The 64152-nt window shown below is 39.4% G+C and overlaps 5 protein-coding genes, 1 long non-coding RNA gene and 2 other non-coding genes across 8 annotated transcripts; 5 read left to right on the top strand and 3 right to left on the bottom strand.

Annotated features, from left to right (window-relative positions):
* Positions 1-9201: 9201 nt before the first annotated feature.
* On the bottom strand, positions 9202-10256 carry LOC121779443 (UPF0496 protein At3g49070-like). Its single transcript, XM_042176766.1, has one exon. It carries the CDS (start codon positions 10106-10108, stop codon positions 9344-9346), a length of 765 nt encoding a protein of 254 aa, XP_042032700.1. The 5' UTR covers positions 10109-10256; the 3' UTR covers positions 9202-9343.
* Positions 10257-18031: 7775 nt separating this feature from the next.
* Positions 18032-19756, bottom strand: LOC121778706. Its single transcript, XR_006045707.1, has 2 exons — positions 18724-19756; positions 18032-18463 (listed from the first exon to the last, which is right to left on the bottom strand). It is a non-coding gene; the product is annotated as an uncharacterized LOC121778706 (long non-coding RNA).
* A 4060-nt stretch (positions 19757-23816) lies between these two features.
* Positions 23817-29915, top strand: LOC121780173 (G-box-binding factor 4-like). The gene is made up of 4 exons (XM_042177687.1): positions 23817-24793; positions 24876-24947; positions 29243-29272; positions 29512-29915. Exons 1-4 carry the CDS (start codon positions 24107-24109, stop codon positions 29581-29583), a joined length of 861 nt encoding a protein of 286 aa, XP_042033621.1. The 5' UTR covers positions 23817-24106; the 3' UTR covers positions 29584-29915.
* A 628-nt stretch (positions 29916-30543) lies between these two features.
* TRNAH-GUG lies at positions 30544-30615 on the top strand. Its single transcript has one exon. It is a non-coding gene; the product is annotated as a tRNA-His (tRNA).
* A 14177-nt stretch (positions 30616-44792) lies between these two features.
* LOC121779540 (cellulose synthase A catalytic subunit 2 [UDP-forming]-like) lies at positions 44793-51016 on the top strand. Its single transcript, XM_042176880.1, has 14 exons — positions 44793-45209; positions 45597-45792; positions 45878-46089; positions 46174-46270; positions 46348-46522; positions 47381-47647; positions 47752-48097; positions 48220-48357; positions 48436-48561; positions 48651-48863; positions 48985-49258; positions 49389-49585; positions 49663-50013; positions 50100-51016. Exons 1-14 carry the CDS (start codon positions 45129-45131, stop codon positions 50679-50681), a joined length of 3255 nt encoding a protein of 1084 aa, XP_042032814.1. The 5' UTR covers positions 44793-45128; the 3' UTR covers positions 50682-51016.
* Positions 51017-51909: 893 nt separating this feature from the next.
* On the top strand, positions 51910-54374 carry LOC121780004 (5-formyltetrahydrofolate cyclo-ligase-like protein COG0212). Its single transcript, XM_042177517.1, has 6 exons — positions 51910-52391; positions 52455-52545; positions 52888-53114; positions 53289-53364; positions 53697-53822; positions 53950-54374. The coding sequence occupies exons 1-6, from the start codon at positions 52005-52007 to the stop codon at positions 54096-54098; spliced, it is 1056 nt and encodes a 351-aa protein (XP_042033451.1). The 5' UTR covers positions 51910-52004; the 3' UTR covers positions 54099-54374.
* On the top strand, positions 54347-54464 carry LOC121780472. The gene has a single exon (XR_006046016.1). It is a non-coding gene; the product is annotated as a U5 spliceosomal RNA (small nuclear RNA).
* Positions 54465-56115: 1651 nt separating this feature from the next.
* Positions 56116-60433, bottom strand: LOC121778697 (protein LIKE COV 2-like). The gene is made up of 7 exons (XM_042176092.1): positions 60161-60433; positions 57986-58038; positions 57783-57892; positions 57426-57593; positions 57023-57120; positions 56666-56792; positions 56116-56459 (listed from the first exon to the last, which is right to left on the bottom strand). The coding sequence occupies exons 1-7, from the start codon at positions 60317-60319 to the stop codon at positions 56356-56358; spliced, it is 819 nt and encodes a 272-aa protein (XP_042032026.1). The 5' UTR covers positions 60320-60433; the 3' UTR covers positions 56116-56355.
* Between the last annotated feature and the right edge of the window lie 3719 nt (positions 60434-64152).

Raw genomic sequence — 64152 nt, 5'->3', positions numbered from 1 at the left:
CTCCACGACATCCACTACCTAGTAAATGGCTGCATGCCACGATCTTGGTTTAATGTATAAATAGAACCTAGATCAGATAGATAGGGTTAGACTCTCTCGCTTTCTAGAGATAAAATACAAAATAGCAAGTCTGTATTGTAAGCTGTAAGAAAACAGATCAAGCAATACAACTCTGCCCTCATTTCTTCCCGTGGACGTAGATTTACCTCAGTAAATCGAACCACGTAAAATCTCTGTGTCGTGATCTGCATCTTCCTGCATTCATCACCATCAAAAATTCGCCGATTCATCACTGGCGCCGTCTGTGGGAAGCAGAGAACCAAATTTGTGATAAAGCGAATTTTTGACCCTTTTTCCACCCCAAAAAAATGCATACCAGATCACATACCACCCGTAATACCGTTCGTGATCACCGTGAGGAAGCTAGTCCAGCTCGCAGGTCTGAAAAACGGCCTCGGGAGACATCTACCTCCGGTTCTCACGAAGGAGGAACAAGCCACTCCAGGAGTCATCGCACCGAGTCTTCCCAGCAGCCCGATTTAAATGAAGCTGTCAAGCTGTTCTTGGCCGAGAAGCAGGAGGAGTTCTTAACCTTCCTGCAGAAGAGCCAACAGCCGGAGAAGACAACGGCGGATTCTCCCTCCTCATCCAGACATGAAAGTCACTACCGCAGTAGTGACGTGTCTTCCAGGAGAAAGAATCCTCAACCTCGACATGTTCCTTTTCCTCCTCGGTACCGGAACCACAGGAGAACTCCATCTCCTCCGTACCGAAGAGATGTCGGGTTCGCCATGTACGGAGCATTAAAGACTCCGTTCTCGGACGATATCACCCGAACTCCTTTGCCGCGGAACTACCGAACTCCGTCGATAACCTATGACGGACTCGTGGATCCTCATGATTTCTTGGGACGCTATCAATATAATATGGCGAACCAGGGTCTCAATGAGGTCCATATGTGCAAGCTGTTCCCCGAGCTGCTCATCGGGAACGCCAGAAGGTGGTTCGACAGCCTTCCTCAAGGCAGCATTAGATCCTACCGAGATCTAATGGATGCTTTCCACAGGAGGTTCTTTCAGAAAGCGGAAGCCCGAATTACTTCGGCTCAGCTGCTTTCCATTCGTCAAGGTCGCGACGAAAGAATCAGCGACTTTATGACAAGATTCCACAAGGAATGCCTACAAGTAGACGATCTCAACGATCTGCTTGTCATCTCGGCATTCCAAAATGGAATCCTGCCCGGAGCTCTCTACAGGAAGCTCGTTGAGTGCGGTCCGCAGACAGCTCAGGAAATGTGGGACATTGTGGACCAGTACTCCCGGGCCGATGAGGCAGACCGTCGCAAACGGTCGTTAGACAGCTCATCGTCCCGAGGAGACAGAAGGAAGCCCGATCATAGCGATCAGGGACATCCTCGCCGGACTCCATTTGAAAGAATTCAAAGGGCTCCGGTACAAGACAGATTGGGACCCCGTCTCAATCCCGAGAAGCCGCCCGCTCAGTTCGTACCGCTAAACAAGTCAAGAGCGGAAATTTTCGAACTACATTCCGATATGTTCGAAAGACCAAAGCGGATGACGAAATCAGCCGCGCGGCGACCTCAGGATCAATATTGCTCCTTCCATCAAACCCACGGTCACGATACCGAGGAGTGCCGAGATTTGGCTGCAGGTATTGATGTTCTTGTGAAAACAGGAACGTTAAAAAAGTACCAAAGCAAGCAGCCGAAAAAGAACAAAAGGCAGAGAGGTGCGAACTGCAATCCTCAGGATCCGAAAAAGCATGAGGATCCCGAAGACGACGACGAGCCGCAATATGATGGAGTAATCCAGACTATTGATGCTCTCCCTGCCGGGAAGACTAAGTCGTCCCTAAAAGCAGAACGCAGAGGTTCCAATCAAGAGGAGCCAACACATAAAAGGCTGAAGAAAGACGAAGTGATTACATTTTCAGATGCCGATCCCGTCCCAGCCATCTCTCCTCACCAAGACGCTATTGTCATTCAAGCCGGAGTGGCAAACAAACTGATCCACAGAGTATTTGTGGATACAGGAGCGTCAGTCAGCATTCTTTTTAAAGAATGTTTCGATAAAATGGAAGTGGATCCAGCTCGGCTCAGTCCGGCTCCACTTCCTCTGAAAAGTTTCGCCCAGGAGGACACCCGCCCTGAAGGTATTATCAGCCTTCCAATCACGGTGGGAAAAGCGCCTACGAGCTCCAATACGATGATCGAGTTCTTTGTGGTGAAAGCTCGGTCCCCGTACAACATCATCCTGGGGAGAGACTGGCTCAACACAGTTCGGGCCGTTTGCTCTACTTATCACCTCACCATCAAGATCCCCACTAAAGGTGGGATAGCGGTCATCCGAGGTGATCAAAAGAGAGCAAAAGAATGTCTGCAGATTGCGCTTAAAAGTGCCGAGCAATCAGTTCGGCACCATCAAGCATAGCAATCACAGCAACCGGAGTCAGAGGCAAGCGAGATGACCGAAGTCACTTCAGAGCCGAACTCAATGACCGTTCAGTTATACGAAGATGATCCATCCAGAGCGGTCAAGATCGGCTTCGCAGGAACGCCTCTACTCCGGGAAAAGACCATTCAGCTCCTCAAGGAGTACAAAGATATCTTTGCATGGTCTCCGTTGGACATGACCGGAGTGCCCCCCGAGGTAATCACTCATCGGTTAAATATTGATCCTTCAATCCGGCCAGTAAAACAGAAGCAAAGACTCTTTGCGGCAGAAAGAAGCCAAGTCATCCATGACGAAGTCCGCCAATTACTAAAAGCGGATGTACTATTCGAGGTGAAATATCCTTCTTGGGTAGCCAATCCTGTGATGATCAAGAAAAAAGAAGGAGGATGGCGGATGTGCATAGATTTTACCGATCTAAACAAGCACTGTCCTAAAGATTGCTATCCCCTTCCGAATATAGATAAAAAAGTAGAAGCTTTGATCGGCTTCGAAATTTTCTGTTTTCTTGATTTATACAAAGGATATCACCAAGTGTTGATGGATGAGAGTGACGCTCCGAAAACAGCTTTCATTACCGATTTCGGCATTTTCGCTTATAAAAAGATGCCATTCGGTTTAAAGAATGCCGGAGCCACTTATCAAAGGATGGTAGACAAGCTTTTTCGGCACCTAATCGGAAAACAGGTTGAAGTGTATGTCGACGACATAGTTGTCAAAAGCAAAAGCACTTCGGAGTACGAAGACAACCTCAAATCCACTCTCAACGTGCTCCGAAAAGCCAACCTCAAACTCAACCCCCAAAAATGTACCTTTTTGGTAGATTCGGGAAAGTTTCTGGGTTGTTTGGTTTCAAAGGACGGACTCAAGGCAAACCCCTCAAAAGTTCAAGTCGTTCAGAACATGGCAATGCCGAAATCCATACATGACGTGCAAAGGCTAACCGGATGTCTAGCCGCACTGAATCGATTCCTTTCCCAAGCAGCCGAAAAGCAACTGCCGTTCTTCAAGGTGTTGAAAAAGGCACCAAAGTTCGAGTGGGGAGCCGAGCAGAAAAAGGCCTTTGACGAGCTCAAAAGTTATCTAGCCGAGCTTCCTATTCTCTCTGCTCCAACCGAAGCCGAAGTAATTTTCTTATACTTAGCGGCATCCGATCAAACCATTAGCGCGGTGCTTGTACGAGAAGAAGGCCTAAAGCAGTTTCCCATCTACTTTACAAGCCGAGCATTAAGAGGTCCAGAAACAAGGTATCAACCTCTGGAGAAAATTGCTCTGGCGTTAGTAAATGCAGCAAGGAGACTGCGGCCGTACTTCTATGCTCACAAGGTATGCGTCTTAACCGATCTGCCTCTTCGGCAAGTTTTGACCAAGCCAGAAGCATCAGGCAGAATCGCCAAATGGGCCATAGAGCTGGGAGAACACTCAATCGAGTACCTACCTCGAAAAGCCATCAAGGGACAAGCCTTGGCAGATTTTCTTGCAGACGCCAAGTTCGATCAAGCAATCCCTGTCATTGCCGAACAGAAAAATTCTGCCAATGCCGAACTAGCACAGCCCTTGGAATCCGAAGAAGAGCCGCCGGACTGCTGGAGCGGATTCGTAGATGGAGCTTCAAACAAGATGGGAAGTGGAGCTGGTATTTTACTCGTCGCTCCCGACGGACACGAGGTAACCTACTCACTTCGGTTCCTATTCCCCACTACTAATAATGAAGCCGAGTACGAAGCCCTCCTTGCCGGACTCCAGTTAGCGCAAAGTCTGCTCGTCAAATCTCTCAAAGTCCATTGTGATTCACAAGTCATAGTAAATCACATGTTGGGTACAAGTGAAGCCCGTGACGAGAGAATGAAGAAGTATTTGGACAAAGCGCAAAGCATCAGCCGAAGTTTCTCCTATTTTCGGATAATCCGCGTTCCCAGAGCGGAAAATAGCCGAGCAGATACCTTAAGTAAGTTGGCCTCAGATCCGAGCTCAAAGGCGGAAGAATTAATGCATCGAAGCATTGATGAAGCCGAGGTACATTCAGTATCCAGCTCGCCGAACTGGATGACGCCGATCTTGCAGTATCTGGATCAAGGACAATTGCCCGAGGATAAGAGAGAAGCTCGGAAGATCACGTGCCGAGCACTCCGGTACGAACTTCATGAAGGAGTCCTCTTTAGAAAGTCTTACCTCCAGCCGTTATTGCGGTGCGTAGGACCAGAAGAGACGGACTACATCCTCAGAGAAGTTCATGAAGGATCGTGCGGCAGCCACATCGGAGCCAGAGCTTTAGCTAAAAAAGTTCTAAGATGGGGATATTATTGGCCAACCATGGTACAAGAGGCAGTGCAGCTCGTCAAGAAGTGTACGAAGTGCCAAATTCATGCAAATGTCCCAAAGATGCCGCAGACCGATCTATACACTATGCAAAGCCCTTGGCCTTTCATGCAATGGGGCATAGACATAGTGGGACCACTTCCTCAAGCTCCTCGGCAAATGAAATTCCTTATCGTTGCCGTGGACTACTTTACGAAGTGGGTAGAAGCTGAACCATTAGCTACGATAACGAGCTCGAAGGCATTGGATTTCGTCTGGAAGAACATAGTGTGCCGATTTGGCATACCCCACATCCTCATCTCGGATAACGGGACTCAGTTCACCGACAAGACGTTCAAGAATTGGTGCCAAGAGCTGAATATTCAACAGCGGTTCACTTCGGTCTCTCATCCACAAGCAAACGGACAAACGGAGGTAACAAATCGTATCCTGGTGAAAGGGTTAAAAGCTCGGTTAGAACAAGCCAAAGGACAATGGGTAGAAAATCTCCCTCAAGTCCTATGGTCCTACCGAACTACACCCACAACCTCCAACGGTGAAACTCCGTACAGTCTGGTGTACGGCACTGAAGCCGTAATTCCGGTGGAGATCGGCGTACCCAGTCCCCGAACTCTAAATTTCTCCTCAGAAATGAATGACGACGGACTGAGAGCCGAGCTAGATCTTGCCGAAGAAAGAAGAGAATTGGCATGCATAAAAGCAGCCAAGTACAAGGAGCAAGTAGCCCGGTATTACAACCAAAGGGTGAAGAAGCTGCAATTTCAAGTGGGAGATCTCGTCTTGAGAAACAACGAAGTAAGCCGAGCAGAAAAGCTGGGCAAGCTCGAACCCACATGGGAAGGTCCGTATCGGGTGTCAGAAGTCCTCGGCAAAGGGTCTTACAAATTGGCTCACATGTCAGGAGAACAGGTACCCCGAACATGGCACATTTCCAACCTCAAAAAGTTCCATTTGTAAGAGACAGTCCGGTCAGTCAGTCTTGAGTCCTGTTCAGTCAATGTGCTTTATTTGGTTTACTTGGTCTTTGCTTGTCTCTATGTGCTTTTTATTTGTCTATATGCGTTTTGTCTGTCTATGTGCGTGTCGTCTCTTACAAATGTTACTGAGGTATCTTGTTCTTCGAAGGCTGATCCCCTTCTTAGAACATATACAAGCCAACGATTGTGAGTCAAAGCTTCTACAGAAGATACAAGACCACAATTCAGCTTAAACAAGCAGTTCGTCTGAAACGAGCTGCAACAAGCCAACGATTGTGAGTCAAAGCTTCTACAGAAGATACAAGACCACAATTCAGCTTAAACAAGCAGTTCGTCTGAAACGAGCTGCAACAAGCCAACGATTGTGAGTCAAAGCTTCTAAAGAGGATACAAGACCACAATTCAGCTTAAACAAGCAGTTCGTCTGAAACGAGCTGCAATAAGCCAACGATTGTGAAGTCCAAGCTTCTAAAGAGGATACAAGACCACAATTCGGCTTAAAAATCAAGCACTTCGTCTGAAACGAACTGCAACAAAAGTCCGATTCACGCGATAAAACTTGCCTGAATTAGGACAAGGGAAAGTCCGATCCACGCGATAAAACTCGCCGAATTAGGACAAGGGAAAGTCCGATCCCCAAATTAGGACAACGGAAAGTTCGATCCGAGCGATAAAACTCGCCAAATTAGGACGCAAACCAAGTCCGGTCAAAGAAGAGTTCACTTCATCAGACCGAGGACAAACATCAACTTACCCCGTACCTTTATCCAGAATGCCGAAGTGATTCACTTCACTTTTCGGGGGGGGTAGTGATGGAGTACGTACTAAACAAGCCCAACAGCAGCAAAGCCCATCAGCCTAAAGCCCAAGAAAGAGTATCAGTTCGGCATGACTAAAGAGTATCAGTCCGGCATGACTAAAGAGTTCAGTTCGGCACAATCAAAGAGTTCGGCCCCAGCCTACAGCTCGGTAAAAGCCAACCAATCAAGCTCTGCTCTCAGGTCGGCATCAAGCTCTACTCTCAGATCGGCAAAAGCTGCTCGGCAATAATTCAGCAGTTCGGTCTCAGTATTCGACCGAACTAGGAGATAGTGGACTCATGCAGGATTTCCACCTCCACTACACCCACGATCTATTTAGTGGTGTCAAGCAGTCATTAACTCATGCAGGATAGTGGACCCATGCAAGATCGCCACGATCTCCACGACATCCACTACCTAGTAAATGGCTGCATGCCACGATCTTGGTTTAATGTATAAATAGAACCTAGATCAGATAGATAGGGTTAGACTCTCTCGCTTTCTAGAGATAAAATACAAAATAGCAAGTCTGTATTGTAAGCTGTAAGAAAACAGATCAAGCAATACAACTCTGCCCTCATTTCTTCCCGTGGACGTAGATTTACCTCAGTAAATCGAACCACGTAAAATCTCTGTGTTGTGATCTGCATCTTCCTGCATTCATCACCATCAAAAATTCGCCGATTCATCACTACTGCATCTATCTCGTTTGTTTGAGTAACATTTTATACCTCTAAAATTATTTTAATTGCAAGAATAGATGAAATATATTTTTAACATTTAATATAAGATAAAAAAAATAATAAGTATGTGACGTTAACGAAAAACCAAACCATAACATAATATGAAAAGGGGAAAATAAAAAAAGAAAAATTGTGTGTTTCAAGAATCTTATTCTGACGGGGAGATGCGTGAAATTGATAGAGTAGCTTTTGTGAATTGAAGAAGATCAGATGCATGAAATTGATAGAGTAGCTTTGTGTATTGAAGAGATGCGTAAAATTGATGGTGAGAATTGAAGAATGAAATAAGAGCATCTCCAATGGCGGACGTCCGGTCGGACGTCCGCGATGGGCGACCGGGACGTCCGCCATTGTGGCGTCGAAGGTCGGATACGGACGTCCCGTGAGGACGTCGGGTGTCCTCAGACGGGCGGGCAGACGTCCGCCATTGTGGAGTGGGTCGGACGTCCGATAATTAATTTTTTTTTTAAAACTCTAGTGGGAAGGGCGATGGGAAGGACGGATTGTGCAGGGGATGTCCTAGTGACGTGGCAGTGGGATGGGAAGTCCTAGTGACGTGGCAGGAGGTGTTTTTGGGATGTCCTAGTGGATGTCCGAGTGGGACATCCGCCCACTGGAGATACTCTTAGACTATGAATCACAATTATTTTGGTCGTAAACTTTATTTCTAGTAATAAGGAATGAAATTAGACTATGAATCACAATTATTTTCTTTTGCATTCCTTATGCAAACCAAACATTGTTGGATTTTCCTTATGATATAAATTGATCTATGTTTACGATTTTGTATGCATATATAAAGGCATACTGTAGGATTAAAATGGCATATCTTTGAAAATTAATACTTTCCGTATTTTCCATACTTCCTCAGTTGATCTCTCTTCCTCAAATCTCATTTTTGGTGAAAAAACTTCTCCAATCATATTGCAAATCCAAACTCATTTTCACATTTTTCTACAGATGAACACCGAATATGGGTTTATATTGCAGCTACTGCAAAACTTTTTGTGAGACGCATATCAAAAAAATGGTGTAAAATTTGAGTTTAGTGTAAATAATTCGAATAAAATTAGGAGTATTTTTTATGTGACATATACTCAAAAATGAATTTGAGTTTGATGTAATTGTTGGAGCTGGCCTTATAAGTTAATTACTATAAGACGTTGATGAAGCCTCCAACTGATCTATCCAGCATCAATCTTCTTTCCAAACTTCATTTCAAGGCCACAATCACTAATAAATACATCCTTCGCCCGTCATTAGCAGTGCTAGATTACTATTTTAATTTGGCCATCTTTTTAAAAAAGATGGCCAAAACTCGCCTTTTATATATGTATAGATAATACTCTCTCGTCCCATTAAATATGAAACATTTGTTTTTAGGTGCGAAATTTAATATAGTGTTGTTTTGTGAGTTAATGAAGAGAGAATAATATGGAAAAAGTAGGGATGATATTTCCCTTTTTAGGAATTGTTTCCGACGAGCCATTTGCAGAGCACATCATGTGCTCGATATGTGGTTATTTCCGAGCACTTTTTCGCGTTTCCGAGCTCATATGGTGCTCGGAAAAGGCTGACTTTTTTGTAGTGTGATGGTATTTCCCTTTTTAGGAATCGTTTCATTTTTAATGGGACAACTCAAAAAGGAAAACATTTCATTTATAATGAGACAGGAGTATAGAAATGAGTTTTACATTTCATTATTTTCTTTTACTCACTTTTTGTATATGGAATATTTCTTAAAATTCGTGTTGATTCGTGTTGAGTTCAAACGAAACTCGTGTTGAGTTAAGGGATTACCATTTTCATTTAACATACCACTAAAAAAAGAAGCATGTCATTCACATTAAATCAAAACATTAGCATGAAGTTCAAAACATCATAATCATCATAAAGCAAAACTCATCTTTTCAATTCATAAACGAAAACAAGATAATTAAAATGCTCGATATTCTCTAGTACAAATGAAGGAAAACATAAACATATCTACACAACCCCTTCATATACATAAATACACATACTATGATACTAATCTAGGTCATAGAACTCCTGCAAATCTCCCTAACCACCATAGCTCGAGCTCTGTTAATGGTAAGCAAGCAAAGATACACATGCTCCTCCAACTCCTCCGCCTGCCTACTCACCCCAAACTCACTCTCCTTCAACACCTCCACACTCCTCCCCCTCTCCATCATCGCCCTGTCGTGCTCGATCTCGCCCCCCATCCTCTCCACCGCCCTCCCTATCGTGTCGAAATCCCTCTTCAATATATACACCCCCTTCGCTGCCACATCCAGCTGTTCCACCACCCCCCTCATCACCCTATCACACCCCCACACAAACTCCAAAACCCTCAATTTTCCCGCCATTTTCTTCCTGCTCGACCTCAGCCGCTGCAGCACCCGCGCCTGCCTCTCCTGGATCTCCCCAAACCCCCTCCTGTCGAGGCCCGAGGGCAAGGGGCTTTCCAGGAGATAGGATATCGTGTTTGGATCGATGATTTGATCATTGCTGATGGATCTGTAGATGGTTTGGAGGTGGATTAAGGTTTTGAGTATATTCGTGCAGAGGTGTGAAGCCTCTGCACTGATGCTGAAGTAGTCTAATAAGATCGAATTCAACTCTCTTGAATTTCCCGAGGACTTCAGGAGCGAAGCTATCGTTTCCTGGCTCGGATTCAGGAGGAGGTCGGATGGGGACGAGGGCACGAGGAGTAGCTGGGCGTGCACAAAGAAATCCGCGAAGGATTTTGTCCTGACCGCGCAGAGATACTCGTCGTTGACGTTGATCTTGATCATGTTATTGTTAGATGGAGATTGATTATATGAGTTTATTGGATGATAGATATAATGATAGATATAATGAAGTAGTTGTGGGTGTTACTTGAAAGAGATGGTAGTTGTTTTTTGAGGATGAGTTTAGTTTGTTTGTAAAGTTTTAGTGTGTCGAAAGCATGCAAATTTGAGGTATACTACATATGTATTTTTGTGGTGTGTGTGTGTATATACATGTGAAGCAAGTCACGTCATTAATTTACTTGAGGGGAAGTCTCTAGTGTACGTGGATGATTTGAGAGAGACTTGTAGAAGATGTAATTAGTTAATTAATTAATAACTTAAGATGTGGCTTGTATGTGTGGTTATTAAATAAGAGAGGGTGCATAGCATGTATAGATATATTAATTTAAGTGTATGTGGTTAATATTGATCTCTTTTAGGTCCCGTAACCTTTTCTTTAAGAGCATGACCTTAATTTGGTTAATATTATAAAATAAATCTTGAGTATAAGTCAATTATTAAGTCGAAAATTGAAAAAGAACACACATACTCCCTACGTCCCGCTTAATATGACACGTTTTCCTTTTTAGTTTGTCCCAACTAAGATGACACATTTCTTTTTTTGAAACTTTCTCTCTACAATTAATACACCTAACAATTTTTTCTCACTCCAATTAAAATATTCATATTTATTTCTCTCTATTTTAATACTTACACCCACATTTTCTCTCTCCAATTAAACAATTTAACCAATAACTCCTAAAATCTCGTGCCGGCCAAGAAATGTGTCATCTTAGCCGGGACGAAGGGAGTAGTATATTCCTAACTAATTATCTTAATTAAAACCATATATAAAATTAATAAAATAACGAATGTATAAAAAAATGTGGGTGAGACACCAAAATGACTAGCCTAACATTAAAATATTTTTAAACACGTGGCAATAACACTCCTAAAATAATTTTCTAAAAAATAGTTAAATCTTTAATGCAGATTCAAATACACTGACACGAACTTAATTACCGTAAAATATATATAAAAAAAACACGTCAAATAAACTGAAGGAGTGTCATTATTAACATAATTAACATTAGTAATGAAGTAATATTTGAGTAATATATTGTGAGGTCTAGATTGTGCACATTGTTTGGCAGATAAATATTTGTTGAAAGCTATAAGGTTTCTAGATTCTCATAATGACGGATTACATGGCCAATATACGTTTAATCCTACGTGGCTTTTTATTTTCACGACAACTGCCTAATTCAATTGTAGCTACGTGTATTATTTATATTTTTCTTTCAAGGCAATCAATATTATGATCAATACTCAAATATTTGATGTTATGCGTGGAGTGTTGATTTCTTTGTTTGGCCAAATGAATATCTCATCTAGAATACCATTTCCAGTATTTTTTTAGGGGCCATTTTCAGACCCCACTTCAATTTTCGTAAATTCATAATTAAAGGAAATGAAATGAAATAAAATAAATTAAAATAAATAGTTTTTTTGTCCCTGATGCATAATTAAAATTTTAATTATGTACTTTTCTATTTCTTAATTATTTTAGTTGAAATAAAATTTGTATTAAGTATAAGTACTAGTATAACTTGTCGCATTGTAAAATTTAATTAAAAACAAATACTAATAAATATATTAAATAAGAATTATTTAAAAAAAGCAGTTTAGCCTCATGGATAATGTACTCCCTCCATTTAAGAAATGTTAAAAAAAAGTGGGTGGAAAAAAAATAGTGGAATATGGGGCTCACTTGTATATGGAGTATTACTTTTAAATAAAATGTGAGTGAAATAAGTTAGTGGAGTGTGGACCCTATTACTGTTTATGATAAAAAATGAATCGGAACTCCTATTCATGGACGGACTAAAATGACAAAACGGGACTCCTATTCGTGAACAGAGGGAGTAGTAATGAATCCATAAGAAATATGGTAATATGTGTTAGTATTAAGCTATAATGAGTAAGGGATGCGGAAAGTATAATTTGTGATTCACTTTAAGGGATGCTAAGTGACTATTATGGCGAAGGTACTTCGAAATGCATCGTTAACCGGCTCATGGATAACATCCTTCGCTATTCAACTCACGTACATGACCGGCTACTTTGCGTTTAATCTCTTTCGTATCTTTTATCATCCAATCAAACTCTTAAAGTAGAAACACCTATTGGATCAACCGCAGCTTGGCTTCTGTTAAGGATTCCCATCCTTAAACGTTGAATTTTCCAAGCAATCAAGAAACCAAGGCCGTGATCGACGAGCGCCCAAGAGGTTTGAGTCGGCGGCAAATTCCGGCAGAGGAGAAGCTGAGCGCGAGAGAGATTCTTGTCGGCAGCGTTGGGTTAATTTCTTGATGTGCAATTAATTGAGCCAAATAGTAATTTTCATAGATGAATAACGGATGACATCTTGGCTCTATTTATACTAAAACTCTAGGGTTGGTTCGACCTGTCCTAATATGTTCGGGAAAGAACCAACTAAGAAAATCCGAACGGGGCTTATAATTCGCCCGACTCAATTACAAATAAAATAATAATAATAATAATAATAATAATAATAATAATAATAATAATAATAATCCAAAAAGAAAGAAACAAAAGTAATTAAAGAAAATCTACTACTACGTAATCGCCATCATGCGGTCTAGTCCGCGAACCTCTGCGGTGGCTTGATCCGGTCCCGTGGCCTCAACGTTCTAGTCGCCGCTGCTACGCTCTTCTTATGTTGCGGTTGCGAGGCTGCCTCCGGTGCAGCCGCGCGCTCCCCATCCTCGGAGACGTCCTCCTTGCCGTTGTTAGGGTTACTCGTATCAACTCCCCCCGGCTTAGCAACGTCCTTGACCTCAAGGTGGAGGGTAGGAAAACGCTTGCGAATGACGTCCAACGGCTCCCACGACGGAGAACCCATCCGACCATCGCACCAGCACATGCTCTACCGCCTTGCCATCATGCCACATCACCTGACTATCAACAAAAGCCACCGGATACACGATAGGAGATTCCCCACAAAGTCAGTCGGTAATAGAACATGCATAACCGATTCCTCCCCGGCCACAAATTCACGAAGAAGGCTGACGTGAAAAACGTCATGGATCCGGCTCCCCTCTGGTAGGCGCAGCCGGTACGCCACTGGCCCTAAACGTTGCACAACTTCAAACGGATCGTAGTAACGTCTGGCTAGTTTGGCCGACAACGGCTTGGCCACCGAATACTGTTGGTACGACTGAAGTTTTAGCCACACCAGGTCTCCCACGTCAAACTTCACATGGCGTCGCCATTTATTGGCGCAATCCCTCATCCTCTGCTGGGCGCAATCCAGATTATCACGTAATTCGCGAAGGAGCGCTCCCCGTTGGCGTATCAAATCTGCCACCTTCGGCGGTGTGGCAGCCGACGGTGGTGACGCCACCAAAAGCGGCGCTCTCGGCCATAAAGTGCTCGGAATGGCGACGTTCCAAGTGCGGCGTGGTGGAAACAGTTCTGAGACAGCTCCGCCCAAAGCAACAGATTACACCACTTAGAAGGACGATCACCTGCGAATGCTCGCAGATATTGCTCCAAACCTCTGTTTCGGACCTCCGTCTGGCCATCAGATTGTGGGTGGTAAGCCGTGGAAAAATATAATTTGGTACCGCTTAAACGGAACATTTCTTCCCAAGTGGCGTTCAAGAAAACAGAGTCCCTATCAGACACCAACGTCTTCTAAAATCCATGGTGCCGGACCACTGCGTTTATAAATAAATGCGCCACCCGCAAGGCGTCAAACTTGGTAGGCAACGGGGCAAAATGTGCATACTTAGAGAGGCGGTCGACCACCACCATGATCACGATATACCCTCGAGAGGGAGGAAGACCCGTAATGAAGTCCATGGATACGTCTTCCCAAACTTGAGAGAGGATTGGCAATGGCTGCAGCAACCCTGCAGGTTTTTTAGTAGAATATTTCGTCGATTGTCACACCGCGCAAGATTCTACAAATTTCTTCATATCGCTGCGCATATTTGGCCAATAGAATCCCGCTGATAAGAGGCGAAAAGTTCACTCGTGCCCCGGGTGTCCCGCAAGCGGCGTGCAGTGGTGTTCTATCAAGACGGCCTGTTTGCACGTGGAGTTAGTGTTGAGGAGGACCCAACGCTTGAAATAAACAAGGCCGTCGACGAAGGATAAATGTGGCGGGGCTGTGCCTGCTGCGATTTGGTCGACCAACGCATGGAGGTCGGGTAACTGCGATGTCTCATCACGCAGTGAATCCAATATTTTGGGTACCGGATGAGCGATAGCAGCGAAGAAAGCCACGTCTTCCGCCGACAACTGCTCCCTAGTCGCGGTCACTGCAGCCGCCGCCTCCCCAAACTCGGCAACGGTGGAATTATCCCTGCTATCATCCCGATGTGACAAGGCATCTGCGGCCTTGTTCGTGCTTCCCTTCTTGTACTCGATTGTAAACCTATACCCCATTAGCTTCCGCACGTAGAGATGCTGATTCGGGGTTTAAACAATCTGCTGCAAGAGGTCCTTCAGGCTCTTCTGATCGCTTCGAATGACGAAGTCGTGCCCCAGAAGGTACTGACACCATTTCTGCATAGCCTCCACTATTGCGTACAGTTCCTTGTGATAAGTTGATGCTACGCGGCGCCGAGGTCCCAATTTCTTACTGAAATAGGCAATCGGGTGTTTATCCTGGATTAGCACCGCCCTGATGCCAATATCTGACGCGTCAGTCTCTATGCAGAACTGCTTGTTGAAATCCGGCAAGCTTAGAACCGGGCCGACGGTATAGCTCGTTTGAGGGCCGAGAATGCCTCTTCCGCGGCCGGGGACCACACGAATTCATCCTTTTTAAGGAGATTCGTGAGCGGGGCCGCTATCATAGCATAATTTGCGACGAATTGACGGTAATAACCCGTCAATCCTAAGAACCCCCGCAGTTGCTTTATCGACTTAGGTGGGGGCCACGAAGTCATTGCCACAATCTTTGTCGGATCTGCCTTTATAACTCCGTCCGACACCAAGTGACCCAAATACTCTACCGTCGTGCTGCAGAAAGAACATTTGGAGAGTTTGACCAAAAACTGATGTGTCTACAGCAATTTCAACACATCTGCCAAGTGAGAACAGTGCTCCTCCAATGTTGGGTTGTAAATGAGAATGTCGTCGATGAAAACGATCACACATTTTCGGAGCAAGGGCTGAAAAATACTGTTCATGGCAACCTGAAAAGTAGACGGAGTGTTGGTGAGGCCAAACGTCATAACTAGGAACTCAAAATGACCGTCGTGGGTCCGGAAGGCCGTCTTGAAAACATCAGCGTCATGCATGCGTATCTGATGGTAGCCTGAACGCAAGTCCAACTTAATGAAAAATTTTGCCATCCCGAGTTCGTCAAAAAGTTCATCTGCTGTCGGAATAGGAAAATGATCAGGGACTATTGCCAAATTTAGCGCCCTGTAATCAATGCAGAATCTGAAAGTCCCGTCCTTCTTCCTGATAAGGAGGACCGGAGACGAGAAAGGCCTGTGGCTTCGTTGAATTATTCCTTGGTCGAGCATATTCCGCACTTGCCGCTTGATCTCATTCTTCTGAAAGTAAGGATATCGGTACGGTCGCACATTGATTGGTTTAGAGTCAGGCGGCAGGTGGATTCGGTGATCAAACTGTCGTTGCGGCGGCATGCCCGTCGGCACAGAAAAAACCTGACGGAACTCCTCCAAAACGCGACGAAGCTCCGATGGGGTATCAGGGGGGAACTCCTCTACGGCCCCTAGCGCTGCATCAACACCTTCCGAGTCTACCCCAATAATTTTGTAAAACTCATGGCTCGACGAATGGGCCGTGAGCATTGCCAGCGATTGCAAGGAAATGAGGCGTGGTGAGGGCTGAACGCCGTGCAGCATTACTCGGACCCCGTTCCGACAGAACTGCCCAACGATTCCAGCCAATCCAGGCCTAATACGATATCCGGGCCGTGGATTTCCATAATGTGCAGATCAATGAGGAAGTCGACCCCTTGAACAGAGAGCTTGGTTCGGCGTGCGATATGCGAGCAGACCAACGACGCATCGTTGCCCACATAAACACGAAAAGGATGGATAGGAGTCAATGCTAGTTGTAATTGCTTTGCCACCCGTGGGTGAAGGAAATCATGTGTGCTTCCCGTATCAATCAGTATACTCACCGTCGTTGTTCCGATCGTACCCACAACATTGAACGGACGAGCTTTAGGGCCTCCTGCCAAAGCGTGAAGATGCGACAAATCCGCGGCGATAATTGTTTCGCTCTCGTCATCCACATCCGAGTCCTCAAGACCCTTGTCGCCCTCATCGTCGCCCACATACGACAGCATCTTCTGTTTAGAGCATCCACAATGGCGGCGAGCGGACCAACTAGCCGATCTCCGATGCTCGCCGAACCATTGTAACCGGCGAGCGTCATTTTGGTGAAAAAATCGGCGAGCACACGCCGATCCGCGAGGGCTGGCCGATGCTCTCGCCGGTCCGCTCGCCGCCATTGCAGGCTCCGGACCGGCGAGCTAATTTTTTTTAAAATTTTCTAAACACTATATATACGCGCTTTGCAAGTCATTTTCATTCGCACCACTTGTTTTGACGAGTACTCTCTCTATCTTAATTACTGTACAAGATCAACAACGGGAAATGAGCAACGTTGGTGGTAGTAGTGGTGGTAGTGGTGGGGATGCTGAGGAGTACGAACGTCGAATGAATGAAGTGTTAGAGGCCTATACAAACCGTGAGATTGATCGGCTGATGCAGAGGGCCTTGCAGCTGGCGGTACCTCGACCACGACCAGTTGTCCACCGCCGAACAATGATTGATCGTGATCACGTAGCTCCACATCAGCGCCTATACGAAGACTACTTCGCACAGGAGCCGCGGTTCAACGCCAACCTTTTCAGGCGCCGTTTTAGGATGAGCAGAGCCCTGTTTATGCGTATTGTTAACGCCTTGGAGCATCGATATCTGTATTTCCGCTTCAGGCACGATGCGGCTGGCAAACCCGGCCACACACCTATTCAAAAGTACACTGCGGCAATCAGACAGTTGGCCTACAGAGGCGCGGCAGACATATGGGACGAGTACCTCCACATCGGTGAGACAACTGACCTTGAATGTATGAAGTATTTCTGTCAGGGCGTGATTGAAATTTTCCGTGATCAGTACCTTCGAAGCCCTAGCCCCGAAGACTGCCAGGATCTGATGCAGATGCACGGGGAGAAGCATGGGTTCCCAGGTATGTTAGGCAGCATAGATTGTATGCATTGGGAGTGGAAGAACTGTCCCACTGCCTGAAGATGTTCTACACGACCGGCTACAAGGGAAAGAATCCCACGATGATCCTCGAGGTCGTATCTAACTATCGGCTGTGGATTTGGCATGCGTATTTTGGGATAGCCGAGTCGAACAACGACCTCAACGTCCTCAACTCGTCGCCCCTTTTCAACGAGCAGTGCCAGGGCGTCGGTCCGGCCATTAGTTTTGTCGCCAACGAAACCGGCATGATATGGGCTACTACTTGGCGGATGGGGTATACCCTAGGTGGCCCGTCTTTGTGAAGACGATCAGATGCGCATCAGATGAGAGGAAGGCCTACTTTACGGAACGGCAGGAGTCGGCGCGCAAGGACGTGGAGCGCGCATTTGGTGTGCTCCAGTCTCGATGGGCGGCAATTAGGGGTCCAACGCGTTTGTGGCATATCGACTTGTAATACCCGTTTTTTTTTCTTCTATCTTTTTAAGTTAAGATTTTGTTTTAAGAACGAGCGAGTGATAGACCTTAAATAAAATACCGTGTTGTTTCGATTGGTTGTGAATGCTTGAATTATTGTTGATTAATTGTATGGTGTAAGTTGTCGACGAGTTCGACATGAGAGTCGTCGATGGGAAAATTTGGGCGTTCGTTTACAATGTACTTGGAATAACACCAAAGTACTAAATTAATAAAACACCACAATTTAATCAATGTACTAAAATTATATATTTTTGGGCCTATCACTTTTGTCTATTTTTTTTAGCCCATTTATCCTTATTCAATTGGGCTATTTTTAATATAACCATTTATTCCTAATTCCTATTTCATTCATGCAGCCAACATAAATCTCTTCCTCTAAACCCTCCTACACGTTTTCTTTATTCACCAAAACCTCTACTCCTAAAATCTCTCCACCACTCCTTAAAAATCTCCAACCAAATACTCTATTAACTCCATTTATACATCTCCTCCCACAATCTCAACAAACCGTCTGGAGGAGAAACCCGAAGAGTTGTTATCTTTTCAATACCTTCTCTTCTGCAAGTTCTGCTTCTTCCGTGAAGATATATCCACTATTTTTTTTCTGAATCATCTGCATCCCATCCCATGATTTAGTTTTACATAATCACACACGGGAATAAATCCCTATTGAAATTCTTGAAAAACTTGTTGAATGCAACATTCTTGTTAACTCAGATTTGTTACTGCCATTGCAAGCAATCAATTCTGCCTTTTATCTCATTAAATCTTAATTCTTGATAACCCATTTGTCTGCCCATATAATATATGAAATCAAATAATTAGAGATGAAAGCTTTGTTTAAATAGATAGGGAAAAGGGGATGAAACTTACAAGTTGTGAGGGGCGGAGCTACTCGGCGACGGTAGGCCGCGGCGGCAGTGTTTTGACAGAAGCTGCCGCACTGATCTGGCGGCGGCGAGTTCTATCAATGGCGAGGAGAGATCGAGGGGGAGAAAGATGTCAGCTTTGTGCTTCTAATTTTGGGGATTTGTTGTTCCTAAATTGAGACACCAAAATTCGAGAGATGGTTTGTGAATTTTAGAAGAATAATATAGATTGAGGGGGGGGGGCGTGAGTTTTACAGAGGCAGAGAGTGAAAATTTGAGATAGAGAGAGAGACAGAGAGTTGCTGTGTTTGAAAGGAGAAGGGAGAGAGATACGTTGATGATGGAAGGGAGTATACTGTAGTTCATTTGTTTAATGGCTTGGGCCATTTAATTCACTTACAAATTTTGGGCCCCTAACTAAATCATTTTTTTGTTTAATAGGCCTACCGGGCTTTTGTTTAGAAGTGACCCGGTTAAGGTTGGCAGTATGGTGTATGGAGTTGAGTAGGGAGTATGTACGTATGTTTTGGTTGGGAGTATTTTTTTTAAGATATGCGTTTAAAGAAAGGTGGCTGGGAGTTTTTTTTATAATAATAAGTTGTTGACCCCTTCCTTTCTTTCTTTCTTTTTTTTTGTTTTAATTGGTTGAGGCACCACTAACTATATTATTTGATGGCCCAATTAGTTTTAGTGTATAATAGTTTTAAAGTGGGGATTTGATATTAATATATATACATATACATGTTTTGTGAGGGAGTATATTATGTATTTTATGTTCCTCTATTTACTTGCATATGATCTGTTTTGGTCAGTAGATGATTGCTACGAGATTCTTTTTATTTTGAGATATGTTAAGCTAATGCCAACGGATGGAAATATAATTCCGGGGATGTTGTTTTGTTTGATTGATAAATCTGATTGATTATATGAGGTTTTGGTAGAAAGAATAAATGAATAATTTGAGCGCGCACACACTTAGGATGCATGCATTGTTAAGCTTATTTTGCAAAGTCTAATTTTGCACATCATGTTATTTCTAAAAGGGTGAACTTGTGCACGTTGTTGCGGTTTGGAACAGAAAGTGATTAAGGAGTAAGCTTTTGAGGTGGGCTTTCTTTTTAAATAAGGACTATGTCCTAAATATATTTTGATGTGAAAAGGAGGTAAAAATGTTTGTCTTGCCATGTTTTGTGTTTTGAATGAACCTATCTGAAGTGGCTATGCCATGTATGTTTAATCGAATTCGGGTCCTAGTAGGGCCGTAAACCCTGCTCGGACTAGTGTACACCCCGTAGATCGTGTGCTATCTCTTTGGAGTTGGCCGGTCTAGTGACTTGGTTCGTGGTCACGTTCCTTGTCATGTATGTTCAGATATGGTGATGGTGAATGTGGATGGAAAATGGTTGGCCAACCGAACTTGTGAAATAAATGTTTTGTGTACTTGGGTTCTTTTAATTAAAAACCCCAAGGTCACTTGATTATGTCTTGACAAACTATGTTTTGGCATGTGTTCACTGAGTGCATCAAGTACTCAGCCCTGCATATTGTTTTTCTTAATGTGCAGATTGAGCGGCGATGAGCGTGGAGGATGTTGAGCAGAGTCCATGGATTGTTTTGTCATGATTAATAATTGTTGGATTTGTCGTGTCTTCATACTCGGCATTTTCCGTGTCTTGAACGCTTCCGCTAAGAGTCCTTTTCTTTAGAATTGTTTATTAGTGGAGAGTCTAACTCTTTTGAAAATTGTTTATCGTCCATTCTTTATTTACATAGAGTTGGTATTATTGATAGGATAATATTATAACGTTTTCAAAGTTGATTCGGTTATTAACTTTTTAGTAAAATGTGTATTTTTCCCCTTTCTTCCCCGCTTCTTTAATCCCCCTAGTCGAGATCAACCGTGTTTTCTATCCTTAGAAAATGCGGGCTTGACACGACTGCATTGCTGATATAATGTAAGCTTGTATTATCATGCACAACATGATTGTCGAAGACGAAGGTGTACAACTGACTAGTTGGGCCAACGACGATAATGAAGCCGGTCTAAACCACGGCATGGCCGCCCCCAACGTATGAAGGGGGTCCCGCACGATGAAGTCGGCCTCCTCCAAGCACATGCCGACATGCGCCAAACGGATGCTCATATTCGACTCCAATAGGATTTAATTGAAAAGTTGTGGGCGCAGAAGAATGCATGGCGTTAGTTTTTTTTTAATTATGTAATTTTTTTTAAATGTACTTTTTTTAATTTAAATAAAATTATCGGATTTTCCCGTATCTGTGTCGTAAATTTAATTCTGTATTTTGTGTGATTGTCAATTATTTGTTTTATATAATTTTGAGTGATGTGGCTAGGCTATTGCTGGGCTATTTGCTTGTCCTGATGATGTGGCAGGAGGATTTTTAGTGCTGATGATGTGGTAGGAGGAGTTTGTGGCTGGGCTTTGGCTGGGTGAAAGCCATTGTGGATGCTTTTACACACATGGCCCGGCGCCCATTTTTCCGGATAGAGGCAGCACATTCCCTTCCGTGAGCGTTCTGCTTTCTCTGCATTTGATACCCGAATCGGCCTGAAGCCTGGCTTTGCTGGATCTTTGGCCGGCGTGTCCCCTTGGCCGACTTGTGGGCCCTAACTGACAGGAGAAAACCGCGTGTCCCGGCTGGGCCACTTACCGCGACTCGGCGTTGGTTGGCGCACCTCATGCGACGCTGCAAGCCGCAAAGCCAAAGCCATTGCCTCAGCCAGAGGGCTGGCTCCTGTAACTCCACTTTCTCTTGAATAGGCTCCTTCAGGCCAGTAATAAAGATCGGAATCAGCGCCTCCTCGGAAAGGCCCTGGACCCTGTTAAGGTAGCGTTCGAAGGCATCATGATATTCGACTACCGAACCCTTCTGAACCAATTTGGACAACGGACTAATGCTATTGTGAAAACTTTGCGGATCAAACCTGTAGCGCACGTCTTCTAAGAATTCCAACCACGTCACCATTGGATTGTTCGCACGATAATTAAAGATCCACTCGGCGGCCGGTGGTTTAGACAACATTACCACATAGTGAAGACGTTCAGAGTCCAGCATCTGCAAGTGATCGAAATAGTACTCAACACGCGAAATCCAGTTCACAGCATCTGATCCGTCAAAGCGGGGCGCTTTCATGGTGAGCTCCTTTGGCCTGTCTGTCCGCGCGATTGGGTGAGGGGGTGGGTCCCACGAAGTGGTCTGTCAATAACCCCTAAAGCCTATGTCCCGGCCTGGAGGGCAGCGTGCGGGCGGCCGATCCCAGCTGGTGCCATGGTGAGAATCATAGCGATTACCTTAGGGACTAGCGGTCGAGCCTAGTCGCGGCAGGCGCCCCTCCGTGTGATGTGCTGCGCGGAGCGCTCCTCATCGACGCCGGATATCCCGACCACGGTCACGCCGACCGTGGATGAAAGTCCGAGGGATTTCCTCGTTGGCCGCCCACCACATATGCTGGTCGCGATAACCATCCATGTCTGCATCATCTGAAAAATAAGGAGGGTCCAGCTCCAGAACGCACAACGCCTCTAGATTATCGACCCGCTTGTCCGTCGAATCCAACCGAGACTCCAATTTGTCGAAACGTGCCATGATCAAATCCAAGCCTTGGGGTGAAAGATCGCTCGCCCCTGCAACGGCGCGTTGTGCGGTGCTGCCCTCCAGTGTATCGCGAAGGGGCAGCCGTGGGTTGCTCTCGCTGCGTCGGCCGCCCGTCGTTAAACGCCGCGACAAGTCCCCAATCAACACCTGAGCGTTGCCACCGGTGAGTAAGCCAGCTGGTGGAACTAGTTTCAGCGCCGTCCATGGAGAGTACACAATGAAAGACACCAATTTGTTAAGGATTCCCTTCCTTAAACGTTGAATTTTCCAAGCAATCAAGAAACCAAGGCCGTGATCGACGAGCACCCAAGAGGTTTGTGTCGGCGGCGAATTCCGGCAGAGGAGAAGCTGAGCGCGAGAGAGATTCTCGTCGGCAGCGTTGGGTTAATTTCTTGATGCGCAATTAATTGAGCCAAATAGTAATTTTCATAGATGAATAACGGATGACATCTTGGCTCTATTTATACTAAAACCCTAGAGTTGGTTCGACCTATCCTAATACATTCGGGAAAGAACCAACTAAGAAAACCTGAACGGGGCTTATAATTTGCCCGACTCAATTACAAATAAAATAATAATAATAATCCAAAAAGAAAGAAACAAAAGTAATTAAAGAAAATCTACTACTACGTAATCGCCATCATGCGGTCTAGTCCGCGAGCCTCTGCAGTGGCTTGATCCGGTCCCGTGGCCTCAACGTTCTAGTCGCCGCTGCTACGCTCTTCTTATGCTGCGGTTGCGAGGCTGCCTCCGGTGCAGCCGCGCGCTCCCCATCCTCGGAGACGTCCTCCTTGCCGTTGTTAGGGTTACTCGTATCAGCTTCCTTTTTCGATAAAAGGTAACACATCAAGAGATGGACAAAAGGTGTTATAGTCGTAAGTGTTATGAGTGCAACGATGGTAGGTTTTGGTAGAAGTATAAGAGAGTACAAATTTTGGGAAGCTTGTTATCACATCAAGGAAGCTGAGTTTGTTGGTTATAGTGGTGGGTTTAACCATCTTAAAATGATTGAACACTTTGTCAAACACGGTGAGGCACTAGACAATATAATTGTCGATCCATATTCTTTGCTATTGTATGCATGGGATCGCATTTCGTGGAAGATGAAGTATTTGCGAGGAATCGTGCAAAGGCCCAACTTAAACAGTATATTCATGTCAACATTCTTTAGTCTCGATTTTCTTATTTTCAATTATCTAGATTTTGACACCTGATTATTATTAAAAGATACACGTTTTCATTTGTTTTACGTTAGACACTGCTCAACTATAAAATAAACTTAGATATATTAAAATTATGTACCTATGGATGTTAACAGAGAATGAATATCACACGGAGGGAGTACTTCAATATTATGATTAGGTGGTGATATGTATATCTAAAGTCGCATAGTAACAAACACGACTTTTGGCTAAAGATCAGCACTATTTCCAGTCAAAACGAAGCCTTCTCCTCTGGTATAAGTCCTGCAATTCCGTCCAGTTCCAACAAGAATCGTTTCGAAATTTTTTATTTCACAGCGCAACAGTGATTTCGGCCTCTTACCAGCGAACACGTCAATTTCCCTAAATTGGCATCCAATTGTCAAAATCCAAGCACTCCAAAACCCTAGGTAGGTTGTCCATACCTTCAAGCATCACATGGTATAAAAGTATGTGTGATTTTGTGTGTATGAGGTGATGCATCATACACATTTTGCGCGAGAAAGGGAAATGCTTGGTGCGATCAAGCTCGATGCGTGCTGAATTGATCGAAGGTCTGATTGTGTAATGGCGTCATCGTCGGAGTTCATGGCTTCTTCGACATCCTGCGATTCGGATCACAAGCGCAAGCTCTCGGCGTGCGCTTCCACCTCCTCGACTGTAGATTTCCTTAGGATTGATAGCGGCAGCAATGATTTAGCCTCCGGCTCTGGATTTTTGAGCAATGCTCGTGTGGGAATAAGTTCGGCTGCGGAGAGTGGTTCGAGTACGTTGTTGAATGCGGAGATAACGCGTCTAGACGCGGCTGGGGCGGTTACTCCGATTAGCGATGGAGAGAGGGAGCCGCCGAAGATGGCTAGGAAAACGGTGGATGATGTGTGGAGGGAGATTGTGGCGGGGAAAAAGTGTGAGAAGAAGCCAAAGGAAGAGATGATGACTCTGGAGGATTTTTTGGCCAAGGCCGGTGAGGATGAGGAGGACGCGAACGCGGACGCAGAAGTGGACGAGGATGCGAAGATAAGAAGTGTGGAGGTGAAGGAGGAAGGCTTAAGTGGAAGGTTTTACAGTTTCGAGAGTGGTTCGGGTGTGATAGGAGGGGCACTGAGTGGGGGGTTGGATGTTGGGGGATTGAGTCGAGGGAGAGGGAGGAGAAGTTTGAGTTTGTTGGAACCCATGGATAAGGCGGCGCAGCAAAGGCAGAGAAGGATGATCAAGAACCGGGAGTCTGCGGCTAGGTCTAGAGAGCGTAAGCAGGTGGAAATTTGTGCTTTCTGGATAGTTTGTAGTGATGAGCTTTGCCTGCTCTTTAATGATCCGTTTTTTTGTGATTTGTTAGGCGTATCAAGTGGAATTGGAGACAATGGCAGTGAGACTGGAGGAAGAAAAGGAGCAGCTGCTAAAAGAAAAGGTAATTTCAGTTTACATGCGTTGGCTATGGAATTCGTGTTTTTCTGTTTTGTGCAAATACTTTGGATTGGTTGACAATTCTCTTCAACGACTTACGTTGCCCGTACTTAAGGTCGATTGAGATGATTCAAGTATATTTTTGTTATGTAGTATCAAAGCTCAATCGAACGTAGCAATGTTTTCATCTTTTGCTTGGTTATTAATTATTAGTATCATCTTTTTAACATAGTAATACATATTTTTAAAGTAAGAATAATTAGTTGCCATGTAAGGACATAGCATTTCCTTATACGTTGTTTTTTCATTTGTAACTGTCGAATCATCTTGATGGTCCCTTCGCTGTTGGTATTTTTTTAAGTAAGAATAATTAGTTGCCATGTAAGGACATAGCATTTCCTTATACGTTGTTTTTTCATTTGTAACTGTCGAATCATCTTGATGGTCCCTTCGCTGTTGGTATTTCTTTTTTCACCTCAGACGAGTATTTTTCCATATACATTTTGGCTGCAGCAGAACTTACTAAGCTGCAAAGTCTATTCATGTGTGCCCCCGATCTCTTAGCCAAGCATTGTAGTATTATCAGGAAATGGATATCTAGCATGTTCTTAGACACTGAGGTTTGGTGAATGCAAGGAGTCATCTCTTGGATTGGGTCTTCCACTGTGGTGTTTTACACATCATTCACTACAGGTGTGTATGCGTGATTGCCAGAACTAAATAGTTAGCTGCTTAGCAGTGTCCCAATATTTTTACTTGGCGTAATTCTGTCAGAAAAAGATAGTTATGCTAGCAGTGTAGTGTAAGCAAAGACAAAGAGTGTATGATAGGTAGAGAGAGCAAAAAATGTGTACTGAATATCTTGTTCCTTTCATTTGGCTAAAATGGGGTTTTGACGAACATAGATGAGTTTCCCTGTCTTTACTTAGAATCAATGTTGTCAAAGCAGTATAGCGGTTCATGGCGGTTCGCCCGAAAAATGCCACAGGGATATAGCGTATCGGTATGGCGGGATATAGCGGTCATTAATTAAATATATAAAATAATATTTATATATTCATATATAATTCAAAAAATTAGAAAATAATAAAAATATAACATTAAAAACTCTAAAAACATGTAATAAAGCATAAAATAGAAAATAATTATATAAAAGTCTAGCAATTAAAGTCTTTAGTTCAAGTGTTCAACAAAACATAAAACCATGATAAGCTCAATAGACATCAATCATCAAGCTCAACATAGTCTTCTAGCTCATCATCATCACTATCATCGGCATCCATTTCATCTTCATCCTCCATTGCTTCATCCTCTTGATCTCCACTTACACTATCCTCAAATTCTTCCTCTTCCGATTCTTCATCTACAAGCGCAAGCCTTTTCCTTTTCCCTTTCCCTTTTCTAGGTATGATAGGTTCTTTTTTCTTAGAAACTCTAAGACAACTTGAACTAGATGTAGAAGATTCTTTCATCTTCTTTGACCTAGTATATGTCCTAGGCTCTCCAACACCCGAAGCCTTATACACCATGTTCCAATCAAGTGTATCATCGTCATCATGAACCAAATGGCTGGCGGCGGCGGCGCGGGGGTGGCGGCGTCAAGTGGCTGGGCGGTGGCTGAGTCACTAAGTGGGGATGATTGTGAATAGGAGGGGCTGTAGGGTGCAGATTGTGAATAGGAGGGGCTGTATGGCTGGGCGGTGGCTGAGTCACTGAGTGGGGCTGGAGGGTGCTGGCGGGTGCTGGCTAGGCGGCGGCGGCGGCGCGACGGTGGGTGGCAGATTGTGGAAGGACTGAAGGAGTAGAGATGAAAAGCGGCAGATTGGGGTTGTGGAATTAGGGTTTAGAATTATTGGGGTTAGAATTATTGGGCCTATGCAAAATTAAATTAAAAAATAAAAAGCCCAATAAAAGTCAAAATTAGCACCAAAAAGTCAAAATTGGGCTAAAATACCGCTATTGCGGGATATGGTAGCGCTATGGCGCCACGACCGCCACGGGTATGGCGGCCGCCACAGAAAATGCTACGTATCGGTGTGGCGATAGCGTTTTCATTAAAAACTGATATGCTATAGCGCAATATCCCCGCTATAGCCGCTATTTGACAACATTGCTTAGAATGGTTCATATCCTTATGGAATTGAACTTGGGTAAGGCAACCAGTCTGCGATGGCTGTCTATCCCATTTAGGCATGTCCCTCAGGAACAAAGCCTGCCTATCTTGCTAATGGAAATCAAGTCTATCCTGGCAAGAAAGATTGCATTCTTCTTTTACGTACTAACTCATTCCGGCAAATGTAGTTTAGGTTATGGCGTAATGTCCATTTTAATAATTGTAGTCCACTTTTATTGGTAACGGTGTATTAATTTTTCTTTTCCCTTAATGTGCCCGTACTCAATTCATTTCTGAAGTTACCGACCTTTCGATCTGGATAAGTAAATAAGGGTATACCTGGAAAATGTATGTTCTTTCACTTTCTAAGTTTATTAAATCCATTTCCTTATTTGTTGAAATTGGGAATAGAGGGAGTACTACTTATAACGATAATAATTCAAATTTGCATAGTATGTGCGCGCTTTTCTCTAATAAGTGAAGTCATGCATTTATGTAAAATGTATATCCAACTCTCGCTCTCTCTCTCTCTCTCTCACTCACTCACACACACGCGTGCGCGTACACAGCTTATTAAATAAAGCATGGCCACTGATTCGAAATATAAATGCATTTTGGGAAATTGTTAGTGACAGTTGTTTACTAAACCAGAAGTGTTATTAAATATCTGCCATGGCGCTTTTCTGGGACGATACTTTTTAAAAAGCGCCATCGCTAGGATGATTTGTGCCAGATTTTGATGGTGGCTATTTTTACCTAACTGGACTATGGTTCGGTGTCCAGTTCAGTAGTGCCAACTACCAAATAACCATCCTGCGATTCAATCAGGAAATACCAGTTTGAATTCCTAAAACTGGATGATCGGCTCTTGCAATTTTTGGAAAAAAAGGGATGCTTCTTTGGGGGGAATATTTATGCTTTATGCCTCTCTTACTGGTTACTGATTATCTTCTCAAATTGAAGTTTCCAATCCAAGCCATGAATTTTAAGTAAACTTGGAAATCCCTTTAGCCACAAATTTATCAACAATGGTAATTCTAAATTCACTCTTCATTTTATAAATTTGATAATTAATTTGTGGTAGAAGAAAAATAGGAATTTTTTTCTTAGAAACATATCTTTGCTCTTGATATTTTGTAACTGATTTGAGAGTGCCATAATAACTTTGGGAGGAAGTGGGAATTTGTATAAAGAAAAGTGGCAGAAAAGTGCATTTCTGATCTGAATGGTGTTACCTCGGCTTTTTTATATGGGAATGTTGATGGGCTAAATGGTACTAGCAGTATTATGTTTTTAAGGCATATGGGCTGACAAGCATAAGTTGAATGTTATTTTGTGGGTGCATATTACTTTTTGTATTATGCTATTATATTATACTATCACATAAGTTAATTAATTTGTACTAAAACAGAGTGGACTGCAAGTTAAATTAGTCCACCTGGCTGAACCACTACTTAGAGTATGCTATACTGTATTTTATGTTTTTGTTTTCATTGAAGCATTTGGTATCCTTGAAGTCTTTCTTGAAATCGTTATTCTAGTAACAAACCAGTTTATTTAACGGGAAAGGTGTCTTAAAGTCATGTTTTTCTTATGTTATCTAGTATTTTGTTTGTTCAGATATCAAAATTGCTGTGTGCTTTCTTGTTTCAAGGCTGTATATCAAAAAATCTAGTTTTGCAAATCTAAATAGATTTTAGATTTATAAGAATACAAGAAAATGTATTGTGAATTTTGGGGATTGAGCCACTTGAGATTTATTCAAATATTATGAGCTTCTGATTGGTTATTGGGATACTAATTTTATGGAATGAATAATTTTGTATGTCCTGTACCCATATCTCTTTTTCTGTGTAAAAGTATTTATCCATGTTCTTAGGATCAGCCTCTAGCTGTTACTCTAGGTTAACTTTGACATAGTCGCTTCATGAATTTGTACTTTTCTGTCCTTAATTGACGATAATTAACTTCTTTTGTTGTAAGGGATGGAAATTTAGTTTTGATGAGCTATATTGTGCTATATGTAATTTCCTTAATGGTACTGTCTATCTGCATGTCTTATATCTACTGTGGTCTAGGAAATTGATGTATGCCATTTATAGTTGTTTGGTCTGAAGATTGTCCATCTTATATTTTTACAACTTTCCTAGTCACAAATATAATGTTCATGTCATTTCCAATTACAGGCAGAGCGGACAAAGAAGAGGCTTAAGCAGGTATGCATTTTCATCCATATATAGTTTATCAGCAAGCACTTTACATTTTCATATTTTCTGCATAAAAAATAACTTTGATCCTCTATATTTGAATAGCTTCTCAATAACATTGAGACTCTCTCTCATGTTGTTAAGTTTCTAGAAAAAGCTCCAAGAGATTTTGATTTTTGAGTCACATAAGCTGATCACCACTTACGTATTTATCGGAGGAGTGATGTTGTGCTTGTATGTTGTTGCAGCTTATGGAGGATGTGATTCCTGTGGCGGAAAAGCGAAGGCCACGACGGTTGCAGAAAGTTCGGTCAATCTAGTGATGAGTGTTTTTGGGTGACATAGGGAATTCCAGAAACAGTATTAGCTGATGCTGTGAGGTTTCTTTAGCAGTGGGATAAGGGTTAAATGTGTGATGAAGCAGAGTAGAGAGAGAGACTGGACAAAGTGGTGGTATAAATTTAGAAATACAAAAGATATATATCTGAATCAGAGGCTGTATTATAATGTTTTGTGTTAAGTTATTGATCCTCCTTAACATTGAGTTCCAACTAAGAGGAATAGATAGATTAATTGTACCATGTAAATCATCTGAGGGAGAATAAGAAATATCACTAAAATAAGTGATGTTACCTTTTGTTTTTTCAGATAACTCTTTTCACTTAGTGCAAATCATTTGAGACGACATTTTAAACGCTTCTACTTGAGGAACTATTGATGTAATGCAAAGGGTTGTAGAGTTTGGATTTCACATTCACACATCATCATTGCACAAATCAATTGTGAAGTTGATTCTACGAGAATGCTATCTATACGTTTTCGGATGTGAAGAATATAGCTGTTCAGATAAAAATTGGTATCCCCTTCGTTCCGCCATAATTAAGGTGTTTTTTTTTGGCACGAAGAGGAATGAGTGATATGGAGTTAAGTTGGCATAAATTAAATTAGGGGATAGAATAATGTAATGTGAAAAAAATTGAAGAAAATAAAATAAATAATTGAAGATTGAGTATGACTCAACTATAAGAGCCCATTCAATTTAAAAGATTAAATCTCATGATTAAATATGTTGTATAATGTTTGGTTCATGAAATTGAATCTCACGACCAAATTCTAGATGAATAATCATATGATAATGAACCATAATCACCCCCTTCCAACTAAAACAATCTCATAACTTAATCATTGATGGATAGTCAACCTACCTAAGCGTATTAAAGACTAATAACTCAATTTCAGAAGGTGTTGTTATAATTAATTATGAAAGTCGTTGACATGAAGTGGCTGTAGTTTAGTGGTAAGAATTCCACATTGTGGCCGTGGAGACCTGGGCTCGAATCCCAGCAGCCACACTTGATTTTTTTTGTTAATTTTGTTATTACTAGATTAAATGATTCGTTAATTAAAAGTTAAACTTTTAATATCCAGATTATCTGTTCACAAGTGGGTACATGGATTGTGAAATGGTAGTAAATTTATAATTCTCTTGACTTAAACTACAAAATCCACTTGAACTAATTATTGGCTCTAACATTGATGTAACATTGCAGAGTTAGAATTTTTTGATTGTTCAAAATAAATTTCAATATAATCAAAATCGAATCATGAATCGATGAAAGTGTATAAACATAATTATTCTTTTAGAAACACTGTTTCTTATTTTTGAAATTTCTAATTTTAATTGATATCCCTAATCGTCATCGAAATTTTTAAAAATTTAATAAACCAACTTATGGGTTTTAGATAGAATTAACATTCCCGTACTAATTTTCTAAAAATAAAAAAAAATAAAAAATTCCCATACTACATATGGATATGTTGCTAGTTATATGGTACTTGTCATTAATATTATAAACATAGATAAATTTATAAAATAAATTAAAATGAAAAACATGGTAATTGTTAAAATGGAAAATCGAAATGATGGTGAAGCAACACCAGCATGCAATTCATTCTATTCTGACATAATTTCAGAATATTAAAACATTTCTTACCTTCCCATTGCTCTTCTGGCATATAACATTAAATTTTATTTACTACTCGAGATTTATTCGATTAAAGAAACCTACAATTGTAAAATAATACTAGGAGTACTACTTATTTAATACTCGCACATAACCCACCAGTTCTTCAATATTCTCTTTTATAAGATTGTTGTCCAAACAAAACATAATTAAAAGTCCACTAAATATAACACAATTTGTTATACTCAATACAAAATCCACATTTTAATACAAATGTGTCCATACTCAGATATATTTTTGTACCATTATGTCATGATACGATGTTATGCATAAGCATAACTATACATTTTTTTCAGATTAAAAACTGATTTAATAAATATAGTCAATTGTGTAGAAATATAAAGTAATTGATTAAAAATAATAATTAATGTTACTACACAATTCAGATTGCCAATCACGTGAGTATCGGCAGAGAAATTCTACTACATTAACAAGCTGCAACCCAAATTTTGTCATAAGTCAATTATATTAATTGTTTTTCTTTATTTGATTTTTAAGTATTTGGTGAAAATTGACCAGTTCCAATTACTTACCAAATCAGGATACATACAAAATTAAAAGGCTATAATTTACAAAAATTATTATAGAAGGTGACTTTGTCGGTTAGCTTGATATGCAGAAAACTTGGATTTAGCACATCACGCCATACTTCGTAATTAGTTGATGATTTAATCTTATCAAATTCAAATTGATTTCAATAGGAATTAAATCGACCGATTTGACAGTACTAAATTTGTGTTTTAACTCGTGGAAAGTGAACTTCAAAGCTTTCTTAAAGAAAATTATAGGTGCTATAAATGATAACTGGTCAATTAAAATCAAATCATTCAATTTGATGTTCTACCCATCACACACTATTAGAAAAAAATAAAATATCTTTGGATGGGTTAATGTTGGAAATAATAGGAAGTTTATCCAAATATACTATTTTTATTATGTGAAATGAAGTATAAAACATTATAATTGTCAAATTGCATTTTAATTATGTAACAATATTTTCAAAAACATCCTCAAAGTTTCCTCGTGTATTTCAAAATTTTAATTTATCCGACATAATTTTACTACTGAAGAAATAGGGATATCATAACTTCACGAAAATTAAAAATATTATTATGACTAAACATGTTGAAAATTATGTAGAATAATAATCTGAATAAATATTACTAGTACTCCAAATGAATGATAAATATTGGCCATTGGGTAAGATCATTTTATTAGAGACAAGGTTAGTTTTAAATCTAAAATTAATTTTTCAATGGTATATTAGTAATTTAAGGTGCATAATCTATGTCGTTGAAGGTGTGCGGACTAGCTATTTAATTATTAAGTTGAATATAGTAAACCCTATTTGTACATTTCTTATTAGAGTATTAGGAATTTGTAGGGTAGGATTTGAGTTATAATTAAGATATCTTATCCACCACTTAAAATTTATAAATAAATATTATAATTATAAAGTATTAATAATAGGGGAGTGATCAATTGCTAATTAATTAGCAATCACAAATTAAGACCAAATCTTAGTCATTAGATTAGGAGATCTAGTGATTGAAATAATGACATTGGATTATATTTTAAATTAAAAAAATGATTAAATAAATTTAAATGGTATTAATGTCAATTCTCTATCATCAAAATCATCTTAAAATTTTAAATTTACGTAACTCTCTCGATTTAAATTATTTTTTCATAAAAAAATATATCAAATTAAAGATAATTTTATAAGGATTCCAATGAAATACCAATTACATATATTCCGACGATGTTCGGGTGATGAAATTTGATAAATTATATTTCAATTTTCGTACATGTTGATAAGCAGATTTTATCAACAAATGCAAAAAAAATCTCAATATAGTGTCACACCCCAACCCCTCTGGCGTGTATATTTATAATAAACAAATACAAATTAAAGCAAAGAAATCACATATTAATCATTCCACCATCCAAATACTAATTACAAAATCCATCATTTATTAGACTTATTTACGAAAATTCTAAATCCGCACATATAAATAAACATCAAATATCATAAACAAATTCAGATCCATATGCATATGCCTCTCTGCTCAATTTATTATTCTGTGACAAATCAAGCTTGGTATCTGCCCGGGATTCCATTGTACATGACCCGAAGGTCCATTGTCATTGTATATATGACCCGTGGGTCCATTGCCATTGTATATATGACCCGTAGGTCCATTGTCATTGATATCAGACTCAGGGCAAGACTGTCACATATCCTCTTTAATCCAAATGACTAAGATAATTCTAATGTCATATAAAACATATATATTGCATTAATCATATTGCACCAATCAAATATCTGTATCACATTTCATAAAATAATTCCAAACAACACATAGTACTATATTAGGTTCTATTATGCCGTCCAAAATATTCATTCTAATTCAACACATGAAAATCAACCACATGCCACTTGTAAAATTAAAAATGTAAATGCCACTTGTAAAATTAAAAATGTAATTTATACAAATCTGATTATACAAGAATCTAACCAAATCTCTTATTCCATCTCCTAATTTATAATCCTCGGTCCAAATTACATAAGCTCTAACCATGTACTTTTTTTTATCCTCCATTCTCCCCACTCCGTCTTTTTTTTTCTTGTATTAGAGCATGCGCAGCGGTGGCGTCCATCGCCACCGCCGTCCGCGCCGCTGGCACGGACGCCATCCGCCGCCGCTGCGCTCGCGCCGCTGGCACGGCGCTGCTCGATGTATCGAGCACGTCCGTGCCAGCGGACGCACACGTGGCGCGCTCCCATTCGTCAACGGCTCGACCGTTGCATTTAAACATTTTTATATATATTTTAAAAAAAAAAACAGTTTTTTATTAAAAAAACCGATAAAAAAAAATTTTCACTTCCCCAAAAAAATATATCCGTTTATAACCGTTTTTTACACCTTTTTAATTTTTTTTTCATTTTTTTATCCCAAAAATACACACTTTCATCTATAAATACCCCCAATTTCACCCCAAAAATTCACATCAAACTACACAACTCTCATCATCATTCTCCAATATCCATTCTCATCTCCATTCTCTCATATCCATTTTCATCTTCATTCTCTCATACCCTACAACATCACTATGTCCGGCCAAGACGATAACCCTTCGGGCTCCCACGGTTGGAACCCCGAATGGTTCGGTTCACAACCGTTTCCTAGTCCGGAAACGGAATATTCGGCCCCTCCTCAAACCCAAGATTTGGCCGTTCCGGGTGGCTACCGTCCATACCCAATCGACGACCAAGGTGCCTCCGAAGGGCGCTACGGGTGGACACCGGAGCCTAGGCCTCGCGCCCCTTCCCAAATGCCGATTCCTCCATCTCGCGCCGGTGTCCGCACACCGTACTCACCGGCGGAGATGGAAAGATTGTTCAAGGCGTACTTGGAAATCTCCGAAGATGCGGTGGTTGGAACGAACCAATCCGGCGATCACTTTTGGTGGCGCGTCTCTAGCCGGTATAATGCAAACCGGCCGCCCAGAACGATCGAGCGCAACGAGAGTATGGTGCGCAACTGCATCGGCCGAGCCAACGAAGAAATTGGCAAGTTCAACGGCTATTTCATCCAGGAGTCCCGGAATGCCGGGAGCGGCCGAAGCGAGGTCGACATCATCACCGCCGCGCTGAGCACCTACCAATCCATGAACGGTAAGTCGTTCAAATATCTTAACGTTTGGCAGGAGACGCGGACGCACCCGAAGTATAAGGGAGGCATAACATCCTCCTCTAGCGGCTCCTCCAAACGATCAAGGTCGGTATCCCTATCCGACTCCGACTCGGAAGAAGTGGCTAGCCAACTCGCCGGAGCTAACTTGGGTAGCCCTGACGCCGGACCGAGCGGTTCCCAACGCCGCCCCCAAGGAAGGAAGAAGGCGGCGGCCAACCATCGTCGCGGCTCGACTCCCGAAGCCACTCCCGAAGCCGCTTCCGCTCCTTATGTGCCACCTCCACCCCCGAACAACTCGCTGTGGATGCTCTTAAGCCAACTCAATATGGCCGATAGGTCATCTATGACCCCCACGCAACTTGAAACACACGAGACCATGATAAAAGGTCTCCAAAAATAATTGGGGTTGATCCCGCCGGATGCGTAGTCTTATTAGGAGTTTAATTATGTAATTTTTAATTTTTAAGATTTTAATTATGTAATTTTTAATTTTAAGGAGTTTAATTATGTAATTTTTAATTTTTAGGATTTTAATTATGTATTTTTTAATTTTATTTGTAATTTGTAATATTTATTATGGTTTTTAAATGGATTTTAATATTATGGAAATGTTATTGTTTAATTGAATTTTATATTAATTGTGCTCGTCCTTGCGGAAGAGCACAGTTGTGGGTGTTGTGCTCTTGCCAGAGAGTATACATGAATAGTACCGCCCGGGCCCACAACCGTGCCGCTGGCAAGAGCACGGTTGTGGATGCTCTTATACTTTCTCCAATATGGAAGTGTCCTCTATTAGCTTAGTAGAGACTCTAAATTAGTCCCACATAATAAAAAAGACATGCATTGATTCTCTAAGTCCCACGTATCATCACATTTCACACATAAATATATTTATTAAAATATGACGGCTAAAGTTTGATTAATACGAAACATTTCCTAAGTTAGGCATCCCCATATGTACAAATAATATATAATAAGGAAAATAAAAGCACCTATATATAATATTATAGAAGATCACTACATAACTACTCCTAAAATTGAACTAACGCATGCACACGCACACTTATATATGTGCATGTACAACCATATTAATTTCACAGAATTAATTAAAATGTCCGTTTGATTGCTACTAATTTTGTATTTTCTACTCCGAATAATATTTGTAATATACCATGAAAATAAATATGCTAATAGGCAAAATAATACATGTTTTGGATTAGGAATGTCACATATAGTATGCAAAACCTCAATATAATATAGGTAAAATATCGATAAAACTGTGTTTATATTTTCGTGTACTTGTGTTGATATTCTCTTGTCATATTGTTGATATTGGTAATACATTATGTTGATATAAAAAAACACCCAGTAAAATTATCGTATGATAACATTATGACGATATTACCCTTTTGTTGATATTTTGTCTACTATTTATTGATGTATTTTTATTCAATCTCAGCCTTTGATTTTTGGATCAAAGGGTCCAAATTCAGTCTCAATTTGGGATTAAGGTTATAAACTTAGAAGACAGCCCTTAATAATAGTATTTAATTTTAAGTAAAATTTATTAACCACTTAGAATTAGTGTTAGTTTTGATTTCATTTACATCTGATTGCCTCATTTTTAATGACATGGAGTAATCAAATAAATAAATATACTGCTTTTCCAACTAAAAAAAAAAAAGCGAGCAAGTCTTTTCACTTAGCTGTACGTGGCCCATCTGTCTGCCACGTGGCATTCGTTGCATCGTTCGATCTGATAGTTCTAAATTCGCGCGCCTTTTAAATATTTCCACCTACATTCGTGGATTACAAATTTACAACAAAAGCCTTCAGTGATGGGTAAAATTATTAAATTAGGTTAAAATTTAAATAATGGTCCCATTACGACAGCAATAAAATAGTTAAACGATACATTATACATTATCCATATATACTATTATTTTATTTATAATTAAAATTATTATATTGTATTATATTATCTATACTATCATACTACCCGCACTACTTATGCTATTTTTTATTAGTCTCTCTTATTTTACTAATTATATATTAAAATTTGTATTTAACCAAATATTCATACTACTACTTTTTAGGGACGGAGGAAGTATTATGCATAAGCAACTAGATTTTTATGTAAGGTAATAATTGCGAATAATTTTAAACTTTATTATTTTTCCAATTAATATGCAAGAATTGTGAGAGCATTAAAAAAACTAGTGCATCGCTATATTTGTTATCGTTCTAATCTCTTAGTGGATAATATAAAACCCAGAATTATTAATCTTTATAAAGTACTTACATGTTAAGTTCCAGGAAACTAATTCTTGCAAAAAAAGATCAATTTTTTTGTACTAGTATAAAATTAAAAGTGGAAAATCAAAGGTTATTGAAATAGCAAAGACAATAGTACAAAAAGGAAGTCCGACTCCAAAAGTTGCTGCATAATTGATGAGAATTTGTTGGGCAGCATGAAATTTGGTCGGTCATTGTGGTAAGTTGATATAATTATTTGCTAGGTTAATTTTTTGGTAATTAGTAAGTGGTAAGTTGATATATTTATTTGCTAGGTTATTTTTTTGGTAATTAGTAAGTGTATCTATTGGTGGGGCTTGTTACTATTCCTCGCGCTGATTTGTAGACACTTTAATGAGTGAGATAGCTGACCTAAGGATTTAAAAATGCTTCATATCCAAAGGCAGAGATCGATCCTCTAATCATTTGGTTAAAAATGGACGAGTCTCACTCGACCAGACCCCTTGGATTTATTTGCTAGGTTTTTTTGGGTTCACTAAAATTCGCAATGTTGTTTTTATAGTACATAATCTATTAGAGTCAATTTGGTAGAGAAAATAATAAATTAAACATGATAGGAATATACTTCTATTAAACTGGCCTTATAGTTATTAAATCATAGTACTGTTTTATATAAATTATATTTAAAAAATTTTAATATGACTTATTTAGATCTATACAAATATGTTTAACTTATCATTGCCACGAGCATATATATAATTGTCATTTTGTAGGTAATTTGATTAAAACTTTCGTACATGTATATTGTATGTACAAGGGACAAGGGTGTATTTTTTTACACAAAATTTGTTGTAAACTGAATAAATTCAATTTATTATGCAATTATCTATAAATTATATAGGGTGTACCCTTAAAAAATTAAATACGATGGATCCAAATATATAGAAACTCATCATATATTTCGCCTGCGATTTAATTTGTTTTGGGAAGTAATTTAGTATTCCCGACACAAGTAATTAACTGAGTCGTGGAGTATTATTTATTTGAAATGTGCAAAGTTGAATGAGTCATTTTCTTTACAAAAATAAAATTTAGTCCCTTTTTACATTATTTTTTTTCTTACTTTACTAATGCAAATATGAACATACATTGAATCTACATCCTTTTGTTTCTGTCTTCAAATTATGCGTCACATGTCCAAAGATGAAAAAAGTTTCTCTTCTTGAACCAATTTTTTGTTTCTAGAAAAATAATAAATTAAATTAGATAATAGTAATATATAAACGTCGACGATTAATTCTAATGAATATTAATCGTCGTGGCCTAATAATTTACAAGATGGTGAAGCGTTAGCTCAAGTTGCAATGAGACTTTTCAGAAATAATTAATTCATATAGTACTATATTTTATGATGAAAATTAATTTGTGCTATGATTTTCAAATCCAACAAGAAAAGAATATTACTTACATTAGTTAATTTTTACGGAGCGGATAAAGTAAATATCATAGAATTAGGACTTCTGGATTTCTGATTTTTTTTAACTCAATGTCACACCCTTTTTTAATGCGTCCAAGGAATTAATTTGCCATATATGCCGATTAATATTCATTTTCACTATTGATAGGTAAGCATAGTTTGTAAAGAAAATAAGTGGATCTAACTCTTCATTTTTCACATGGCAATGTGTGTCTTTGAAGAGAGATAGAGAGATCACTTTTATATGATTCTATTGTTTTGCAACATGCAATTGCTTGCCCTTGCAGTTTCTTCAATTATTTTTCATAATTATTGCAATTATTTACTTTTTATTATTTTATAGGGAGCTCATTTAATTATTTTATATGTTTTGACAATTTTATGTCTAAGATGAATTCTTTTTTCTCTACAAAAGGATTTAATTAGACCTATTGGAACGATCCTTAAGCAGAGATAATTATAATTAATAATTTATACTACTACTTAAAATAAAAAAATCTACTAACAAAATATCGCATGCTGTTTGTATAGTTTATATTCCAATTATTGTTGTACTAAAATCTGAATTGCCTCCTCGAAATAAATATTGGTGTGGCCACGGTGTCATTTACGGAGTACTAATTATATTATGACATTTTGTTGGACCCAAAATTTAACTAAATTTTAATTTCATGTTTGGGGATATTTGGACAAATGTTGTTGAAATTAAAATTTCTTTTGCCATTTTGGACCACTTGTTGGCCTAAGTTTTCAGACCTTTATGTCGCACTAAAATGGGTATATAGAATTTCGAGTTTCTTCATTGTGGGATCTATTTCACTTTACTTTGTTATTGTTCTTGGCCTGTTTTTTATTTATTTATTATAAAATAGTAACAACTTCACTTGTATAGTTAGATCTATGGTAGAAGGTACCCCCATCCTTCATTGACATGAATATGATCATCTCATTATCTTTGATCAGTGGGTTAATTGCATTTTATATGACGATATTTCAATCTTAGGTATTGATTTAGTAAGTTGACTAAGTTCTTCTTCGCTTTTGAATTTCTTAATTGTTGTTGATTGACAGTGTGACGCAACATATAACACATTTAAATTCTCTAAAACTACCAATTCACGCAATTTAAGCCTAAGGTATTTTCCTTTATAAGTCTTTTTTTACTATTTGTGGTTATCAAATATTAAAATTCTCAAAAAATACTCATACCATGAGCTGTTGTCGTCACCTTTAATTTGTGAATCAGTTTGCCTCATGTATGATAGATGTCTCAATTTTAGGAACCACTTCGTAGATTTGGCTAAATCATATTCGTATTCAAATTCATACTAGGTGATGGCTGGCGCAACTTAAGACACATTTACACTATTAAAAAGGGTTATTTACCTATAAATACATAAACTTTCAACATTTTGTGAAATTTCCCCAAACTTTATTTTTTGAATATAAATACATCAACTTTGAACTTTTCTTATTTCTCCCCAAACGATAAAATTGAAACTGACGTGGCAATTAAAATTTAGGCAATGCACTAAATCGACTAATTTTCAAAAATAAAAATCCACTTCATCAATTTTCCACAAAAAAATCATCCACCTCGCATCTTTCACCTTTATTTTCTTCTTCCCCGGTACTGCCGAAGTAGGAGAAAAATCTGAAGTCTGATTAGTTACAATTTGAGAGGGTAGGAAGCAATCCTCTAACACTGAAGGCTGAAGTTTGAGAATTTTATAGTTGGTGGCAATAAATGTAACAGCAGTAGAAGAGATGAGATGGATATAACAAGTGGAGAGACTAATAAGTAGAGAAAGAACGTCCAAATTGTGATATGATAAGGAAAAGAGAGAAAGATGAGCGAGGAAGAAGAAATATAGTATATCTGAAGTCTCACTGGAAACCTCATTCTTGGGTGAGTTTGGGAGTAATTAAATACATAATTATTCTCCTACTTCGGCAGCAAATCAGATACAGATTTCTTGGGTGAGGAAGAAAATAAATAAGAAATATTTTTATGGGCGATGAAAAAATCTCCTTTATTTTCTTAGAGACGAATTTGGGGAGTAAATCAAATTCAGAAAAGTAAAGAGGATTTAAGGAGACTTCTTCTTAGAGCATCCACAGTGGTACGGAATTCCCGGCGGAATTCCCCGCGGAATTCCCAAAAACACCGCCTGCCACGTCATAAGGAATTCCCACTGCACTGCCACGTCATAAGGAATTCCCACTGTACAGTGGCGTAATTCCCTGCGGAATTCCCAAAATTAAAAAAAATTCACAAATTCACAAATTAGACAATTTCCGTAAGTAAACAATCCCGCCGCCGCCCCCCTCGCCGTCGTCGCCGCCACCCCCCTCGCCGTCATCGTCCGACATCCCGTCGAGCCCCAAATCGCGGCGCATACTATCGAGGAGGGGCTTAAGCTTCCGCTTGTAATGGGGGTCGGTCGCTTGGCGCCATTCAACCATCGCACGTAACAAGGTTTCATGTGCGGTGATGCGGGCGAATGATGGGTTCTCGGGATTGTTTTGGGGGGGGAGGGTGCTGCCGATTGGGCCTCGGTGGATCCGCTGGTGCTTACCATCGACATCCGCGCTGTGGATTTTTGCCCAACCGAGCGACGGCGGCGCGCCTCCGATGTGGGTGTGGGGAACTCTGACTCGGGAGGGTGAAGTTCCGCGGAACCAGCACTGCTACTGTATTCTCCGGAGGCGCTAATCTTCGTCCGCTTCGGCCAGCCGGATTCAACACCCGCAGTGAACTTGGGAGAAGACTGCACCACAAGAAACACTGGCCAATACTTGAATTCCCCGAAGCCCTTCTCAGCGTCGGGGAACTGCTGATGAGCCAGCAGCTTCACATCCTCGGCAGACATGCCGCTGGTTGCCGAGCGGAGGTTGTTTGTGTAAATGCCGGCAAATCGGCTGAGCTGCCTCTTCAACCGCTCTACTGTTTCCGGCATTGTTCCGAGTTGTGCGCCTTTCCCCCTTGCAGTTTGAACTGGAGGTAGCTTTGGCTAATGCGCCACCACATCCCGTCGATGTGCTGGTTCGCCCCGACGTATGGATCCTCCACTACACTGATCCACTCCTTCGCCAGCGCGACGCACTCGTCCATGCTCCAGACGGTCCTCTTGCTCCCGCTGGATCCCTCCCCCACCTCACCTCCGTACAACGGGATGCCCCGTCGCCGGTGGTGCGCTGGCGGGAGTATCCCGGACCGGAGAAAGCCCCAACTCCTCGAACGAGAACGGGTCGACGCCAGTGAACTGAGTCTCGAGAGGAGAACTCGGCGGGTTGTCCGTGCCAGTAAATCCATAAAGGGCCGATAGACGTTGTCGACCGGCGATTGGGGGACCCCCTGCCTACTCCCCCCGCAACGACAGGCGACCCTTGCATCTGGGGCATCATCCTCGTACTCGCCCCGGGTATCTGGGGCATCATCCCGTACCACGACGGGTACATGTTGTAGTACCCGGGCATCATTCCCGGTGGCATTTGAGACTGGGGCATCATCCCCGGCATTTGAGGCATCGCAGCGGGCATCGGCGTACTCCGGCATTTGAGGCATCGCTCAAGGCGGGTGAATCGCTGTCGTGGTGCTCCATTGTTGATTCACAAGAAATGTATTTTTAGAGAGAGAGAAACTTGTTAATACAAGTGGTGCGAATGAAATGAAGTTCAACGGGATGTATATATAGGAACCGAAAAAAAAATATTTAATGCATTAAATAGGAATTCCGCGAGCTCAACGCAATGGCGGACGTCCGCACGGAATTCCATGAAACTGCGAATTCCTTTGCGGAATTCCGTATTCGTGCCTGGGACGCGCAATGCGGACGTCCCCCACGGAATTCCCGCACGTAGGTGGGAATTCCACGTGGACGTCCGCCATTGCAGATGCTCTCGGCAGTTGTTGGGAGGAAGAAAAAAATAAAAGAGAAAGATGTAAGGTGGAAAATTGATGAAGTGGATTTTTAGTTTTTAATTTTGAAAATTAATTAAATCAAAACTACGTCATTTTAGTGCATTGCTAAAATTTTAGTTGCCACCAGTGGCGGACACACTGCCGAGGGAGGAAGGGCTTAAGCCCACCCCAAATAATTTTTTTTGATATTTTGTACTTTAAAAAATTTTAAAATTTCTGAAAAATGTCTTTAGCCCTCATCAAACTATAGTATATGAAGTCTAAAATGTAAATGATTGAATAAGAAGGAGGGGCTGAAGATAAGGAAGTTTTAAAAAAATGGCTGTCGTGTTGCTGCTTGAGGAAGAAGATGAGATAAACCATGACTAATTAAATTAATAATAATAGTAAAATTAGCAACTGTCAAGTCCCTTACCTATAGGCTACACCTAGCTATATCACGTGTTCTACTTCTATTAGTACTTACTTTTTAGTGTATTAAAATTGTTCAATTGTTGCACTGTAAGTTAAAAATGTACCGGTACATGTTACCTATACTCATACGAGTATACATTAAGTTTAAATGTTTATAATTTTGATTCATTATTCATTTTTAAATTTTGGAAACATTTTCATCACATATTACACTACTAACGATGTGAGTTCCACAACAACTAATATTGTTTCAACTAGTTTATCAATTTTTGTTTCATACTATATCAGTTTCACTTTAAAACTCGTTTTGCCACAGAAATCTCTATTTTTAAAAGACGAAAGAAGTGTATGTTAACTAAAAAAAATTATTGTACAGCCCCTGTCATAAAATATTTCTGCGTCCGGCACTGGTTGCCACATCAGTTTCAATTTTATCGGGAAAAAACACAAAAGTTCAAAGTTCATGCATTTATATTTAAAAAATAAAATTTGGGAGAAATTTCAAAAATATTGAAAATTCATGTATTTATAGGCAAATAACCCTATTAAAAATGCCAACTAGTGCAATTTAGGGTTTGGTTTAGTTTTTGGTTTAGTTAAGATGAAGACTCATTGTGCACATAATTATTACTCCCTTCGTCAATCAATAATCATTTCAGGTTGTCATTTTCGTCCATCCACCAATAAATGTCTCATTTATTTTTTTTATTATTTTTGTTATAGACTCTACATTCTACTAACTTTATCGCATTAACATTTTATTATAAATGTAACTTTTACTCCCTCTATCCCAAGGTAATTGAAACATTTCTTTTTGGGTTCTACTAATATTAAACTTTATTAAGATATTCACCGAGAATATCTTAATTGGGGTGGGTTGGGAAATAATACATGAAATGTCAAGTATGTGTGATATCTTAGGGCCAATTTTACTGGTCGTGAAAAATACTAGAATTATGTTAGAGTTCATGGTTTTATGGTCCAATATCAAATTAAGAAAAGTTTTCACTTTTAGATGTATTTAGTTCCCATACTCCCCTTATCTCAGTCAGAGTGATACATTTCTATTTTAACATAAGAATTTAAGTAGCGCTTCAATTTTGGTAATGCTTCAATTTTGGTAATGTTCTCATACTTTAATTACACCCATCAAAACAGAGGGAGTATTGTAGGAGTATATTATTAATGAATATACCAATTTATATTATTAACTTTGGTATGTCTAAATAGATTAGAGAATTTTTAATCCATTGTAAATGCACTAACAACTTCTTAGTAAAAAAAGTGGATAAAAAAACTCAGTGATACATGTGCCGCCGCCGCCCCACCTCAAAAACCCTCTCTACTTTAGTCTAAATGTCTTATAATGATTTTTTTAGTCTAAATGTCTTGATCGCTTAGTTAATTGATGTTGATTTAATATTGAAAGATTACACAAAATGAAGTTAATGTTTCCGTTGAAATCAAATTGATAATGTGCTTAATTATTTTTCGTAATAAGCCTTAACTTCACTTCCGTTTTCTACTTTTTATACTCAAACTATTAAACATATAGTAGTATATTTATGTTTTTAAAGAGACATAAAATTAAATTCAGTGTATATAATTTATGAAGAAATAGGCAATTGTATTTTTGTCCTCGTTGGCATTTGCCTCGTCTGATCCACACACCACTATCTCATACAGCTCATTTCAACTCACGGAGAGAGAAAAAAGAGAAGAAGTCTTCGTCCATCATTAACATGGGTATCTCTCAAGAAAAGAATCAAGAAAAACCACACAAAATACCCACCTGCCAATTGTTACAATTTTATATTAAACCGACACTTCTCTTCACCGAGTGCCAATGCCAATGCAATAATAGCTTCTCTCTTTAGCTAGGGCGTCTGTTAATCCGTCATTTTCAGCTCATTGTTAATGCAAATTGGGTTTATTTAAGTATCAAAACCATTAAAATAAATCCCATTTCTTCCTCTCTCGCTTTGCTGTGTCTGCGCCAATGGTGCTCGCATTTCTCCTCTCTTTCCATTGATTCAGCCTCTGTTTCCATTTATGAGCTGAATTCTTCGCCATGGACACTAAAGGGAGGCTCGTTGCTGGCTCGCATAACAGGAATGAGTTTGTTCTCATCAATGCTGATGACATTGGAAGAGTAAGATTTGAGTTTTTCATCTTTCTTGAGTTTTTTCCTTGTTAAAGATTTGATCTTTTTTGTGGGATTTCGAGGTTTTGACAATTTGAAAACCAACTTCTTTCCTACTTTCATTATAATTGAATGTTTCAGTTTAACAACTTTTTTCCCGATTTAGTTTCTCTGAGCTCCAGCTTTTCTAGATTTCCTGGCCATTCCACATTCCTGTCTTTTAGTTTTCACTCAACTGAATTTCTCAGTTTCTTGGGGCTCTCTCCGGATTTTTCTCACTTTTTTACAAAACTGTAATAGTCTTATTCGAGTCTTTGCTTCCAATCAAATTTTGTGTTTGTTGGTTTTAGTAATTTCTTAATCTAGTGCTAATCTGTAGATTTCCCTGTTTGGCAGGTGACTTCTGTGAAGGAGTTGACTGGGCAGATTTGCCAGATTTGTGGAGATGAGGTTGAATTCAGTGTAGATGGAGAGCCCTTTGTTGCTTGCAATGAATGTGCATTCCCTGTTTGTAGGCCTTGCTATGAGTATGAGAGAAGAGAGGGCAATCAAGCCTGCCCTCAATGCAAAACTAGATACAAGCGTATTAAAGGTGATTTATTTGTTCTTTTATCTCTCATCCTAACTTCTGAATCTAGTTGTTGAAATTAATTTACTCATTTTCTTCAAATTTTCAGGGAGTCCGAGAGTGGATGGGGATGAAGATGAGGATGAGTTTGATGATTTGGAGCACGAGTTTGATTACAATGAGTATGAGCAGCAGCACATTGCCGGAACAGCCTTTTCTTCCCGGGGCATTGGCCGGACTACCTCCGGCATCACCACTCACTCGGAGATGGATCCCTCCGCTGTCAACTCCGAGATCCCTCTCCTCACTTATGGCCAAGAGGTAGTTAGTTGACATATATATTGTGAGTGTAAAAAAAATTAACTGCAAGATTATAATAAATTTGCATTTTGATTCTCGATGAAGGATGACACGATCTCAGCCGATAAGCATGCCCTAATTATCCCTCCGTACGGTGGCAAGCAAATCCATCCTATGCCCTCTGCTGATTCATCCATGACATGTGAGTGTTTTGTGGTGTGATTGTTGATACTTTTTTGTTTAGTGATGGTTTTCTTGATCTCATGTTTTGATGTGTAGTTCCACCGCGGCCGATGGATCCGAAGAAGGACTTGGCCGTGTATGGCTACGGCACTGTGGCGTGGAAGGAGAGGATGGAAGAATGGAAGAGGAAGCAGAATGAGAAGCTTCAAGTTGTGAAACATCAAGGAGGAAAAGGGGGTGGGGATGAGCTGGATGATGCTGATTTACCAAAGTAGGTCCATCCTTTACCAATTCTCTGTTTTCTTCCTATTTCAAGTGCTTCACAGAGTGTCGGTTGTCTCACATTTAATGGCTTTATTTCCTAAGCTTTTAATACTTGTAATGGAATTGTGTACTGTTTGACTTATAGCTTTTGCCATCACTGCTTTGTAGCCGTTGTAAAAGCTTGTTAAATTTAATGGTATTTAAAATTGACCTAAACGTTCTAACTTCTATTATTGATATAATAAACTACCTTGTAAAGTAGGTATTTCTTAGCAAGAAATGAAATATTGGCTTTATAGTCTACTATTTATTAGCTGAGAATTTCGGCTGCGGAGGTGAACTTTACAAAGCCCTGTAAATATTGAGAACACGAACGGAGAATTGGTAATGAATATGATTGAATCGTCAATGTTATTCATCATCCATAGGTGTTGGAATCTTGATAAAGAGACATCAAGAAATATGAGTATGTGAAATCTGGGATACAATGTGGCAGATGAAATATTAGATGGTCGAGATTAATGAAACTTGAGCTGATGTGGAGGAACCAAGACAGCTAATTTAGCTTATAAATTAGAGATAAACTATAAAGATTTTTACACTGTACTTTCCGAAACCTTAAAGTTTCTCCCCTTAAAGTTTCTCCAAAAGTAGTAAGTGCTATAAATGAATAAACTCAGCTACTTTCTTCCATTTTAGATTTGTCAAAACTGCTAATTTCTCCAATGTTGCATAAGTAAGATGCTTAGGTAAATGTATCATTGGTATTTGCCATTTATGTCTCTTCTAAAATATAGAATGTCCTTCCTTTTTAGCTTTTTGTTGTAATTATGTAATCTCAAATCTATTTTGTCCATGTTGACAGAATGGATGAAGGCCGACAACCACTTTCGAGGAAGATACCGATTCCTTCGAGCAAGATAAGCCCATACAGAATCGTCATTTTGCTGCGTGTGGCAATTCTAGGATTGTTCTTTCATTATAGAATCCGTCACCCCGTCAATGATGCATATGGACTGTGGCTAACATCAATTATATGTGAGATATGGTTTGCCATCTCCTGGATTTTCGATCAGTTCCCAAAGTGGTTTCCAATCAAGCGAGAAACGTACCTTGATAGACTCTCGTTAAGGTATACATTTTCTCCTTTTGTGTGCGAGATGTTCCCTCACCATCTATCTCTCTCTCACGATCATGCTTCTGACCACTGACATGCATGTCACACTTCTCTACCAGGTACGAGAAAGAAGGCAAGCCCTCAGAGCTAGCTCCTATAGACATATTTGTGAGTACGGTGGATCCTATGAAGGAACCTCCGCTAATTACGGCCAATACCGTTCTTTCTATACTCTCTGTGGATTACCCCATTGACAAGGTTGCTTGCTATGTGTCTGATGACGGTGCTGCAATGCTTACTTTCGAAGCTCTTTCAGAGACGTCTGAGTTCGCTAGGAAGTGGGTCCCATTCTGTAAAAAATTCAAAATTGAACCTCGTGCTCCGGAATGGTATTTTGCGCAAAAGGTTGACTATTTGAGAGACAAGGTAGAACCAACATTTGTGAGGGAACGTCGTGCAATGAAGGTATCCAGCCTCTCCTTTGTTTCTATTGCGTACCATTTGCATTGCTCTACAAGATGTGTCGAGTTGTGTTATTTTCATTCAAGAAAACGATAAAGACTGGGTTTGAACTTGTTTTAATGCAGAGAGAGTACGAAGAGTTTAAAGTGCGGATAAATGCGCTGGTTGCAATGGCGCAGAAGGTCCCCGAGGAGGGCTGGACGATGCAAGATGGTACTCCATGGCCAGGAAACAATGTCAGGGATCATCCTGGCATGATACAGGTATATTCGACTTTCTGATTTCATCCCATCTATGGCACAACGAATTGCTCTAGAATTAACTTTATATTTGCTTGATAGGTATTCCTTGGTCAAAATGGTGTTCGGGATATTGAAGGTAACGAGCTTCCTCGTCTTATATATGTTTCCCGTGAGAAGAGGCCTGGATACGAGCATCACAAGAAAGCCGGTGCCATGAATTCTTTGGTAACTACCTTTTTTACTATTTTCCTTTCTTGGAGTTCTGTATACCAACAAGCTATCTAACCCTAAGTTTGCTTCTTTCTAATTTGAAGATACGGGTGTCGGCTGTCATCTCAAATGCTCCTTACCTACTCAATGTTGATTGTGATCACTACATAAATAACAGTAAGGCTCTCAGAGAATCTATGTGTTTCATGATGGATCCGCAAGCGGGCAAGAAAATATGCTACGTGCAGTTCCCTCAAAGGTTTGATGGAATTGATAGGCACGACAGATATTCGAATCGCAACGTTGTCTTCTTCGATGTATGTTTCAAAAACCTTTCCCCGTGTTAAAGCTTCGGAATTGTGGTTTTGCTTCAGAATTGTGGTTTTGCTTCGGAATTGTGGTTTTGATTCATGAATGATTGAATTTATGTTTGTTCAGATAAATATGAAAGGTCTTGATGGGATCCAAGGTCCAATTTATGTCGGAACTGGATGCGTCTTCAGAAGGCAAGCACTTTACGGACACGACGCCCCCAAGAAAGCGAAACCGCCGGGGAAAACGTGCAATTGCTGGCCAAAATGGTGCTGCTGCTGCTTTGGATCTAGAAAGAAGACTAAGAAAGGGAAATCGAAGGATGACAAGAAAAAGACGAAGAACAAGGAAGCTTTGACTCAGATCCATGCTCTTGAAAACATCGAGGAAGGAGTTGAAGGTGAGGATATACCATAAATGATCATCTAATTCAACAGTTATATACCACGCTAATATAAACATATGTAAATGTAATATTTTATATCTTATTTTTATAGTTTTTTGACATTTTCTCCCTTGTTGTGTGGCAGCAATTGGCAGTGAGAAGTCAGCCCTGATGCCCCAAGCGAAACTCGAGAAAAAATTCGGACAATCACCGGTTTTCATTGCATCAGCACTCCTAGAAAACGGTGGGGTCCCTGCAGGAGCAACATCTGCGTCGCTTTTGAAAGAAGCTATTCATGTGATCAGCTGTGGCTATGAAGATAAAACTGAATGGGGAAAAGAGGTACACACTACACTAGCTGCTTGAGATCATTTGTTTCCCACGTATAGTTTCTGACCCCGAATGTGATATATTGCCAGGTTGGGTGGATTTATGGTTCGGTTACTGAAGATATCTTGACCGGTTTCAAGATGCATTGCCACGGCTGGCGGTCGGTCTACTGTATGCCTAAAAGACCGGCATTCAAAGGGTCTGCCCCAATCAATCTTTCTGATCGTCTCCACCAGGTTCTCCGATGGGCTTTGGGATCAGTCGAAATTTTATTGAGCAGGCACTGCCCCATCTGGTATGGATACGGATGTGGTCTTAAACCACTGGAGAGATTCTCGTACATTAACTCGGTTGTCTATCCATTGACTTCACTTCCATTGCTCGCTTACTGCGCTTTACCAGCTGTCTGCCTGCTTACTGGCAAATTTATCGTCCCAGAGGTCAGTTATCGTTCCTTTGCAAACGTGATGTTCGATCGTTTTTCAGTCGAAGCTTATATAAAGTTGTTTTTTCGTCGTATCTGCAGATCAGTAACTATGCCAGTATAATCTTTATGGGGATGTTCATATCCATCGCTGTGACTAGCGTTTTAGAAATGCAGTGGGGAGGCGTTGCGATCGATGACCTGTGGAGAAACGAGCAGTTTTGGGTGATCGGAGGCGTCTCATCTCACTTCTTCGCTCTAATCCAAGGCCTCCTCAAAGTTCTGGCTGGTGTCAACACAAACTTCACCGTCACTTCGAAAGCAGCCGACGATGGAGAGTTCTCGGATCTGTACCTCTTCAAGTGGACGTCTCTGCTGATCCCGCCCATGACGCTGATGATCATCAACATCATTGGAGTGGTGGTTGGAGTCTCGGACGCCATCAACAACGGGTATGAGTCGTGGGGGCCTCTATTCGGGAGGCTCTTCTTCGCCCTATGGGTGATCGTCCATCTGTACCCGTTCCTGAAAGGTTTCATGGGGAGGCAGGACCGCCTCCCGACCATCATTGTGGTGTGGTCGATTCTTTTGGCCTCGATATTCTCGTTGCTGTGGGTCCGGATCAACCCCTTTTTGTCGAGGGATGGCATCGTGTTAGAAGTGTGTGGCTTGGACTGTAATTAGATGATACAAAAGGGTAAAGAAGTTTAGGTGGTGTCGGAGTTCCATGTGTAGGAAGAGAAGCTGCGAAATCGATATCAACGACGGTCCGAGAAGGTCGGAAAACTCTGGAAACGGCAGCTCTCCTGTGGCCTGGTGTGTTGCTGTCTGTGTAGTGTAGATATAATGATGCGAGCTCACATACTTTTATTTGTCGTGCAAAGAGTTTTTTTTTTTTAAAATTGTTATGTATTCTTTGTGATGAAGTTGTGTTCTGTAAAACAAATACAACGCTACAATTTATATTTCATTCTCAATAAAAGGTCTGATGCGATAATGTGCTTTCACCCTTTTGAAAATATTGTCTATTACTGAATTTAGCATCTTAGATAACAGACTGAATATTTGATTTGAACCGAATCCTCGATTTTTTTTATATCGGTGTGGTTTAAATTAATGGAAAATTTTGGTTTTCCTATGTATAAAAATTGTGAAACCAAAATTTATTTTTAATATTACATGCTTCCCTTCATTTTCTTATCTCAAAATTATTAAAGGAAGAGAGAAAAAGAAAAATATGTTAGTGAAAAATGAGTAGAAAGCGTTTTCATTTGTAGGAGATATCGCAGGGAGCATGCATTATATATCTAAAACAATATCTATATGTGTTGATACAAGTATATTTTTATGTTAATCATAGAAAATTATTTTTGGAATTCCGTTTTTTTTTTATGTTTTGAGATATTTTTGTGCTATTTCAATTTTTGGTGTTCGGTTTTTATATTTTGGATTTTGGAATATATTTGTGCAGTTTTGGGGTTTTTATTAGTTCATACTGATTTATGTAGTTCGGATTTCTTATAATTTGGTTCAATTCGATTTTAATTTTCACAAAACTTGATTTTTTGATTCAATTCGATTTAGACAAAAGTTGAACCAAAAACAGAGAATGGAGGGAAGATGTTTCATACTCCCTCAGCCCTACAAAAATATGTATTATTTCATTTTTAGTCCGTCCTATAAAAATATGCACTTTTCAATTTTTGAATTCTTTTTTTTTTGATAAGGTTGAAATCATTTTCTACCAATAATATTTTAATTACTTTTTCTCTTTACCTCTCTTTTATTTTTACCAATTTTGCATTAAAACCAATGCCGAATCCAAATCCATTTTTTCTATGGACGGAGGGAGAAAGGAGTACTAAAGATATGTCTGCATGAGAAAACATCATCACGAAACAGGCGTCAAAGATAGAAAGGGTAAAACGCGACTTCTTCAGATCACAAACCGCGACATCATCCAACACTGCGAAAACTGCCGCGTCACTTCCTAACCGCCATTTTTGTATGGATACGCAATTGCTCAAGCTTTCTCACGCATTTCCGCTGCCAATCAAATGGGCTCCTGCTGCTTCCAAACCACCCCTTAATCTCCCTTCAATTCCCCAACCAAAACCCCCCTTTCCCCCACCGTTTTCGAGAAATCTCACCGCGACGGCCGCCCGCCGCACTTTCGACGAGGCAGCCTACGAGGCGGAGCGGCTGAGCTTGGATGCCGCCGCCCGGGACTCCATGGCCGAGCAATCCGCAATCGAAGGCGACCCCAAGGCATGGAAATGGGTCATCAGGAAACGGATTTGGGACTTGATGGAGGCCCGGAATATAGCTCAATTCCCCCGCCCCGTTCACCACCGCATCCCCAATTTCACCGGCGCCACCGTTGCTGCTCAGAAGGTATTCGATTCAATTTGAAAAATTGTTAAATTATGACTAATTTCTTCTTCTCGGCTGTGGCAGTTGAGTGAATTGCAGGTGTTTAAAGAGGCAAAATGTGTGAAAGTTAATCCGGATACGCCCCAAAAACAAGTCAGATTCCTCACACTTAATGGTAGCCGTTGCTTATGCCTAAAGCTCTTTCAGTTTTTGCATTCTATTTCGTGTATTTAGGGTGTGTTTGGCTAAGCTTAATTTACAAATGATGATGTGCTGTTTCAAAAGCTTACTTTTTCTAGATATTATAAATTGTTTAAGAGCTTATTTTACTAATCCCTATCTATATCTAGGTTAATCCGGGAAACTAAACGTCGCTTAGGATTTATCTGTTAACCAAGATAAGATTTTACGTGTTGTTATAAATGTCGGGATAATCAGGCTTGCGTTATGCACGAAACATTTATCGAGTTTGGATGGTTGGATCATGGTCGTGCTTGCTATTTGTGTCTGCGGGTAGGTGGCAAAAAGCTTTTGACTCCACAGCCACGTCTGAGGACCGGATTCTTTTCTGTTCTTGAATACTCAATGTTAAGTCCTGACACTATTAAGGAGGCATGCACATCTGTCGGAGTAGCCAAGTATGGCAAGCCGATAGGATTGGAGGAAAAGATAAAAGTGGACTTAATCGTTGTTGGTTCTGTTGCTGTAGACCCAAAGACCGGAGCAAGACTTGGCAAGGGTGAGGTATAAGATGCTATCTTTTTTTGCATATGTTTTATGGGAATGGGCCGTACCCTTAAAATGTTTTGTGGAATGATAGTCATTCCTCTCGTATCATAAATCGATCCCTATGCGCTATTTGTCTTGTTTGTAAACGTTGGCTGCAGTTGGAGTTATGGTATATATTTAATGGTGCAGGGATTTGCTGAACTTGAATATGGTATGCTACGTTACATGTGTTCCATTGATGATTCGACACCAATTGTCACATCTGGTCTGTTCTCTGTGGCTTTTCCTTAAGTGTTCTCAAATCCACACAACAATTGTTTAATTTTTCTCTTGATATAGGTTCAATTGATTACTTCTATATCGTCTCTATGTTAATTACGTATCTTAGTTCACAGCCTTTCGAATAAATACAGTCATACTTATATATGAATCCATGTAATGTAGGGACCAATGAGCATTGTTGCTGAGGTTCAATACTACATTGATATTCACTGTCTTCCTTCTTATAATAGTTTTTACTTTTCCATATTGAATGACTCGACGACCTTAATGTTTTTCCCGGTTCATCTGATCAACCATTTCATTTTACATATAAAGTGCATGATGAGCAATTGGTGGATGACATACCCATCGAAAAACTGCTGGTCCATGATGTGCCCGTCGACATCATATGCACTCCGACCCGAGTTATCTTCACCAACACCTCTATTCCAAAACCTCAAGGTCAGTTCCATCTGTTAATATTTCAACGTTCATGTTCAAACAACCTGCAAACGCAATGATATGGTTAGTTATGATTGTTCTCTTGCATTATCATGGAAGAAAATGACCTGATTTCTGTTGCTTGTAGGAATATACTGGGACAAATTATCTCCAGAAAAGCTTGGTCAAATTAAAATACTAAGGGAGCTAAAGAGAAAAATTGAACGCGAAACTGGGGAAAAGCTTCCCACAGGCCCCTCCGAGAAGTTACCTCCTACAGCGCGAAGGAAGCGCTGATGCATCAAAAGCCAACTTGTGCCTGCATTTGCTCATGTGCCTTGGTTTATCCATGCAAACACTTGCTTCCTCTTCTTCTGTGTAAAGAATAGTTTAGTTTATGAGTTAGACAATTCATATTGATGTTGATTTTGATTTAATTCATAAATCAGAAGAATTGAGTGGCAAGTCCCACATTGAAGAGAGTAGGAAGATGTATCGTGGGATGTATTATAAAATGAGAATCGAATTCCTAATTAAAATCATGCAGCCGTGCGTTGAGCACATAGCGAACTATTCTTTCGCCTTTTACTAAAGAATACCTTGTGCTCGTCGCTATTTAAGCGGCATACACTTCTTTTTGGAGGGTTGTCTACTTGACAGCCCAATCAATTGTAGTTCAATTTCCTTTTATTTATTTCCTACGAGCAAACAAAAAATAAGTCGAAATTAAGGCTATAATCAGCTACATTCTAAACCCCTTTTTAGTTGCCCGTCATGGGGGCCGGCACCGGCTACTAAAGCAGGATACTCATCAAACCGTGTGTGCAATCCATAAAGCGTATCAAAAAACCTCATTTTTACTTAGAAAACAAAGAAATAGAGTGGAAGAATATGATGCATAGCATATATAATACTCCCTCTGTCCCACAATAAGAATCCTATTTTGCCATTTCGGTCCGTCCCACAATAAGAATCATATTTCACTTTTACTATAAATAGTAAGTATGTCCCACATTACACCAACTTATTCTACTCACATTTTACTATAAAACTACTATATATATGTGAGACCTATATTCCACTAACTTATTCTATCCACTTTTCTTTACATTTCAAAAAATCCGTGCCATAGCTAAATAGGACTCCTATTCCGGGACTTATAAAAGGAGAACCGAATTCGAAGTTAAAATCATGCAGCCACACGTTGAGCACACAACACCCTATTCTTTCGTCTTTTACTAAAGAATACTACTCGTAGCTATTCAAGCGGCATACACTTTTATTTTTGGATGGTTTTTTGTTCAACACCCAATCAATTCTAGTTTAATTTTGGTTTGTTTAAATATAATCTTCTCGGTAAAATTATCAGCCTATCGATTAAAATAATATTATTAGAGATAAAATAAAAAAATTACTGAAATAGGTGTATTATAATATGTGCGTCTTACATATTTACGTTAGATCAAATTATTTCGGTCTTCGTTCGGCATCATGGAATTGAGCTTGCAGAATGGAGCCTTTAATTTCAAATCCGATGTTCGGTACCATAAAATATTTGGATTTAGAATTGAATTACTATTCCAAATTTTCTCAATTCCACAATTTGAATTTAGCATGAAAAGTAAACGACTGAAATTTCACGCACTACACACACTACACCCACACATTGCCCACACTGCACACACACTACATATCAATTAGAGTATATCATTTTTACCGAACAAAGATTTGAAACTGAATTATAATTCAATTGCATAGAATTCTAGTTTTAATTAAATTCCAATTTTGTGGATCCTCGTTGAATTAAATTTCCTATAGCAATAGGTATTTGAATTTGAAAATAGGATATTCTAATATCAAAATCATTGTACCACAAACTATTCTTGGGATGAGCATTCAAATACAACGGTTAAAATGTTAAATCCATCAGAGTATCAACTCCTCTTTTTTATTAGTAGAAGAAAAGAAAGGAAATAATGGAATAGAGAGAGGCAAGTTCCACATCGAAGAGAGGTTAGTTGAAGTATAACATATATGGAGTATTATATAAACACAACCTAATCCAAAGTTGAACCAATTCTAGTTCATTTTTCGTATTACCTATATTCAAGTGGCATGCTTGTTCAGCCAATTGATTAACTTGATACAAAATCAAAATTTATAGAAAAAGGTTTATAATGGTTAGAATTTGGAATAGGAGACTTCAAATTTCAACAACTTTGTTTGTCCAAATCCTTTGAGATGACAATCCATGATTTATAAGAGAAGCAACACGAATGTAGTTATTCTACAGAATTAGATGAGACAGTTTAAATTCCAAACAATTTGGAACGAAAATTTCATTTTCCTTTGTAGGTCAGAATAAGTATACATTTTTGTCAAGACATAGTGAACTGATCAGGCCTAAATATATAGGCGAAAGAGGTTCCATTTCTACACCAAGAAAGACTAGCTATAAGCGGAGGAATTCTCTATTGTTATCAGAGGAAAAAACAAATTAAATTACGCCGCCGAACAGCACATTTGTGTCGGAGAAACACACGGCAATGTGTTGCTAAATCATCATTCTACCAGGAGGGATCCGGTTATTCTGACGTGCAAGCTCTTCAACCGGAGAAATGACCTGAGGCATTGACATCCCCACCGAGACGATGATCTCTGAAACAAAAAGGGGAAATGGATTCAGTACAGCGGCTAGAGTGAAGATCGGGTATTAGAATTAGCTTAGCAGACAAAAAAATGTTCTAAATTTGATGTTACAAGGTCACAAAAATCATCAATGAGCTTAGCAGAGAGGAGTTCGTTGTAAATTCGATGTTACAATCCATATTTTTCTTTAGAAACATGAAAGGTACCCTGCTTACCTATGCCCTCTCGGATAGACAAGTTTGGCCGAATGATGTCTTTTGAGCTAACTAGAAATATGTCCCCGATGTATAAATGATTTGTTGGCACGTACACAGAGCATAGTTCTTCATCCCCATTATCTCTCTGACATGAAAAAAACAATTCAAAGGAAAATCTTGCAAGTGATACGGATATAATTTAATGCAAATCAATTTACCAATAAGGCCTATCTTGTCAACAATGTCAAGTTGTAAAATGTTGACCACTAACATTTATTTTGATGCCGCAGTGAAATACAAGTTGTGACTTGGATATTTAGGAGTCCCGACAGCTTAGTTTTAGAGAATACTTAAAATAGAACATATTTCACGAACCTGAAGAACTACTGATGATGTAATAAAGCCAAAAGCATATTCTCCAACACGAGGATGGCGAATAATAGCAACCTCCTTGAAAGCAGTTGTATTCTGATCTGTAATTTTATACACAATAAAAATCAACAGCAAAATTCTGTGTGAAGAGGAAAGATACTAGTAGATGTTGTAATCCGAAAGGATATAACAGGAAACAGCATACAGCACACTCAGGCTCAAGCTCGTTATTTTTGGATTTTTTATTTTATTTTTGAGATTAAAAGAAAGTGATATCTAACAGTCTAAGATTGTCTGAGATTATAACATAGCTTTACCAGTTAACTATTAACGAGACTTTAGTCAAGCAGTTACTTAAAATGATGCTTATTGACAACAAGACATGAACATGGAAAATGACAATTACCTGGTGAGATTGCAGAACTAATTTGCTTCGATGCTGAATATATATGTCTTACAAAGGGCATTCGCTTTATAAACCATTCTCCTATCAAGAAAACAGTGGAACCCAACCATGACGAAGCAAACATACCAACAAAGAAAATAAAGATTATTGATGTGATGAATCCAAGGCCTGCACCAGAGAGATATAAAGAAAAAATCAGCCATAAATAAATCGCACATGAGGAAAAATCCACATGTTTGTGACCAATGGATCGAAGAATTATGGTTCGCATGAAAAATGTTGAGTTAACTGTCAATCAGGACCAAGGATAAATACACCCTTAAGAGCTTCAAATAGTATCATGACTAAAGAACTTACCAAATATTTCAATGCCAAGCCTCTCATATATAGGGCTGAAGAAACCATCAACGAACTGGATGAACCACCACGTGATAAAAAATGTAACAGCAACTGGAAATAAAACCACACTGTAATATAATTTTTTATTAGAAAGGGAAGAAAAAAAAAAGAAGTGAATAAGATGGTAAACAGTATCACTATATTGAAGCAAAAGTCATTACCATCCAGTCATGAACTTCTTGGAAACCCAACTCTGAAGAACAGCATAGCAAGCCTGATAAAGCACACACATCAGGGTGACCTCACTTTATAACGACATGAGTCCTAGCTATTTACCAAAGATACTCAACATAAAATATATAGGCTTTGCTAGTAACACCAAAACTTTCTAAATGACAATCTAAACCTGAGGATGGCATAAGTATGCTGACTTCACCTTGAACTTAATTGGGTGATTGTTATTTTCAAGTAAACATTGGAATAATTTATTTATTCATTATAGAATTAAGATTCTACTAAAAATCATTTTAATCAAAATAAATTCGGGCCCTTTTTTATGTTATCAATAGTAAAACCAAAAAATACCACAAAAAATAATTAAACCAAAAGGGATCATACAATTAAGGTAAATAGTTAAGTATTTTAAGGTAAATACATAATTCATATTCATAATTCAGATTGATAATTAAGTATTTTGAGTAAAATACATATCATAAATCAGGAATATAATTAAGAATATTATCAAATTATATAAATGATAGAAAATAGAAAACTGCATGGGAGAACCAACCAACTACCCAAATTGTTATCAGATAATTATATTTTCTTGCGTTAGATCGTACAAGTTATCTACATTACATCACCCACCCACAGGGTGGAACAACTCAAGTGGACCCTACCAATACCATTTCTATCCATACACACACATTACACACTCTAGATTCAGACTGATAACACAATATTTTTCAAGGATAAACTTAACATGAAGTGTTTGTAATAAGCAGATTCCTTACACAATTGCAGCCAAACCAAACCACTGAAAACACAGAGGGGATAGAATATAGTATGTCCGGAAAGAAACTCAATAGTCCTGTAGTTAGCAAGATGCTGAGAACCATAACTTAAATATAATATTTAAAGCATTTTGCAGTATTCAACAGCTGGATAGAAAGGGGAATATTTCATAGGTTTTATAGATTTTACCCATCCATCTTGCTTCTGTATGGATACATAACACAGTTAGTAGAGGTGCCTCAAACGTGACATGCAGGAATTTAGTGTGTTCCTTTTCTATCTCTTCTAAGTTCCATTTCTCTTTTTCACACAGGTTTGGGTGGATACACAATCTTATACTCACTGGACACTGCTGTTATTCAAGTTAAGTTTTAGTTGCTTGGCTCTTGAGAAATCATATGGCATTTTCTTTGTTTCAGAAATAATTCATGCAACTGCTACTTAAATAGTGACCTTGTCCTAGGGCTCCTTTTAGGCTCCAACTACTACATCAATGTTTTATGAAAGTGCAGAACTAGATTCAAATCATTCAATTCCATTCTTTATTGTTCTTCTTAGGAATAATCCATCAGCTAATGTCTCTGTCACCAATTCTGATAAGTTCACTAAAAGTTCAAAAAACAGAAGAAATAAACACTAGTAAATAAAAAAGAAGTAGAAAGGAAGCCAACATACCAACTCTTACACTTTGAATCTCCAAAAGGAACTTTCCTTTTGAATGCATCTTATTTTCCATAAAATAGTCAACTCCAATACGACAACATCCCAATATAATGATCTAACAAATGAAACCTTTAAGAGCAAAATCCATTTAACAATGTAATATCCACACACAATCCAACACCCATTATGTGGTTCAGCAGGAATCACCAATCATTTAATGCTATACCAGGATATTGCATTATAGAATTTCATACAATTCACCCCCCTCCCTTGTACCATTTTTAATTACAAGTCATTTTCTTTCTATAATCTATATTGTGGTTAAATGAGTAATTGTTCAACAAAATCACAAACATGATCTATTCTTATTAGTGGAAAAAAGTAAACTTTGCAAGACTATATCATCGCTCACTGGATCAAAGTAATTAGCTGCAAGTATCCAAGTCCATCAATGCCACAAAGACATACTAAATTCTCAAGCATTTTGAGTATGCATTAACATCATTACATAATTGGAATTCAATTTTTATCCTCTCAGAATTTAACTGATCTAGTCAACCAATATCCGACTCCAATTCACGCAAACACCTAAAGTACCTAACAACAATGCACAAGTAAACAACAGAAAGCAGCGATAACAGTAAAACCCCCAAATAATTGAAATATTCTTCAAAAAATCAAGCAATTGAGATATGTGAATAATGGAAAGGCGATCTGACCTTGCGCGTGGAGGAATTGTTGGGGGAGTGGGGCGGGGATTTGACGGGATCTTCAACGTCGTCGTTTGGGCGGGTCGGCGAATTCAACAACCCTGAGGCCGTTGAGTCCTTCTTCCCCCGATTGCTGCTGCTCTCCGCCGCCATTAGTTCCACTCTCATTGGCCGGCAGAGTTGAAATTGAGAGAATTACAGTATAGAAGAGTGGATTTTGGGGAATTGCGTCAATTTCGTAGATTTTGTAATTCACTTTTTCTCCATACAAGCGCCAATAGATTTGGATATTTCAAATTCACCCCTCAATGTTCACAACCCATCAAAAAGTATACTCAAATTCTTCAATGTTAACATTTACTAGTAACTTTTTATATTAAGAAAAGTTAATTCCTTTGAGAATAATTATTCTAATTTGTCATTTCGGTCCCTCTATAATTAACCATCTCGATTCACTTTTACTATAAATTGAAATTAGATTTCACATTTCTCTGATTTATTTCATTAATATTTTATTACTATAAAACTAGTATATAAAAATGAGATCCATATACCACAATTTTGTTTTCACTTATTTCTAGAAACTCGTATCATTATCTTTTTTTTTATTTATTTCTTAAAACTCATGTCGAGCTCAATGACTCTTAATCGCAGAAGAAAAAGTATTAAACAACTTTTGTTTTTCAGTGCTTTCCATGATGTTAGTTGTTAAATAAAGTTCAAATGTATTGAATCAATTCGTATATCAACGAAGCATTTAATGATATAATTAATGTGAGTTGCAAATTTGGATTTGACTAAATAATCCAGCGCTATGTGCATTGAATTTTGAGGTACTAATTGCATTATTGTAGTTTAAATGAATGTTAAGTCATGTGGATTAGTTTAGAAAGATAAAAATCGTACTCCTACTTTTTTTGTCTTATAAAAAAAATTCATTTTGATCAGTTTTTTACATTTTACAAACATATATATTTTCAACTTTTGGACACTTCACTACACATTTAACAATTTCTTAAATATTCATGACGTCAAGTAATGAATTATTTTGTGTGACGCGGGAAGGAGTATAAATTATTTTCTTATATATCTACTCAAATGATTTAGAATTATGTCATATCTAAAAGTCCTTTACAATTCATATTATCTTACTAATTTTTGACATTTTGTAAATCACTTTTTCTCTATACATGCCCCAATAGATTCGGATATTACAAATTCACCCCTTATCACAAAATTCACAACCCATCAAAAGAGCATATTCAAAATACTCTGAAATCTGAAAATTTGATCGGGGACTAAATTGAAATTTAAATGTATTGAATGTACTGCAATCAAATGGCCATAAAAAGTTAATTAAAACGTCTTTGATCCCACTTAATGATATACTCCATTTGTCAACAAAAAAAAATAGTCTCATCTATCTATTTTGGTCCCTTTAAAAAAAATTATCTCATCTAAATGGAAAGTTTCTCTCAAATATTTTACCAATTTTTTAACTTTGCATACTTTTTGTGTTAGAAATTTGGACTTGCACATGACTAATTTAATGTGTATAACTATCTTTCAGTTGCCGATCATATAAAGATTAAAGTTTGGGCTAAAGTGTATTTATTTGTTATGGAAATAAGTGTAGATACCAATTTGTGATTTTCTATTTGATGATGGACCGAATAGAAAATAAAGGGGTTTATATTTGTATAAATATAAACTAGGGTTATGGTCCCCAGATGTCAGAAGAACATTCGATATCTCTATATTCTCTCTACAGACTATTGTGAAGAATATCTCTGATCATTTGGAAGATCCATAGCCGCTGCAAAGCAATTCCGCCGTTCAATTCGTTATGGATCAAGGTACGCTTCCGCTCTACAGTTTATATCATTCTCCGTCGTTCTCGCTTAATTATCATAGAGAGCTTTATGTAACTGTTCACTCAATTATTCCAACATTTTCTCTTTCTCTCTTATATTTTACCCATGTTTTATCATCCTCTCTCTTATTTTGTCAATTTTTCATTAAAACCCGTGAAGTTAACTACGAAAGAAGCACAACACAAAGCTCACTAACATGGTCTCTGTGAAGTTATGCCCGTGCAAATCATGTTTGAGTATTGAGCTAAGAATTGTTGGAGCTCGAGGAGAAGAGCAAGAAGAGAGCTCGATTAATGGGCTGAAACTAGCCGTTTGGAGATAGCGGTTATAACTGATTTTCAGCTGGAGAGTTAAGTTAGATTCAACTTGTAGTCTCTCATATATATATATATATATATATATATATATATAGGGATGTATTCATTTCCTTTTTCTATATTTCCTCCTTTTTCCTTCTTAATCTATACCGTCAATTACATCAATCCGATGGATGCTAAAATTCGCAGATCACATTTAATTATAATCAATTTAATATCTAAAAAGGGCAAATTTGGTAAAATATTATGTTGCGGTTATGGAAAATCCATGATTCCCTCCTTGAAGATGTTCACGTTCTTTTTTTCATATCTCACGGTGAAGAAGCAGGGCTTGAAGTCAGGCGCACTTTTTTGTATTTTGATTTCTAGCAGCAAGGTTTTTTTTTTTTTTTTTTTTTTTTTTTTACACCTTTCTAGCAGCAAGGTTTCAAGTTTCACATTTCTCAATTTTGGCGTGTATCAATACGTGGTCTTTCAAGCTTGTCTAATTGGTGTCGTAGCAATCGATTTCGAGCAATAATAATGGAAGAAGGTAAATCTGATTTGGTTTTTTTATTTTTTGGTTCGGATGTCAGGGTTCTAGTTGCAGCAGGCTGATTATGAGATAGTTAATCACCAAGTATTTCGTGTAGTTCGTTTTCATGGTATTATATGATCGTTTGCTGTGATTATTTGATTGCTCGATGTGATTTTTTAAGAACAGCAATGTTCAGGATAGAGTAATTAATCAGCGACGAATTTAACGACTTCTTCCAGGTTTTGCTCGCGGTATAGCTACAGCAGTAGGTTAAAACGATGCATGTAATGCACAAATTGATCACGTATAATGAATATTTCTGCCTATATAATGCATACTTCTTGACCAGCAATGCATAATACCTATGTAATGCATTTATTTTTGTGTCCTTGTTTTGATATTTGTCGCACCTTACTTGTTTTCCCTAAGGGTTTAATAAGCCCGGGGGCTAGTGTATAGTACGTACACATTACTAACAACGTGTTAGAGTAGTTCGTGTTTGACCTATAAATTCATCATGTAAGTCTCCAATGCACATTGTATGCTGAATAATGGTCGTACAAATAATGCACTAACTGAATATGCGTAATGGATTATATTGTCTGTATAATGCATAAAATCTTATGTCCAATGTCTATGTTGTGCCAATTAAGATAGAACAACTAGTAGGTCTCGTTTGTCTTGGGATTAGTTATCGGCAAATACTTTTGATCTTTGGTACACGTTTCTTGTTTTTCCCTAAGGGTTAATACGCATAGGGGCTAGGGTATAGTACGTACACATTACAAACAACGTTTAATTTTAGCGTTCATTTTATGTATACATAAAATACGTACTTCTCCAATTTATATATGTTTGTGCATTAATTGTTTGCTTACTACATCGCAAAGTTGTACTTTTATGCTGACCCCTCTTTTAATTATGTACAGTGGTCCTTGTACCTGAATGTTCTCCCGATCTGAAGCCTGTTGTAGGTCAGAAATTCCAATCCTTGGATTTCGCTTTCGCTTGCTACGAGGTATATGCCCGCGCTGTTGGCTTTGATACGCGCAAACAAGCTATGAGGAAGGTTGACGATGGCCCGACGTGGTATCGTGTTGTATGCAATAGGGAATGAAGGAAGAAGGGTGATGAAGATGACCAGTTGAATGCCCGTTCTGATTTCACTATAAAGCGTAGGAAGTTATCTAAGCGGTGTGGTTGCACGGCTAGTATATGTGTGTAGGTAACTCAATGATGCCATGGATACTTGTGTTTCCTACTGCATGCAAAATAATGACCATTTGTTGATGA

Source organism: Salvia splendens, chromosome 19 (genome assembly GCF_004379255.2).
Source record: "Salvia splendens isolate huo1 chromosome 19, SspV2, whole genome shotgun sequence".
In the NCBI taxonomy this organism is placed as follows: domain Eukaryota; kingdom Viridiplantae; phylum Streptophyta; class Magnoliopsida; order Lamiales; family Lamiaceae; genus Salvia; species Salvia splendens.
This window is presented reverse-complemented; position numbering and strand designations above follow the sequence as displayed.

Coding starts and splice junctions, on each gene's coding strand:
- LOC121779443 (XM_042176766.1), bottom strand. CDS start 10,108: ATGATCAAGATCAACGTCAACGACGAGTATCTCTGCGCGGTCAGGACA.
- LOC121780173 (XM_042177687.1), top strand. CDS start 24,107: ATGGCGTCATCGTCGGAGTTCATGGCTTCTTCGACATCCTGCGATTCG. Junction 24,948..29,242: donor AGCAGCTGCTAAAAGAAAAG/GTAATTTCAGTT, acceptor TTCCAATTACAG/GCAGAGCGGACAAAGAAGAG. Junction 29,273..29,511: donor CAAAGAAGAGGCTTAAGCAG/GTATGCATTTTC, acceptor ATGTTGTTGCAG/CTTATGGAGGATGTGATTCC.
- LOC121779540 (XM_042176880.1), top strand. CDS start 45,129: ATGGACACTAAAGGGAGGCTCGTTGCTGGCTCGCATAACAGGAATGAG. Junction 46,523..47,380: donor GATGATGCTGATTTACCAAA/GTAGGTCCATCC, acceptor CCATGTTGACAG/AATGGATGAAGGCCGACAAC. Junction 48,562..48,650: donor CCGGTGCCATGAATTCTTTG/GTAACTACCTTT, acceptor TCTAATTTGAAG/ATACGGGTGTCGGCTGTCAT.
- LOC121780004 (XM_042177517.1), top strand. CDS start 52,005: ATGGATACGCAATTGCTCAAGCTTTCTCACGCATTTCCGCTGCCAATC. Junction 52,546..52,887: donor CAGATTCCTCACACTTAATG/GTAGCCGTTGCT, acceptor GTCTGCGGGTAG/GTGGCAAAAAGCTTTTGACT. Junction 53,823..53,949: donor CTCTATTCCAAAACCTCAAG/GTCAGTTCCATC, acceptor TGTTGCTTGTAG/GAATATACTGGGACAAATTA.
- LOC121778697 (XM_042176092.1), bottom strand. CDS start 60,319: ATGAGAGTGGAACTAATGGCGGCGGAGAGCAGCAGCAATCGGGGGAAG. Junction 57,121..57,425: donor TAGTTCTGCAATCTCACCAG/GTAATTGTCATT, acceptor ATAAAATTACAG/ATCAGAATACAACTGCTTTC. Junction 56,793..57,022: donor CATCATCAGTAGTTCTTCAG/GTTCGTGAAATA, acceptor TTTTCATGTCAG/AGAGATAATGGGGATGAAGA.